We start from the raw sequence: 72,089 nt of genomic DNA on the forward strand, positions 1-72,089 counted from the left end.
TTGTAGCTTAGATTTTAATGTTTTTGTACTCGTATATGTGTAAGTTGCCTTTAAATAAATTTTTTTTTCCGTACTTACTTCAAATTTAATTGTATTTTCTAAAATACATTTTAAGCTATTTAAATAAGTTAATTTGTATCTACTTTACAGCCCGCATTAGAGCAGCATGGTGGATCAATCACCGCTCATTTTCCTCTACACAGAGCAAGAAGCCTATGGCCAGCAGTGGAATGCTACAAACTGAATCATGTCATGAATCATTAGACATTAAATAAAATTTATTTGTTTTTTCCTTAATATTTAGTGATTTACGTGAGCCACACGTATATTCAAATACATGCAGATTTAATAAATCAAATAAATATTGTTTATTTTCTTATTAACATTGTGTCAATAGCAATCCAGGGTAAAGAAAATGTTTTCTTATATGTGTTACGTGTAAGATTTGTAACTGGCAAAATAAAATAAAAACGTAAGACATTAAAAACAACTAAGAACTTTTTCTGCTATCGCTGTCATCACAGAATGACCATCAATTAAGTGCACGGGCGTCGCGCCACAAACTAGTTCTGTAAACTATCATCGATACACTTTTTACTATCGACTGTCGATACATTCGTTTTTTAAACGTAATTATAAACATTGGCGTGTTTTGTCTCACTGTCTAGCCGTTTTCCGTGAGAGCCGGCACTATTATCTTGTATCATTTGTATTTATATGATGTACATGTGTACCATACTTCAGATTGAGTTTTGATTTTTAAAGGCATATAACCCACTCGCCTGAACCAAGAATATGTATGGCTGTGTTCACATTTGTCTGATGTTGAGGCTGACGACCCTCTCACTGCTAACTCTAAATCTTGCATTTTTGGTAGCTTATGCCTACTGATATTCGAGTCAGTAGGTAGTTGAATGTCGCTATTGTTAAAATAATGAAAAACTTTTGTTACTTCTCAGTTCTTTTATTTAGTTCTAAAATATTCTACACTAAATCTTTCCTCCAAGATTGGGTACATTCAACAATTTCTTTCCTAAGTTATCTTTATTCGTTTTCTTCTAAATCATCACAACAACACCGTCAACGTCAATCGTATAGAGTCGCCTCTAGTAGAGTGTTAAAAGTTGGTGACCGTGGACATCAATTGATTATTAACCGAAAGTGTGAACCGATGTAGTGTACCGATACCCGATCAATGTCTTTGTGGAGTGTCATTGTTGATAGCTGATGGGTGGTTTATCTTGACATTGTAAACGAGACGGTGCCCGACAACCACGCTGGTAGCAAATCACTTACGCCTAGTTGAAGTACTCTATCTATCTTTGAATTTGCTTACTAGAGATAGAATTTTGAAGTAACCTGCTTACGAATTGTGTTAAAAACTATCGCTAGTAAGTAAAACCAGAAAGAAATAAACAATTGAAAACAGCCGTTTGTATTTTATTATATATAGAATTACAATTGAAAATAAACAATTGTAACTGAATGGTTAATAGTGATAACGACTAGCCTGTTCTAAAAAATATGAATGAATATCTTTAATAAACACACGCGATTGTGTTCCTAACTAATCCTAAGATAAACAGCTTAATGCTTGTGTAATATGTAACAGATGACTGGTATAGCAATTTTTTTTTCAAAAAATAAGTATACCTATATTTAGAAAATGCTAATATGAATTGATACATATACTTACTACATCCAGAATAAGAGTGGGAATCGAAGCCACGATCTCTTGACACTCATTACAAATTGGGCTATCGGGCTAATCAATACATATTTCTGCTTCCTTAAATAAAATGATTTTAGTATAAACGAACCTACGACACAAAACGGTGACAAGCCTAAAAGTAATTTAATTATAATATTTAACACATCACATATATAATGTTGTAATTTAAATGAATATAAGCTTCTTAAAATCTTGTTTTATTGACTCAAACCATAAACATACATTATGTCTTACAGTACACGTGTAAAATCAAAGGTTTTCTTAATGTTTTAAATGACATATTAAAATTTGTTATTGATATATATAACATAGTTTTGAAAAATAAATTTGAAATAATTAATACGGAATTTAAATATACATATTATTTAAGATTGAACCAAGATATCGCTTTATTTATTGATTGTGGAAATAAAATCGATAATTTCGCATAAATTTCAATAGCGTTTTAAGTTTTTAAAATGTATTATTTCTTACTAGGACTTCCGTATCATTATGTTAATTACATTTATTAGCTTCGATCTTTGATTTATATTTTGTGTACAGTATCCGGCCACAATAATTCGCATCGACCCAAGAGACAATCGAGTAATTTCGACTTCGTAGAGCGTTGTCACTGATACCTATCATTACCTATGTGACCTATCGGACTGTCAGTATTTCGTGTGACAGATCTAAATAGTGTAAGATCCCAGGCACTCCAGACCTTTCTTACTTTTTAAATAACAAAATAATTACAGTAAAGTAGTGTATGCAATAAATGAAATAAAATTATATTTACTGGGATATGTAGGTACATATGTACGTAAAAATGGCATTAACAGTAAAAACAATGAAATTCGTACTGCACAATATATTTAAGCAGATCTTTTTTGAATTTTTACGCGAATTTCACTCAATGAAAGAACCTTTTCGGATTTTATCGCGGTTTATTAAGAGTCCTTTCGTGACCATGTTTGCTGTAAAGTATACGAAATTTCGGGCATCTAAAAAACTTAATAAACCGCGAAAAAATCCAAACGAACTGATTGAGGTAGGGCACAGCAGGAATTTCCTGCTCAAAATATGGAGCAACCCGACTGGGGTAGTACCTCGACCTTACAGAATCACATCACAGCAAAATAATACTGTTTTCAAGCAGTATTGTGTTCCTGTTGGTGAGTAAGGTGACCAGAGCTCCTGGGGGGGATTGGGGATTGGGTCGGCAACGCGCTTGCGATGCTTCTGGTGTGGCAGGTGTCTATAAGCTACGGTAATCGCTTACCATCAGGTGAGCCGTACGCTTGTTTGCCGACCTAGTGACATAAAAAAAAAATATTTTGTCCATCAAAATATAAGTAAGATCAGCGATCTTGGACTATAACGCTCTACAAAGTTGAAATTAGCCGAATGTCTCTTTCCAAAGGTCAATGTGCATTATTTATCATTATAGGACGAGTATTGTATGTATGTCAATTAACTATCGCAAAATATTTCACATTAATTATAGCATACTTTGAAACAAGTTAAGCCTATGAATCAGGTTTCTAAAATAAACTTGTGAAAAACTTAGTTCCATAGATTTGGGTTTAAAGTTGTAAATGGTTTTACTGTGAGACATTTACAGTATTTCGTTGTTTTTTGTCTATTGTTTTTTTATCTATTGTTGTCAGTGAAAGCGTAAGCTTTTATTACTTTTTATAAAAATTATCCGAGCTACACGTAACAATGAATAAGTTTGAGCCTTTAAGGGAATTGTTACTAGAAGCCTTAAAAATTTTTTATCGGATCTTTGACATTTTGCTTTTATATTTCACTAGCTTTTGAACGGGACTTCGTCCACGTGGAATAGAATAATTCAGTCATACATGATTTTTGCGAAAAACACAGCGCACGCAGTGTAAGCTCTCAAAAGGAAAAAATTCCCGATTTTGAAACATTCTTCATTGGTGATCCGCTCCTATTGGTCTTAGCGTATGATATACAACCTATAGCCTGTCTCGATAAATAAGCTATCTAACTCTAAAAGAATTCTTCAAATCGTACTAGTAGTTTCTGAGATTAGCGCGTTCGAGCAAGCAATCAAAGAAAAAAAATCTTCAGCTTTATAATACAATATAGCTTTATAAAGCTTTATAATATTTATAATCTTTTATTTTTTAGATTTGTTATAAGTTTATGCGCAAAGAATCTACGGGTATTACAAATAGAATAACAATATATATATATATATATATATATATATAATATATATCCCTACTGATATTATAAATGTAAATGTAACTTTATTTGTTATGCTTTCACGCGAAAATTACTTATCCGATCATCGTGAAACTTTGTATACAAATTCTTGGGGGTATTAGAAGTAACATAGGATGCTCTTTACTAAATTTAAAAAAAAAAAACATGAAAGACAAAATCACTACTTATTTAATGGCTTCAGTGCGAATGAAGCCGCGAGTAAAAGCTAGTAATTTACAAAGAGGTACTCAAGTCTGTAGTGTAGAACTGTAAAAGCTTTATAACTTGTTTTGTGTAAAAAAATTTAATGTTTTAATGATGAGGATTATGTAAATAACAACAGCGACTTTTTTGGAATTCGTGTTCATTTTTAAGTCATAAACGCCTCATTTTAATTTAAAATAGGTTATTATTTTTCGCTAATCCAAATTTAATGTTCTCTAAAATATGAAGGTCGGTATTAATTCGCAGTTTTTTTTTAAATAATCTATCTATTTAATAAATTTATAAGTATATTATATTTTAATTTAAGCATACAAGACGTTATAATATAATATGTGTGTATAGATGTTAGTTTTTACTGTTTAATTTCGTGAAATTGTTAAGTAAGCGTGCATGAAACCGAGGGGCGGTGTTATACATATATCAATACTTGTCTGCTTGTTTGACGTTTATTATTATTGCTCCTCTTGTATAAGTTATAGTGTTAAGTTTTATAACCTATAACTTTCCTTTATAAGCAGGCTTTTTAAAAGCAAGGAAATGTTTTAATTTTTTTTTTTATTATATACTAGCTGTATCCCGCAGTTTCACCCTTAGTGTATTTGAAATGACTTAATTAAGGTTTTACTATAATTACTTTTTTACTGATGACATGGTCCTTATGGCTGAGACCTTGGAAGACCTGAGCATAATGCTCGAGCATCTCAACAGTGTTTCCCAAAGAGTGGGTCTTAGAACATGGACAAGACGAAAATTATGTCGAACGTCCATGTCGCACCCGCTCCAGTTCGCATTTGGGAACACTGTTCTCGGAGTTGTTGACCATTACATATACCTAGGACAGTCAGTACAGCTAGGTAAGTCCAACTTCGAGAACGAGATCTCTCGTCGAATCTAACTCCGAATTTCGATAGGACTTTTACTGGCAGATAGCTGATGTAATAAGGAGTAACTTAGGCTACTTTTATTTTAGAAATTTATTTATTTTATAACTGCGAACTGAACAATAATTTCTTTGTTTAAATTCCACGCGGACGAAGTCGCAGGCACAGATAGTATATTAATATACCGAGAGTTAGACCGAGTGCAGGTTGTAGCGATAAAGGTTGCGAGTTATTTTAAAATTAAGTTTTTATTTTTATTGTATTTATTTTATTTAATAATTTATGTATGCTAGGATAGCAAAAGGAAATAGCTCTTATAAACAATGCTGGTACAAAGGCACTACTTATCCCATGATGGAATCTCTTCCAGAAGTCCTGTCACAGGAAACTTATAAAACAGTCGCAAAATTAGCGTGTACAATCTAAACATATAGATAATAAAAATATAATATATAATAAATACATAAATCATACAATACATATAAATGCACACATACATAATAATGTATACACACGTAGATACAAATAATACGATACTTATACTTATATGTACACGCATACACATATACGATACATAATATAATACATACGATAATATATTCCAATACGCATAAGGACACTTAATTAAATTGATTTTAGACTAGAATTGATTAAGGTAGAATTTTCTCACTCTATAGTGTTTTGTAATCGCGAATTTCATATGGTAGGGAATTCCAAAGTCTAACGGAATGTACAGTAAAGGAGTAAGAGTAAAAATCGGTACCGTGGGTGGGCAGCTGAAGAAGAGAACGTTTGAAAGATCTGCACAGAGAATTATCATCGTGAGAGAAAGAAAAGCGGTCCCGTAGATACGAAGGAGTACGAGGAATAAAAAGAGTCTTAAAAAGGAAACAAAATATTCTAAAATTTCTGCGATGGCGGAAAGGTAACCATTGAAGCTGCTTACGAAAGTGACTTACCTGATCATTTTTCTTAAGACGAAAATGAAACGCAAGCATAAATTTTGTAGTCGCTCAAGCCTGTTAAGTAATTCTTCTTTTAATTAACATTATTAATAGTCGTATTTAAGGCTCAGAAGCGTCCACTATATGTACGACTGAATCAATATAACGACGAAAAATTTTATTTATAGCACTGTAAGGAGAAAAAAATACCAATGTACAAAAATAAAAAATATATTTTTTAAATATTTCAATATTTGTTCTGTATATAGTTTGCGAAGTCTATTTATTTTTGTATTGTACTTTCTTTAAGTATTCGAGGGCGTTTGAAAAGTTTTTAAAACAATAATTCAACATAAAATTTTTAAACCGGTTTTATTTACAAGAGACATTGTAAAAAGAACAGTACTATTAAATTTATAAGATGACCATCATCATTATCTATATCTTGTATTTTAGGATTATTTCGACATTAACTTAGAGCGAAAAATTTACAATCTTTAAAAAAGACGATTATTTTGTAAAGTTTCTCCGACTTCTATTGTAATATTTTGGTTTAAACAATACAGTATTATAGAATTTGAAGTGAGTCATTTAAAACAAAAAAGGACATTCACCTCCATAACAGTCCATAAAAGGTTTCTATCTGTAACTTTTACTTTTTTTTAGATTGAGGCTTTACAGTTAGGGCCGTTTCTCATGGTGAGGTAGGCCGCGTTGCGGCGCCTGAGCGGTAAACACTGCTGTGTCTTATGTAAATAGTGTATTGTATTCCACAACACGAAATTTGGTGTGTTCTGGCTCATTATGGCGTCGTACCATAGGAACGTTGGACTTAAGATGAGGCAGAGAGGGTTTTAAGCAGTGCAGCGCCAGCGTCATCGCTACTTGTGCTCGTACAGCGGCGTCGCGGTGCAATTGCGACAAAAGAAGTATTGTTCGTTCTAGTAAAAGCACATCAGATACTAGATAAATCGAGTCGTAGTCTTGAATAAATATTGAAAGGGACACATATTGAAAGGGACAATGCGAATTACCCGCAAAATCAAAACAACTTCGAATCAACACCATATATATTGTATAGCTGCATCGATGCACGTCCGTTCACACCTAACTTCAAGCTTTTATCAGTTCAAAAATAGCTGTGCTGAGCTTGCAATTGTTTTTGTACTTCAATGAAATTTTTTATAATATACTGTAAATTGTTTTTTTTTTCGATCGATGGCGGGATAACCATCTAACTGCTGGCTTTGAAATACACAGGCCGAAGACGGGCAGCGGCGTCTTTGATGCGACAAAGCCAGTACTGCGGTCACCAACCCGCCTGCCCAGCGTGGTGACTATGGGCAAAACACATGAGTTCACGTTATTTTTGGCGTCAACTTGTGGAGGCCTATGTCCAGCAGTGGACTGTATAGGCTGTAATGATGATGATGATGTTTTTTTTTTTAATTGTTGTAAGTTGCGTTTTTTTTTTATTAGCATATATTGTGATCGACATAATTTATATACATACTGGAACAAAAAAGCTTTTAGATTTTATAGACGAATTTTGAATTAAGGTACAATATTTATGAAAGAGACAATAGAAATGGTTATGGATGGGACATAATAAATAGCTGTCACTTTAAAAACTTATTTTAGAAACCGATTTTAACTTTTTATAATACACTTACGCTTAAAAAAATACTGTCGATAAATCATAAAAGTAAGAAGGCATAAAAATTAATATTTTTTTTGTATTTTAAAAACACACACTAACACACTAATTAATATGCACTACCACTACTACTACTATACCTATTTAGATGTTTTTTGTTCATAAAGTGTAATTTTGTATGAATATAAGATTTAAGAAAGGAATAAGTATTTATGAAAGCAATTAAAAAAGATAAATGACATTATTTTTTGTTAGCTTTATAACGAAGGTTTTATTACAAGAAAAGTGTTAATGTGTTCTACGTTCACCACATGAGTTTATATAAATTATGTTGCAGCATAATAAACTTGTACTTGTGGGTCTAAAGAGTACAGTACAGCTTTATTGTTGTAGTTTTTATCAAATCAAACCCTTTTTTGAGTTTACTGCCCGAGTAGCGATATAAGATGTACGTTAAAAATATGGGTATTAAAATCTTATGGAATTAGTTTGCCTAAGAAGTTTCACTTCTGACGTATGTACTTTGTTATTATAATTGGATTCATTCAATTGTAACCTGTTTTGTATTTTGATCGGTTGATGTTTGTAACTAATGAGCGGGTAATCGTCTTAAATTGCTGCTATCTGATGTTACTTTATTTATACCTTACATTTTTATGAATACTATGTTTCTATCATTTATTTAGTTTTGTAAACGACATTAAAATAACAAGAAATAATTTGTAGATGGGATTGAGTTGAATTGAATTTTTGTTAATTTGTAGTTCCATTTATTATTATGCATGCTGTATTCATCTTAAAAGGCAGCACATTGCTTTATATCGACGTAGTTGCCACAGGTGGATTAAATAAATTAATAATAATAATAATAATCGTTCTTATGGATGAAAGTAGCCGCGTGTCTCATACATTTTTATATTTTGTACAGTTGTGCAATAAAGTTAATAAAAAACATAGTCATTATTTCAATATAATCAAATCTACAGTCAACAGCCTTTTACGATTAACAAAGTAAATATGCTTAAAAAGTTCGGAGGTGTAAAACAATTTTAGAGAGAGGCACCAAAGCTTGTTTGCATAATTAAATAATAAGTTGTTAGTATATGACACTGTGGGAAGATGAGACGAAATGACGTCGAGAGGAACGTTTTGGATTTTTATTTTTTAAATATCTTTATTTCATTTTTTTATAAATTATTATGTATTTGATTTTCGAACGTCGTGTTGCTGTTACGCTCTTCTAAATATAATAAAATCATAAAACAAACATAGTACCTACAAGTTAGTTCTACGTAACTACAAAGTTATTTTGAGATTTTTGTAGTTAGTACATAAGCTAATGACAGATTTTTGTTAAGAACTAAAAGCTGCTAAAGAAGAGCTGTTAACCTTAATATGAGATGCGACCTTCACCATAATATGTGAAACAGTAAGAAACCAACCTATCCGACAATTTAATTTTTCTTTTTGTAGAATTACTCTGTAGTCTGTAACTCCTCAAACGTTTGAAGAGCTGATTAAATAATTAGCAAATTTTGACACGAAAAATAATAAAAAAAAAAGATTATGTAAAGCGAAATATTTAAGTATTAAGATTATGTTTAGTAAAATATCCTTCATGAAATAATATTTAGCTATTAAACAATAATTTACCGATGAATAAATAAATCTTTTGTGTCACAAAATTACGTTTATCCAGTATTGTCATAATTTTTGATTATGCGCTGTAGTTTTTATAGATCATTCCTACATAATGACAAAACAAATTTCAGTATAAAATCGCGAGAGAAAGTGCTAATATCAAACCCGCTGTATAACTACGGGAATCGTGCAGATATGCTTGTTTAATAAATGATGTTGATAAACACGGGCTGTTTTCCGCAACTCGACGTCTTAATGCGCCTATTTTGCGTGATTCTTGTTTAATAAATATATATATTGTAATATTTAATAATACATATAAATATAACATACATAAATAAATAATAAATACTAGATAGCGTACAAATGTAATTTTTAACGATGAAAATACAATAAAACTAACGCCTATTGAGAATGTAAATTAAAACTCAACCGCGATACAAACGTTTTCATAATTCCGCAACGTCGTAATGTACACGCGTAAGAACGTTAATCTATTAATCCATGCAGACATATTAGACACTTCTAAGAACAAATTCTTGTCCACTATCAATTCCCGCTCATATTAAGTATAGATTGTTTACACTCGGTATCGATGCGGTCGTGTAGATGTGAGAATTGTCAGCAGTTGGTTTCCCACGCGTGCCGACGAACACCCACACGAGTAGGCTAATTATATTGAAGCAATTATGCCCACGTGCAGAGCGATTCCTGTATTTCTTTAAACTTTGGACTTAATCAGTATTATTTTTCTTGGTTTTTTATATGTGAAGCGGGTTTTTTTAAACGTAGTTGTAAGATTAAGTAATGTCTTCTTTTTAATTGTACGACTGACATAAAATGATTTACTGAAATGTATGAACACTTATAACATCCCGATTTCTTAAATAAAATCTGTGAAATAAGATATTAACAGATACATCAAGAAGTAAGGTTCTGTAGGCCGTATTCTTTTTTAACCGAATTTAAGAGGAGAATATTTTCCAATCGAAATTATTTTTCTATGTATAATATACCTCAGAACTCTTGACTGGGTGGACCGATTTCTATGATTTTTTCTTTTTTTATTGAAAGCTGGTGCTTGTCGTGTAGTCCCATTTAAACTTGATCGAGATCTGTCTGGTAGTGCTTTTTGAATTATCTCTTTTATAGATTTATTCTTCAGAGGCAATAATGTGTACTTATTTGACTATTTTTTCGTCTAATTGCTCTGTATTACTGGTCCATGTACTTAATTGCAGTCGTTTTATTTTCGTTTGCAAGCAAACACATTTATTCGTGGTTGCAATTTTGCTCACGCGTTTAAAAGCAATTTTATTGTATGAAAATCGGGAGTTTTAGGTTTTTTTTATGTTACTAGGTCGGCAAACAAGCGTACGGCTCACCTGATGGTAAGCGATTACTGTAGCTTATAGACACCTGCAACACCAGAAGCATCGCAAGCGCGTTGCCGACCCAATCTCCAATCCCCCCAGGAGCTCTGGTCACCTTACTCACCAACAGGAACACAATACTGCTTGAAAACAGTATTATTTTGCTGTGATCTTCTGTAAGGTCGAGGTAGGTTTATTACTTTGCGATACTAATAACACATACAGTAAAATAGGTACTAACTTGAATATATAGTAATAAAAATTATTAGTTAATTTAACAAAAACTTTCTATTAATGAAAACAAAACTATTTTATTGTTACCACCTATCGCTTTAAAAAAAGGCTCGACATTTTGATTGTTTCTAGAATAGTTGAGAAACTCTATAAATAGTCTTTTAAAATACGGATTTAATTGTGTATACAGGACTTTTTTAATCAATCATGTCAAATTAAGGATAAAATTTTAACAAATAATTATGTCCATATTGGCTTATTTTATTACTAACTAGCGGACCCGGCCGACGTTGTCCTGCCCGGTAAACAGCTACCAAATTTGATAGCTTACATATCGATAACAGCGCCACCTACCGGGTCCGATTGAGATAAAAACTACTATATCTTCCAAGTCAGACAAAAATACAGATGCTTACAAAATTTGATAAAAATTGGTTCAGTAGTTTCGGATTTACATACTGATAGCAGCGCCACCTACCAGGTCCGATTGAGATAAAAACTACCCTATCTCCCAAGTTGGACCAAATTACAGATGCTTACAAAATTTGATAAAAATTGGTTCAGTAGTTTCGGAGTTAGGTACACACATTTAAAATTTTCATTGTTGTTTTGCATGGCATGGCATTGGCATGAGTTATCCTAAAATCCGCTAACCGATCATTTCTACATCACATATATAGGAGATTCGTACCAAATTTGGGGTCGATAGTTTAAAAACGGGAATTTTCCATTGTTAACGCCCCCGCAACAATATAATAAGTAATGTGAAATTGCTAGTTAAAACCATTTTTACTGTATGTAAATTAAAGTAAAATGCCGTCTACGAATAAGATCAATTTATTCATTAGAAACTTACGTAAAATGCGCCCTAATATTTTACTTAATGTGAACTTTATTGAATAGCAATAAAGTTCAAATAACTCTACATTTTAGTTAGAAAACGTTTGTATGGGAAAAACAAAAGCCCTTTTTTATGTTTTCACGGGAATTATTCGAATTTTCCTCGCCGTAAAAACCATCCTTGGACTTAAACGGACAATATTAAAAAAAAGAATTTGTAAAATTGGTCCAGGCGTTGTTGAGTTACACACGCTTACGAACACATTTTACGATTCATTTTTATATATAAGAAGAATATGTATAAATAGTGGTAAGATTCCTAGAGATCTTATCTATATGTATACGAAATGAACCTCACATAAAATTAATAGATAAAATCAATGGAATGATCCATAATCTATAGATATAATAAAATTGTGAAAAAAATCTGTCTATTAAAAATGTTTTTTTTTCAAAAAAAAAAAATATCTTAGGCTATATTGAAGCCGTAAAATATTTTTTGTGTTTTTTCTTTTCACTGTTAATCACTATATTGACGGGTCCTTTTTTTCATAGTTCGTCCGTCTATTTAATTGTTTTATGACTTCTATACCTGACAAGGTTGTCCATAAACATCATGAGATTAGTTCAAAATTACAACAAAAACAACAACAAGTATTTTTCATTTTCATACCAAGAATTTGAACTATACTTATCGTTATCGGTACGGATAACTTCAACTTTCAACTTTACTTCAACATTTTACGGATGTATCTAAATTTTTTCCGGTTTTGTGTATCTATCTCTTGTGGATCTCCTCACCGTGCCTGGAATATTTCCGCTGACCCACAGTGAAGCAGCGTGTTGTATTAAGCTTAGACCCTTCTTCTACACGGACAAAGAGACCTATGCCCAGCAGTGGTATGTAAATAAAGGTACACAGCTATAACCAAAAATGATATAAGTGAAAACACGCTGGGTGGACAGTTTTATTTTATATTAGCTGTGCCCGCGACTTCGTCCGAGTGGAATTGAAAAAATAGTTATTTTTCATTTTGCAGAGCTATAAAGTAAATAAATTTCTAAAAAAAAGTAGCCTTTACATCAACTATTTGCCAGTGAGAGTCCCGTTAAAATCGGTCCAGCCGTTTCAGAGATTAGCCGGAACAAACAGACAGACAGACAAAAATTGTAAAAAATGTTATTTTGGTACATGTACTGTGTTGTATACATCCATATGCATTTAGTAAAAAATGGTTATTTTAATATTACAAACAAACTCTCCAACTTTATTTACTTATATAGATTTATACTTATAATTTAACCTATGATGAGACGTTGTTGTCAAGTGAAAATAAAATTATATTCTTAAAAAAAAAATTAAAATTTTAATTTGCTGATAAAATCTGAAAAAGTATTAGATAACAGATTATATCTTAAGTGAGTATATTAACATATATATGTATATTGTTCTTTAAATAGATTTGAGATAAAATACTTGTTTACCTTATAATACATTTTCATTATATTATATATGTATATTAAATATTTGTTGCCTTGACTTTAGATACTAGTAAAGTATATTTGAGGTAGGGTATAGTGGAACATATTTTGGTTAAAATCTCGAGCAATCCGATTGAGGAAGAATCTACCTTGATATTAAAGAAGTCCACAACTAAATAGTGTGGTAAGTACACATATATTTATTACACTCGCACGCCTTCAAAAAGGCTGTGTTTTATTCTCACAAAATAATAAGTACGGGAAGCACTTACTTTTAAACCTCTATATTTTTTGTAACATAATTATTTGAAGTCTTTTTGTAATACTGTTAAATTAAATAAAAAACAATTACAGTAAAAAGGATGCAATAAATAAATATTATGTTGGACGTCAACTTTTTGGGTAAGGCTTACGAAATAAGCTGTTTTTTTATTGTGTCAGGAAACTATTAACTTAGAAGCCTATTGAATAGTTCTTAAATTTCTTACAATAATGTTTTTATTATATTTTAGTTAATAAGTCATTTTTCACTATCCGAAAACTAAGTTATAAATTGTATTTTTATGAGTGGTAAACTCAATCATTAATTATTTAATAAATACAACTTGGCGGCTTTCACTTTTTTATATTTTACATATAGTGTTTTTATAATAATTTGGGTGTGATGAAGATACTTCAAAACCAACGTTTTTTTAATCGATATATATCAGTTTATATGTGTGGTTATGGTAATAAAGAATATAACCACCCCCTTTTTTTCCGTGGGTGCCGTAAGAGGCGACTAAGTGATAATACAGTTCCACTACCAACCTGGAACTTAAAAAGCCGACCGACAGCGCGATAACCATCGAACTGCTGGCTTTGAAATACGCAGGCCGAAGATGGGCAGCAGCGTCTTCTGTGCGACAAAGCCAGCCCTGCGGTCACCAACCCGCCTGCCCAGCGTGGTGACTATGGGCAACGAACTCATGTGTGTGACGGCCTATGTCCAGCAGTGGACTGCGATAGGCTGATGATGATGATGTATCAGTTTTACAGTTGATTTCACCCATCACTAGATGGTGCTGAATTTAGATTTTTGAATATTCTTTTTTAATAGAAATTTATAAAATTACTAGCTGACCCCGCAAACGTTGTTTTGCCATGTATTTTATTAACCCCGTTAACCCCCCCCCCCCTCTATCCCCTCCATAACTTAGGGTCTGGAAAATATATGTTGGCCGATTCTCAGACCTACCGGATATGCTCACAATATTTCATAAAAATCGGTCCAGCCGTTTCGGAAAAGCATATTAACTAACATTGTGACACGAGAATTTTATATATAAGCTTTATATGTATCCTTTCATTTGTCTAAAACTGGTTTGTGAGTTATTGAAAAATTGCCTTAATTAATTTGGAAATAAAAGTGTAATCGTGTTTAGTGAAATATGTTACTACCCGCTATTATTGTCTTGTCAAGTATCATACTGTTTTGTTTTGTTGTTTGTTTGACGTCCTTTTTATCAAGGTGCTTAAAACAGACGAACGTATTTTCTACCTAATTATTATTTTGTATCATCGAATAGCTATGTAAGTACATACTTAAGTTTATTTTTAACAAATTAATTATGAAGAAGTAATTTCCAAAGTGCTATGTGTAAGTTCATTTGTTATTCTGTGATTTAGTGTTTATTATAAGGAGCGAAAAGTAATGTAAATAATGACTACAGCAAATCTGTCGTATCATCATTACAGCCTATACAGTCCACTGCTGGACATAGGCCTCCACAAGTTTACGCCAAAAATAACGTGAACTCATGTGTTTTGCCCGTATATCTTTATAAAAACTTGGTTGGGCCTATAACATTCTTTCGTCGATTTCGACCGCCTTCTATCTAATATTAGTGAATATGGAGCGAATATGAGTGTGTATGGAGCATACATATCTTACAATCATTATAGCAATTTGAATAAAAAATATAAAACAGAAATGTACATTATTATTGATTATTATACAAAACTATATGTATAGGATTGAGTAAAAATCTATTTTTAAAAATGAAATAATACTATGTTTGTTACGTTGGTATATATGCGCAGATAACATACCGTAAATACACGATTGGTATATAGGTACATAATCAATACATATAATAAAAATGTAAATGTAATATGTTTGTGCATGCTAATCTCAGAAACGTCTTATCCGATTTAGATGCGGTTTTATCTAATATATTTCGGTAAGCTTCACTTAACATTTAGTGTTTGATTCATAAATAAAAAGGTTTTGTTAATTTAAATATAATATATACCCAAACGACGGTGTTTATAATCCAAAATAAACCAAAAGATAAATCAAAAAAATGCTGTCCAAAATCATTATTCCACGCGGACGAAGTCGTGGGCACAGCTAGTATAAACATATAGTTGAATCTTGGAATTTTATTTTATCTTTGTTTAGTCTAACTCCGTTAGGACTTACGAATCTTAAAGTGAATAAACTTTATGGTAGACAAAATATTATTCATAACAGTCTATAATACATGTTTTTTGTGATTGTGTGGTTACCGGGTCTGTTTACAAATATTAACATGATAGTGTATTCTATATTTGTTCTTCTTTTATATTTTTTGTTGTAATTTTTATTAACTTTTTTCAATTATTTAAGGAGAAAGACTCGAGTTTAGTCCGTCACTCTTATCCATTGGATAGCGATTTTACAAAATATATTCACACAATGTATGTTAAAACTATGACCTAAATAGGAAGTTCTGATATATATATTAATTTTTGTTTTAAATTTTAAATCCTAGTAAACTAAATAAAAATGGATTAGCACATTAAGCTTTTATATTATCATACTAGTTTCTTTTTAAAATAACTAAAAAGACCTATCGATACATCTATATCTAAATAAATAAAATTGGATTGTCTGTTTGTAACATTAAAATAACCGTTTTTTACTAAACGCATTTGGATGTAAACACGGACACGGCTGTACGTATAACAAAATAGCATTTTTTACAATTTTATGGCTCTCTACCTGTCTGTCTGTCTGTCTATTTGTTCCGGCTAATTTTTGAAACGGCTGGACCGATTTTGACTTTTATTTTAGAAATTTATTTATTTTGAAACTCTGCCAACTAAAAAATAATTTTTTAAAATTTTATGCGGACGAAGTCGCGGGCACAGCTGGTCAATAATAAAAATGACTTTTAATTTTTTTGTTGTAACATCCGAGGGTATATTTTTACACCTTTTAAGCGGACATTCTATTATTTATTGCCCGTCGAAAATGTTTAAATGACAAAGATAAACTATAACGAAGTTTAGAAAAATGACTCGCGCCAATTTTTACCTGACTAGAAAAAGCCCCTGGGAGGCAATTCAACTTATGTCCCATTTTGGGACCGCTTCATTTGTTGCGTTATTTTTTGTATCTCGACCGACAAAGTAAGAATGCTGTGCTGGTCTGTACGGTTTCAATAAAATGGTTTTACTGCCCAATAATAAACAAAAGTCCTGTTACTTGTTTTGTCTTACGAGTATATTGTATTTTTGATTATCCACATTTCGGTTAGTTTAACAATCCCTAAACAAAAACGGTTGAATGCAAACTTTCGAAATGTAACTCTCTCTTTCTATCTTCACTAACTTATATCTCCCTCTCAACTTCCGTTCGCCTCGTCCGATCACAATTTTCGTAACGCTCTCGTCACGCATTCACCAGCTAACTCCCCAAGTCAAGCGCGCGTAAAGAAGTTTTACTTCAAAAACTGGTGCGTTAGTAAGTTTAATAGTTAAATAGAATAAATAAAGTTAAAAGTTCTTTAAATATAACAGTAAGTTCTTAGTACCACGCGGCACTGTATATTTAATTTCCTAAATAAATCGAATATAAAAATTATGTTAATATTTACAAATTTATACAAAAACGAACCTATATAGATATTATTTAGAAACAAGTTAAGACTTGCGCATTAGTCTAAAAATAACTTTATGACAAAAAAGATTCGAGTTGTCTTTGGGAAAGTATTTCACGCGTGATGGTAAGTTGATCCCTAGGCCACACGTGCTCTCACACGCTATGAATGGCAGGGAAGGGCCGGGAAGGGACGGGAGCGGGAGAGGGACGAGAAGGCTTTTTTCAGGCAGTACAATCCGACCCGCGGACGGAGTCGCACGTTCCGGGCTATAAGCTCTCTCAAACTCTGATTAAATACAAAAATCGGTGATCGTATTCTGAAGGTTAGCATAATTATAGTACCAAATATTTGAAGAAAATATGTTTATCTCTTAAATACGAGATACGTATTAATCTTAAATCTTGATTTTTGCATAATTATAAAAAATTTTGTTTTATTTTTTAAATTCAATAATATCATATTTAAATTTTAATAAGTGTTTTAGAATGTTTTTATGAATAAATATTAAAAGAACGGCTTTATTTAACAGTCTAAATGAAAATGGCATCCGATCCCGCGCCTCTGTCAAAGACTGCTAAATATAAGAAGATAACTAAGCCACTACTTGAAAGGAAACGTCGTGCTCGCATTAATCGATGTCTCGATGAGCTGAAGGATTTAATGGTCGGCGCCTTAGAGGTAAGTTTTTATACCGACATTTTTACCGCTTTGTGCGCTGCGTGACTTACAACTTCATCCCGTACTTAGTTGTACATTAAAAACTCAGCAATTAGCAACTCCGTGCGACAGTTCTCATGTCGCGTACATTTATTAATGTTATATTATAATTAGTGCTATTAACTGTATCGTAACACGATTCGTCTCCTTTTATTCACGCGTTATTTGTGTTTTTATCTTGCACCGGTTATTGTTTTTTTATTTGTTTATTATTCTACCACATATTGAGCGCGAGCTGAACCGTAGTAAAACAGGAATATAAAAATAAACGCCCTTTAATAAACAGAAGCTACTGACTAGTACAGTTATATTAATATGACGTTTAACTCCCGTAACGTGAGACTCGAAGCGCACCTGCCTTTTATATTAACTATTTTATTTTTGTTCCCAGATCGATGACGACAACTTAAGCAAGTTGGAAAAGGCAGATATCCTTGAGTTAACTGTTAATCATCTTACAAAGTTGCATAGACCTAAGGATCCCGTTTTGGAAGCAAAGAAGTTTCAAGCAGGCTTCGGGCAATGTGCCGCTGAGGCCTGTAGATTTATAATGTCCGCACCCGATATAGACTCCAGGGTTAGTCAAAATTTGGTAGGACACCTATCAAGGTTGATTACTGCTCAACCTTTATCTATTCAAGTACCAGAAAGATCAACATTCTCTCCACCGATATCGCCTGCCTCTGTCGCTTCGGACAGACATCACTATTACAGCGATCACGACAGATCTTCATCCGATGCAGAAGACTCGGTGTATTCAGCTGACAGTACATCTAAGCAATGGGCGCTTGGAAGGCCAAATAGAAAACAGAATGTTTCAATCACAGGCCTTTTAACAACGGTTGACAAGCTAGTCTCAAGAAACAACTCCGAACCGGGATCAGTGAATGGTTATCGAAACGGAACGTATTTTAACAAAGTTCCCGCCGAAGCCAAAGACGTCATATTACAAAAAATTAGACAACATATCATGGACAAACGAGGAAATGAAAACGCTGCCGCTGCCGAAGTCAGTTCGAATTCAGAACTGGTTATGGAACCGAGATTCGTGCAAGAAGAAACCTACAGAAACGAAACATTCGTACATTATCCTGCACCGAATTACCCAAGCAGCAATGACTCTTTGGATCTTCGAAAAGTTCGGTCACCAGTAAAACCATCTGTCACAACACATTCCCCTGTTGGAAAAGAATACAAAATTTTGAACCAAGAACAAGTTTCTGTAGAAAGAAAGCCAGATTTTAACCTCAATATTCCAGAACGTTGCGAATTGCCAATGGATTACAGCAATTTACCACCTAAAAAGAAAAGAAAATTAATCGAATATCAAGAATACAAAAAACAAGAGGAGGCAAGACGGCTCGATGCTATTTACGCCGAGAAAAAAGAGCGCCCAGAAGGACCACCGATGGACCATGAAATAGACGCAAACAAATGGCGTCCTTGGTAGGATTACTTATCAGCAAAGTAAAAAATCGCTATTAAACACTTTGAATATTTCAAACTGATCTATCGTATCTTTAAAATTCGGAATTAAGAGATACAAAACACTCGTCGGTTGCTGACAAAATTTCAAGCTAAAATTTCAAGCTAGTTATCTGGTGCTAAGTGGTATCCAATATACAAAAGTTCCTATTATATTTTTCCATATTCATCACTGTACTCCGCTGTACCTATTTATCAGATATTTCTATTATCTTTCATGTATCATTTCTATTATCTTTCATATCATTCTTCTTATATTGGTATCGAAACCTGTAACACCAAAAGTTGTAGATTATTATTTGAGGTGAAAGAGGTCCTAAGCATATTTCATCTTAAGAGGAAAAGGTACCTGAGAGACTTTTGAAAGATAGGTATTTGAATAAAATGTTCCTCTCTCGCTGTATGCCGCCGCCGCCGCGTCAAGAAAGGGACGATTGCAGCTCAGACCGTTTTAGGTAGATAATTATTGACCAAAACAGTATTTCATAGTCGACTATTTTGTCCCCAAAACATGCATTTTTTTATGTAACAAAAAAAACCTTCAGCTATGCTCCTATGTTCTTGTTTTTTTTTTTTTTGTAAATATTCGTATTTTTAATGAGTGTTTGAAAATGTATATAAAATTGACGATATTTCTAGTTTTTGAAGACTCCTACTCCCTATGATAATTAGAATATAAAAAACCAAGACATAGGGGCATAGTCATGACAGTTAAAGGTTTATGTTACAAAAATATTTGATCTAGTGTCATTATCCAGGGAGGAAACAGTCGACTATGTTTGTATGGAGAAAGAGCCGGTATCCTTTCCACTGACTGAATTTTTTTTCATATCCTATAAGTAAATCATGCAATATAGAAACTTGAGCGGCAACCGGTAAAAGTGGTCCCAAGTATAAAACGATTTGAATAACTTTTGACTTGTAAATAAAAATGTCACGTCATTGTTGTGATAATAATTCTTCCACTATAAAGCTTTAATTTGTTGTAACTCGTTATATTAGATTAAGTATTATGTATACAAAAGATGTGCCTTATTTAAGTGTTTAAGATGTTAGATGTAAGTTAAGATGTAAGTTTATGTTGAATGTATATGTGAATGTGCCATGTATTTGATCTCCATGTCTTCCTGATATTTGAAAACAATTGCTTCGTATCGTTCTGTTTTGTCTCATTGTTATTAAGTTTTGAATGTCTTATAAACATTTGTACAGAAATAATTGACTGTGTGATTTTAATTACCTTTATTTTGTAACTATGAAAGGTGAATACAAAAGTTATATATTAATAGTTATTTTTTATTTCGCTTTATTAACCTTGAATGCCAATAAATTTAAGCTGAACGTATTCCTCTTTGTATTTGTATTACTAGAATATGTACGTTTATGGAAACGAAGCGTAATTTTAATTTATTAAAAATCAAATCAAACAAGATCCATATAGCAAATTAGGAACCTGCTGGCCGTATTTTTGAAAAAAATAACCTAACCTGGTAATAACCTAACAACCAACATAATATAACATACCTACATATGTTGACGAGGATGAAAAATCTAAATAATTAATTTTATATTTTTATCTTAATTATGTTTTTGTTTTTTAATAACACATACCTTATACAATTTGTCAGCTTTCGATAGATTAAAACTTGAAAACTAATATCATTAAATTGAGCCTAATATCTGTATAGAATGTACACAAACATTAACCCAAAAGATTTATTTTTTTATGATTTTTTGTTATGTGTGTATTTGCGATTTATTATTTATTGCAATCTTTATGATGTATTTTAAAATATAATTTCACATCCCAAAATTAAGAAATTTTGCAGTTACTAATTTATTCGATTAAGATTAACCAAATTAACGATGTTCTATTATTCAAAAGCAGTCATCTTACTCTAATATGTATACATTCATTTTAAGTAAATATACACTTTTTTTACCAATAAATAAATACAAAAAGTAAATAATAAATAAATATTGACTTTATTTACATAAGTGGGTATCGGTATAATTTTTGTTTCATTGCTTTTATCAAAATAAACTTTGAATACGATGAAACGTGTAGAGCCATCTGTGATGCAATAACAAATAAAGGCTGTAATTGTGTTACGATGGTCCAGGTAAATCAAACTAGATGGCGGTAAATGCTATGTTATAAAGCGCCATCTATACCGTAAGATAAGAAAGTTTTTACTTTTAGCCATGGAGCATAGAGAAAATGCTCCATGCTTTTAGTTTATATCGCCATCTATGTATTGTTTGAGAAGACTAAAGCAGTTTTGATGTCAACAATTAGATATTATTTCATCACTAGATAGAGCCATTACTGAAAACGAAGCTAATTGTAAATTCTAAAAAGATTTTTAAGAAAATTGTGTTCATTAAAATACTGTTTTGTTTCAATTCAATTCTTTTTGTGTTTTGTACAAAAATTAAACATGTTACAAGTTTTTTTTTATAATTCTTAGCGTAGAACAAATTGTTGATTACATAAATAAAATAAAGTGTCGAACTTGCAAAAAAAAAATAGAAACTAATTAACAATAACACAAAAATTACCTAAAACTTATCCACCTAAGTACCAAAATAAATTATTTTTAGATTAATTTTAAATCTACTCAACACAAGATGTCACTGTTACCTTTTGTCATTAATCACATCATATCGTACGCTCGTACTACTGTGTACTAGAGTAGTGGGGCGTCACGACCTCACAACTTCATTCATTCAATGACATGTCTGCACGCTGGCTAGTCGGTGCCAAAACAAGCTCAAGCTATTGAACAGAATAAAAAAAAAATGCGTTGCGCGCGAATTTTAACGATATCGCTTGAAATTTAAAATCGAGTTGACAGTTTAATCGTCAAATATTTTCTTGTAACGAAACTAACGGTTGAGTGATGATTTGGTGATAAGTGGAGTGTTTATTATTGAAATGTTGTTGTGACGGGCGATGCTTGTGGGAGAGCAGACGCCGGCACCACGGGTGGTGGCCGGCTTGCGGAAACTTCGACCTGAATTGACGCCAGGACCTATAACAACGCCATCAGATCCTAATCTTAGGATATCAGGTTAGATTTTATTTTAGCAAAACTATAAAATGTTAACATTGAATTACATTTAATCGTAACGCCAGAACAAAGTTCATTGACCAATGTAATTAAAAAATTATATTATTATTACAATAAGACGAGAAGTGTCATCCATTCAATTTTAATTTTGACATTTTAAATTTATATTATAATTATGCTTTTGAGATTAAAAAGGAGGTAGATATATCTACACATTAAAATATTGCAATCAGTTATTAATTTGTAGAAAAATTTCATAATTAGATTGAAAATTGTACTTGAAGTACTTAAATCTATTTTGAAATAAACGGTCGGCCTTGTTTGTAATACATTTATTAAAGGAATGTTTATTAGCGACCCTGTTATACTTAAAAATTAATTACTATTTTTTTTTAATTTAAACGGAAATCATATTTTATAGTATGAGGTCGTTTTACTACTATTGCCAGATAGTACATAAATATTAAATACGCCCGTATTTAATATTTATGTAGGTATGTATATTTATAAAATTTTAATTGGTATAATTGATAAATTTACTTTGAAATTATTGAATTCTAGTATGAACATAATAGTTCGTATCCAATATGTTACTACGGTATCCTAAATAGTCAAAGGTTATTAAACATCACGATACAGTATAGCAAAGGAACCGAAGATACTAAAATCAGCCCATATTACAGAATGTTATAATAATTGTATAATGCTAATCTTGATTTATTCCCGGTTCGATCTCGGCCTTGTTTTTTTTTTTAAGGATGCTGTCGGTCTAAATTATTTTAACAGTTAGGACTTGACTGTAAGCGGTAGCGATCGTACAAATCGACACCAGCAATTTATACTAAGCTAACTCTTAAAAATGAACTTTACAATAGAGACTTATAAAAGGGAAAAACGTGATACCTTTTATATTAATTAAGAAACTTATTTGAAATTTGGTATCTTTAATAGTTAATTTATTCATTGCAATTTCACAATTTTTTTTTATTACATATAAAAACACATTTTATCAAGTTCGCATTAAAAAACAAACTTATCGAAAAATCGAATTGGCGTAGTATAAATTGTTGGTGTCGAAATATTCAAATCGTCTCTTAAAACCTAATTTTTTTTTATTCCAGAACCGATTTCGGCCTTATTTTTCGCATTAGAACTACAGTCAGTCTAAATTTCTTTTACTGCTCGGGACTCTTCAGGATTTAAAAGTGAAAAGTTATAACGATTATACTTTTTACTATAAATAGGTACTTAAATTGTTCCTTACTCCTTAGTTTCGTTTCCAGTTCGATCTCAGCCTTATTTTTACATTACTTTAGTTAATCTAAATTAATTTGATCAGGGCTAAATTTTAAAATTGAGAATATGTTAGGCGATTGGTGTCTCATTGTATCTTAACTGATAATATTTTTAGATGACGTAATTGAATTCATAATCGTAATAGTTGTTTATTTTTCTAGAGCTAATATGGCTACTAAGTTCTTAGCTATGAAATTTCGTGTGCACATCAGTCAGAGTAAGAGTCTAAAATAAACAGAATCAACAATCACAGTAGGTAGTGCAGAATAATATATTATTGTATCCTATATCGACTGTTGGACACAAGCGTTACACACTATTATTAACGCCCAGACTACGACAAGTAACTGTATGACCTATAGAAATTTCTGTCATGTGCGGGAATCAAACCCACGAACGCTAGTATATCAATCACTTTATTTGGCTACTGTAACAACACATACTCTGTTTTTTTTTAATCCGAAAAAGAGATAAATTAGATTTTCATATAAATATTACCCCGTAATTGTTATGTTCGCGAATAAAACCGCGGAGCTATTAAGTGATGGGGATACATGCAGTACATAAAGGGAACATCTGTCGCTAGTGGAGCGGAAAACCCTCGTATGACTTAACATCTGGTAGACACTACCAGCATTGTTTTATTTGACTGTTCTTGTCGCTTATAATGCATCTGAACACAGTCGTCTGTGTTGATTTTAATTTTTGTACTTTTAAACAAATACAAAGATAGGGAGCGAATTTTGAAAGTTTAAACGCATTGTGTGATATAAGTGAGTTTTATTATGTTAATACGTATGATTTACCTTCAGAGATATAAAACGTTTTTTTTTGTTGTTTTACATCCACATACGCTCGTCTGTTAACCGCCTGTATTATATACGGTAACAGTTATCAGTAATGACATATATCACATTTAGACACGGGGCGAGAATCCAACCTACAACCAAGAAGCAGTCACTGCAAACTACGCCAACGCCAAAAACGCCTAAACGTTAAGAGCCATTTCACAAAAATCGGTAACAATCCGCGAAATTGTAATATTTTGACGTCGTTAATCTCAGTGTTGGATGCAATAATGTAATTTATATTCTTGAAATATAATAAAGCAACCTTTGTTGTAGTCCATAGTCGGACCAGAATTTTGATTTATATTATGTGTATAAAATTATTAACCTTTTCATCAGCCTCCTCCCTGGGTAAACGGTCGCAATGTATACTTTGAAGTCCTACTTTTCAATAACCTCTACGTTGAAACCATTTTTAAAAAATATCATAATATGTAGAATATAATTTTGTTGCGCACTATCGCAGATTTTTATTCCATTTGTATCTCTATTAAACGATAAAAAAAAATTTAAAGTTACGAATATTTTCCAAATAAATACAATTTTAAAAGCGATATTTTTCTTAGAAAACTAAGAAATTTTAACGAACTATCTTCATCAAAGTAAACTTACATCATTAAGGAATACAAAAAATAATAATTAAAAGATGTAATCATTTTTAATACATTTTATATTAAATAATAAAAAGATAGTATATATTACCACGCATCAAGCCCAGTAAATCAGTCGAGCGCTAGCGCTCTTAGAGGTAAGGTCCACGCCAAATTCTGCGGAGCCGTCTCTTTCGCTCACACGCGGCAAGCGCCTGTTGTTATAGCGGATAAACCGCATTTGATACTTTTATAATAAAATATAAATAAAATAAACATATTACGAATATGACTGTAAAATAATATAATGATAATTTCTGTAAACAAATGTATAATTTAATTTTCTTTTCTCACATTATCAATACAAATGGGCATTTCAATCTGTTTGTCTTGTTATTTGTTAATTAATATGTTTGTCGGTGTCGATGTCATAAAATGCTATTTTATTCGTAAATATCATATCGTAAATATTAGATTCATTCGTAAACTGAAAAAACTAAATCAATTTAAAAAAATTTGTTTCATAAAATTGATTTTTTATTTTTATTTTAAATTTATTGACTGTTGTTATATAACATACTTGAAATTTTTAACAAATTAATTATGTAAAAAACATTTTATACCATAGTTATAATTTTTATTATACATCAGAAAATGATCAAGATGGTCTTTTGGTTGTCACACTATACTTACTAACACAAAGATCGCGGGGCTCGTACGACTCGCGCGATGCGACCAAATTTACCTAAACTTGCAGAGCGTAAAATTGTGAAATGGCTCTTAAACTACGCCTAACCTATAAAATTAGGTATAAACCAGTATGCTAGATGAGTTAGCATAAATAAATAAAATTTCCCTAAAACAAAAACAAAGATATTTCTTTCAATTACGTCATGTGTTACGAGTATTGTTATTGATTATAATATCTTATATTTGACATATCATTTGCCTATCTACAAGTATGTAGATAGTTGTATACGTTTTCTATGCAAAAAATCGACTTTTGTTCCTACTTGTTTTTATTTTCAATTCTCAACAAAAACAAGAATTATTTTCAATATATTACAATCACGATTTAGACTATAACATCCCACTGCTGGGATTAGGCCTCTTTCTCCATGTAGGAGAAGGATTGGAGCTTAATTTACCACGCTGCTCCACTGCGGGCTGGCGCATTATACAGTATCCATAATATTTGACAACACTATGTATTACATGACTATGTAATAATAAACACTTTGTTGAAAAAGTGGCAATACCAAACTGGAGTAGGTGCAGTATTTTAAACTGAAAAAGAAACAATGAAATAAATGTACGAAAATTCTGTTTTGACGATAATAGAATCAAAAATAATGTATCTACTTAACACAAAAAAAGAATTTTCAAAATCCACTCATTTCAACAAATACATCGCCGGACATACAAACAAATACACACAAAAACATTCATTAAACGCTTTAGATATGCACTCACACATAAACAAATTAAATGCATACATAATTACATGCCTAATTACATAATAAGAGCTACTTATACAGCAAACAATACTAGACACCCATTGAGTCACTGCAGCGGTTATCTCCATTTTATTTACAATGTTATCTATACCAGCTGTATTGTTAGACGCCCTTTAACGTTTCTCTGCTTAACTGATTATTACTTATTTCAACATTTTAACAATCTTGAAATTCTTGGTAAAGTACGGACATAAATCTATAGTGATCTTATAAAAAGGAAAGTTTTTTCTTGTAATGAAGATTTATGTTATGAAGTAGCTCAAAAAATATATGGCTGCTTATAAAAATTACTTCACTAACACACATATTAATATAAGCTATTTTTAAATTAATACAGCCCTACAGCCGTTGATTGAAAGGCATTTATTTATTTACTTTAAGTCAAGGTCTATTTTATTTACTACGCGTGTAGAAGTCCGTTGAGTCTAATTGATAACTAGGTAATACAAACCTGAGATTGCGTGCAGACTGCGCGGTAATGACAATTTACCGGATTGGCAACGAACAAATCCGCATAAGCCTAACGAACCATGTGCGGATTATATGCGGCCCTATCTTGTTGCATTAAATATTACAATTATTTGACGGAATTATATTATAACATAAAACACGGTCGTCAGTTCCCATGGTAAGCATCTTAATGCTTGTGTTATAGGTAACAGCCCACTGTTATAGCTCTTTTTGTTAAATATACATAGAAACAATACATGTATAAATATATACATACAAATAATACACCGAGCGCAACCCGCGGAGCAGAAAACAGAGCCACTACAAACTGCGCCAACGGGCTAGTCAAGTATTAAATAGATTTTTCTTTAATACTTAAACTTTTATTCTTTACAAATCATTCAATGTTTTGCAAATTAGTAAATTACACTATATCAATTTAGGGTATCTATACAAATAAATAGTATTGAAGTGTCTGTGAAGATTCCGCAATGCTTGAAGACAAAAGTCTTCGAGCAATGCGTCCTGCCTGTGTTAACATACGGAGCCGAGATGTGGACACTGACGAAGGGACTGGTCCACAAGTTTAAAGTCGCTCAGCGTGCAATGGAACGGGCTATGCTTGGGGTTACTCTCAAAGATAGGATTAGAAATGTGACTATCCGCGAGACAACGAAAGTAACCGACATAGCCACAGAGCAGACGGGTCCTGGAGTTGAAACCGGGTCTTGGAAAACGCAGTGTGGGACGTCCTCCGACCCGTTGGACCGACGATCTACGTAAGATTGCCGATATAGGCTGGATGAGGATTGCGGGAAACCGGGATGTCTGGCGCGAACTTGGGGAGGCCTATGTCCAGCAGTGGACTGCAATAGGCTGAGCTGATTATGATGATGATGATGATGATGATGGAGTGTCTGTTTGTAATATTAAAATAACCGCTTTTTACTAAATGCATATGGATGTATACACGGTAAATATACGAAAACAATATTTTTTTCAATTTTTGTCTGTCTGTCTGTCTGTCTGTTTGTTCCGGCTAATCTTCGAAACGGCTGGGCCGATTTCGACGAGACTTTTACTGGCTGATAGCTGATATAATAAGGAATAACTTAGGCTACCTTTTTTTTGTGTAACTGCGAACTGAACATTTTTATTTTTAATTTCATGAGGACGAAGTCGCGGGCACAATTAGTACATATATAAGTTATAACTTCACTGGTTTTACAACAAATTAGGGCGTATTGTCAAAAACAATACATGCATATAATATAAGTGTGTGTGATAATTAAAAAGTTAAGTTTTGATAGATTCGGTATAAATGCGATTGCGGTGTGGTTCGAGTGCCGTATTTATTTGCGTACTCAGATCCGGTCCGGTTCCTGTGAGGCTGAAACACGCCTTAATATATTTACACGTAGAACTAAAATGGTATATACAAACTCATAAGTTTTAAGTAGTCGTATTCAACAAATATTTTAAGCTATAACAGAACAAAAAATTGTTTATAGTTGAGGAATAAAATATTGTTTAACCTCAAATAGTTCTTTGTTTGTTTTATCTTATAACATTAAACATACATGTATTAGCAAATAGTGTATAATAAGTTTTAATTATTACTTGTTGTAAAGAAAAACACAGCAAATGGGTTTAAAGTAAACTAATATATAATTGTGTTTGCTCGCAAACGAAAAAAAAAACCGACTTCAATTACATCGACGAGTAATACAACGTAGATCGACGAAAAAATAGTCAAGTAACTACGCGTTATCAAAGATTACTCTGTCATCAGATCTCGATAAAATTTATATGTGACCACATCATAAACATCAGCTTTTGATTAAATTAAAAATTATCAAAATCGGTACACCCAGTAAAAAGTTATTGCGGATTGTCGAAAGTTTCCCTCGATTTCTCATGAATCTCATCATCAGATCCTCGTTTCCTTAACATGGTACTAAACGAGAGATATCCCCTTTCCAACGAAAAAAGAATTATCAAAATCGGTACATCCAGTAGAAAGTTATGCGGTATAATACAACGTAGATCGACGAAAAAAGCGTCAAGTAAAAACGCATTATTAGATATAACTCGAAAAGTTATAGTTAGATCTCAAATAAATTTAAATGGGACCAAATGACACACACCACCTTTCGATTAAAAGAAAGTTTGTCGAAATCGCTCCACCCAGTCAAAAGTTCTGAAGTAACATACATTAAAAAAAAAATACAGTCGAATTGAGAACCTCCTCCTTTTTTGGAAGTCGGTTAAAAGGGGTCTGATCCAGCGCTGGATGTCTAGATCAATTTAATTTTTTAATATGTTTTGTCTAAATTTAAAGATAAATTATTGTGTAGCTTATGATTTAGATACACCTATGTGTTGACTATTTAAATTTAGGTCTAATTCATATGTACTTTAGTGTGTATAACCGAAACGTTGTACTCGTATTTATGAATTAATTAATTAATTTATTTATTCTTTTAAGGGTACTTCAACGACTTATTCACTATTAACAATAGAGGGTTCAAATATTCGTAAAAATAAGTTTATGGTGAACTAGTCACTTACAGAAGTACATAACACTTACAAGAAAGAACTTTGTTCTATCGTTACATCAATAAAATATTAACAAACAAAATCCAACTCCAAAGAAACAGCAAAAGCACTTAATTAGAATAACTTAAGATTAAGAATGTAGTCAACGTTCGTAGTTCAACGAGTGCATTACAAAAGTTATGAATAAAAATAAAAATAAAATACAAAAGATAAAAAAATATTGAAATTAAAAACAATAAAATGAGATATACGTAGAATTAATAATTACAATTCCTCTCCAGAACCCGTCAACGACTTTTTGGCAAATTGTAGTAATGTGTCCGCAAAGATGTCAATGCCACAGCAACTGTCTAGTTTATTGTAGTTGGTAATTAATCGATTCAGGGGTGCATTTTGAATAAGTTTGATCTTAGATAAGCTTATTGTGAAGGTGTTTATTTTGATGAGTTTGTGAGATCAGATGAGTTTCTACGTTGTTCTAATGATGTCATGTTGAAAAAGTTTAATCTAACCGAATAATCAGCACCATAAAGACATCCAGGACACTTAAAACGAAGAAACCCCCATGTATATACACATATATTTAAGATGTCGGTACTAATTTTGGACATTCTTATTAACGTATGTATTAAAACATCACTCATTCACTTTAAAAAAATCTGCCTGATATAATAAAAGAACTGAATATTACTAAAAATATTGTCAAAAACATTGATTTGATTAACGTCAAGGAAATAAGTTGTAGCGAATATATAAAAAATGTTATATAAGTCGTTCATAGAAATTTTTATCACAAATTTAGGTAATAAGTCGTATTTTTTTTAACATTATCGTTAGTGTCAGACTCGTACGATATAAGTGACCTGTATGACCTTAAAATTACAAATATAGAGTAGGTCTTAGTGATTACATAGTATTTGTTAATGAAACTGCGTTGTTACCACACTTAAGATTCCTTTATTTGATGCGTAAATAAGTTAAAAATAAGCTCAGATTTGTTTTTGTTAAACTGTTAAGTTTTATGTTATCTTATTTCAATTTTAAATACAAAATGAGGCCCGTAAAATATTCAAAATGAAGTTTTAACAATTAACATAATTTTATATCAATGAGTAAGTGACAAAATATTTTATATAAAATTGTATGTTTTGTTTTACTTGGTGCCTTATTTGTATTGTTTAATTTACATATTTCTTTTTTATTATATTGCATTTTAAAAGGTTGTTTTTAAATTATGAAGTCTTTAATACAACGTAACATTACACATATACAATAATATTAGCAGTTTTATTATTGAATACGTTAAATATAATTAAAGAGTTAGCGGATATATACATTCCCTACTATGAGTAACGATCGCTATCAGGTATTTATTATAATAATCGGGACCGACAGCTTAACGTGCTCTCTGATGCATGGTGGGGAGATCCACGAGGACAGACATCCAAACCGAAAACGAAATTCGTACAAATATAAAAAAAAAATCGAACCCGCAAACTGTCTGTGTTTTAGACGCCTACTCGCACCACTACCCCACAGCGGTTATTGAGCTCTTTTAATAATTTTGTATGTTTAATGTATTTATTTAAAATTGTAAATTGCTTAAACAGGGAAATCCTGTGAATAACCTTTCAATGTCGCCAACTTTGCGGTATGTTGTAAGGTCTGTTGTTCTTAACTGGATATTTATAAGAAATTTTACAATTTCACTCATTTTATGAATAAATTATGTACGATTACTTACTGTATCTATTCGTTAACTATTTAAGACTATTGTTTTGTCATGATTTTATTATGTGTATGCAATAAATACATTATTTATTTTGTTAATATTAACTTACACGTAGGTACCTACATACAAACTTAATTTAAGGCTTAAAATTGCGTGGACGGAGGAGTTTGAAATTTCGCTCACTAATAGTTATATAGAGAAGGAGTGCAGGGTGCTAACATTTTGTTTTATTATGCATAAAATATATTAAATCAATATAAAAAAAAACATTACAAACTACTATGTATTTGACACATACGCATATTATACTCTTTCGTTGATTGTCATTCTGTAATCAAATTGATTTTTTTCATAATATATTCGCTTTCTTTAATTAAAAATTTTAATTATGTTCGAATTTCGACCTCTGGGCGACCACTAGTTATTAGGTAAAGTATCTTAAAAGTATTCTATCACGTAAACATATTAAAGGTTTCAATGTATTTATTAGTAACGGAGATATTAGTATCGCGTGATATTCAATTGTTTTATCGAGTAACATCCCAACGCGGTCATGTTCGATTGATGGCTTGAATAAAATCTATCGATACATTGCCTGATTTATTACTTCTAATTTCGATTAAATTCAACACTTAACTAGGTTAGTGATGTTCTTCTATAATCGTTTTGTGATCTGTAATTAAATTTATGTAAATTTATTTATATATACCTTATGAATATATATGTTCGTGTATATTACGTGTATATCTTATTTAGCAGCTTAAACGTCAGGTTGTTTGCTTAACTTATTTCGTTGCTTAGGCTCTAGATTGTTTATACGCGCGTATACTTTTAAGGATCTCTACAAAAACCTGCACAATGGTACTCTAAAATATTAAATCTATCAGATCTTTAAGAAACCCTTGGGGTACAGAACTCTAAAAAAATTTCATCGTCTGCGATATCTATTTTTATTTACTTAATTTTAGATTCATAAGTTCATACGTCACAACCAGCCAAATGACGCGTTAAATACGCTGTAACCAAGCAAAAACACGAATCGCTTTTGTAACATTGGTGTGAGAAAACAAATTGTAGTGATTATTAAAGAGGTACAATGATACTTTGACCTTTGTCTTGCCTGCTAATAATATTATTAATAAGAGAGTAGGTGTCCATAATTAAGTTACAAAAAACCTTTGTCTTTGCCTGCAGGTGTTCTCAGACAGTATTACAATGACGATGATGAGTCATGGGCGTGGGTGCGTGCGGCGGTGCGCGGAGGCTGCCTACTCGCTTGGCGGGATGGTACCCTCCCTAGGCGACCAGCAGCCAGGCTACCGCTCAGCCACTTGCACCTCCGTACATCGATGACCCTGCCAAATGCCTTTCAACTGTCACGATTGCGCGACGATGCCTCTGTTGCCACGTTCCAGGTAGATAAATTGCTTATACATATGTATTTAGATTATATCTAGATATAAGAAAATATCGAACTGTTATAATGTATAACATTAAAACCATATATGCCAACTAAATGGAATGACGCCTGCAATAGTTTAACAGTTTAAATATTTTTTTAAGTCTCTGTGGCAAAGTTTTTGAAAATGTCATAAACATCTGTTTAAAACGTCAATATCTTGTGTACTCGTTACTATAATTATTTTACCGTAGTATAGAATTATGAGTTGTATGGGATTTTAGAAAACATGCTAAGTGTAATATGAGTGACCTTATCAACACAGTTTCATCTGCCTGTGATAAACTATACCTAGTAATTATATCTTAAACAAGAATATCAGTATGGACTGTGTTGTTATATTAACATTTTGTATACATATCAGTAATTTTAAATAAATCTATAATTAGATCGCTGCTTTACTATCTCTACTCTTGTAAATATCAGTTTAAAATTATAATTAAGAAAATAAGGTGTTAATGTCAGGATTAGCACTAAAACTTACTAATCTCAGGATTACGATTAGTTCGATACGAAATGTTTTTCCTTTAGAGAGACTGTTTTACTCAGTAAGGAATAAAGAATATTCAATATCAAGCTGTGTCTCAAAATTGTTCGAAGCAGTAACTTAAAATATCTGATTCGTATCAAATCTCAACTCGATTAACCGCAATTTACATTATTATATATTACTACATAAATTTAAACTCTAATGGAACTACACAAATCGCAGAGCAAAATTCAATGAATCAATATGTTGATCGTAACTAAGCTCCAGAAACCAGGCAGGGCGCTACTAAGCTCTAACAGGCTGTACTTACGATTTATGTCATTCATGAATATGAAAATTACCTTTCGAAACCTGAATGAAACGTGCCTATCATCAATCGATAGCTATTGTCGATGGATAAATTCTGCCGATAGTCGACAAATCGTGAATCGATTCTAGACAATTGGTACGAATATATAATGAAAGTGCAAACTTAGTTGATCTTTGTATATTTTCATCGTATTGTTTTGTTATAAAACGTGTTTTTAAAAACAAATAAAGTAAAAATATCGATATGAAATAAGGTTTTACTTTTTGCTTGAATCAATGGTTTTGTTGAACTAATAGTAAATAAAGCATCATTTAACTTAGTTAATGAAAAAATGAAAATAATATACCTATAGGTAGCGAATAGCGTAGGAGTTGTGGGTAATTTTGAAAAAAAAAAAACGAGCAAAATAGTAAGACTACTAATAGGTATGTCCAATTGTAATGACTATACTCCAAGATTAGTAAAATTTATTATTTTTTATTGAAAATGAAAGGTTAACTAATTCCTTTAATATACATATAAGACCGTAAAGAAACAAGTAGCACAACTCATAGTACAATATAATAAATTGATGTGTACTAATTTTTGTTAAGTTGTCTCATTTACTTTTTGATGCTACATTATTTACATTTGTTTACATTCTCGTTATATAAATACGTTAACGTGTGCATGTCAAGCATCACGTTTAATGTATAACATCAAGTGATTACGTAATAAAAATGTATGATTGCAACGTGATTAATTGAATCATTTACCTGATTTACTTCCCTCAATATAAAACCGCATGTTTGCGTGATTTAAATTCATTGATTAAATTACTGACAGTTGAGTTTAGTTTTGACTTACTTACCTGAACTTACAACTTTAACTTATCGTCAGTTTAACTTAGTTTTACAAGCACCTACTAGCAAGTTGTGTGTGGCTACGGCACCAAAGAATATAGCCACCCCCTCTCTTATCGTGGGTGTCGTAAGAGGCGACTAAGGGATAACAAGCTTCCACTACCACCTTGGAACTTAAGAAGCCGACCGATGGCGGGATAGCCATCTAACCGCTGGCTTTGAAACACACAGGCCGAAGACGGGCAGCAGCGTCTTAGACGCGACAAAGCCAGCCCTGCGGTCACTAACCCGCCTGCCCAGCGTGGTGACTATGGACAACACACATGAGTTCACGCATTTTTGCCGCAAACTTGTGGAGGCCTATGTCCAGCAGTGGACTGCAATAGGCTGGAATGATGATGATGATGACTAGCAAGTTAACAGTCTAAAAACTTAAAAATAAATACACTTTGTAGGTTTATTATTATTATTACAGAAAATTCAAATCATTGTTGTAACTGCAATTTATTTATGTTCGGTATGTAATTACTCAAAGAATAAGCATGAATGTTTAATTTATCAAATATGTGTTACTTTTTAACAAAAAAATTCAATTGTGTTATTTAAATAACACTTATTTTGTAGTTACGGAACAAACGTTTAAACTAAACGGGTTTCTAAGTATTGTAAAGGTCAAATTTATTTTGTAACACTTCTAAGTACTAGGGCTCATATCACGCGCTTTTTTTAAGAGTGCGATATTATTTCTTAATAATAATTATCTCTTCAAAATGAACTTCGATTACTTTGAATTCACGATCTTCACTTTGTAGCATTAATTAAGCAACGAAACCAACTTGGCCCTGTTGAAATTAATAAACAAATACATTGCTTACAACTACGTATAATGTTTATAAAGTATTGTCAGCAAATAATTAAAACAGCTGAAGAACATAACAATTGAAATCTGCTATTATTGCAAAAACACCATCAAGAATAATTGGACAACCTTTTAGCTGGTTTTTTTTTATCTGTCTTAGTTTATAGACATTCCTGACAGTCTTAAAGGGGCAAAAAGGGCTCGGTTATAGTAATTAATTAATCTATATAAGAAATTGAAACATATACATACCGTCGACTAAAATATGTATTTTCGAAATAACAATTAGTTCCTGCCAACAGTCTCCAACCCACCTGCCCAGCGTGGTGACTATGGGCAACACACATGAGTTCACGCCATTGTTGGCGCGAACTTGTGGAGGCCTATGTCGAGCAGTGGACTGCGATAGGCTGAAGTGATGATGATGATGACGAATTAGTTCCTGAAAAATTACCTAACTCTTAAAACTAAAATTATTACATTTTATTTATTTATTTGACTAGGGGAATGTAGGGTTTGTTACAATTAAAAAGGTAAAGGTTAGGGGATACATAGGCTTAGTGCGGCTAACGAGTAAAGCAAATAATTTATAAATATACTGTTAATAATGTTGTAATCAATTAATTACCCATGAAAATAAAATTATTACTTAGACTATATTCAATATATTCCATGACTTAAGTCCTTGGAGACACGATTTATTATATACACATTGTAATTATTCGATAGGTATCATAAATACCGTACACGTGTTCTACACTCATCGTAAGTTTATTTTACAATTAACCATAATTGTTTATGCTTTAAGCTGTATATATTACAAGCAAAGTTGTATATAATCCGGCATTCTATAGAGTAAGAATGTCTTATCTTACGATATTAAAAATGTTCAGGTAATATATGACTCTATTATTTATAATATTATATTATAGACATTGTCTAGGTATTGTATATATGCCTAGGTATTAAGTAATTTTAAATAGTTTACCTTAACATTTGTAATTGAAGTGTAACAGTTATAATTTTGAAGGTAGTTTAAAAATTTAATGTTTACGTTAGTGAAGTATAAAGCATAAACAATGGCATTTATTGTACTCAGCGCAATATGCACAGCATGTTTACTGATATAATCAGATTTAGGAATCATTGCCTTGTGAATACTAATACGATTTTTTTCAAACAAAAATTAAATGACAAGGTCAAAACATTTTAAATTGGAACGCACTAAACATACACAAACAAATACATTGCGCGTTAACTTGAAACGATGCTGGACATCGTATATAAAGTGTGATGAATACATGTTTTACATGTTATTGAAAAAGTCACGTTGCACCTCATCTATAACATCTTCCGAATAATTTATGAAAGTATTGTTATTTAATAATGAAAGATGTATGTGACTGAAGCATATATTGTCGGGAGTGGATTCGTTATGCACGCGAGGAATTGAATAATTGCATTTGATTAACAAACACCGGTAGCCGGTTAGTAGATAATCGACTCGGCTTCATCTAATGTAATTGCCGATGTATTGAGTCCGGTTTCAAATTTATTTTATTTCCAGACAGTTTCAATACTGTTTTTGCTGCCTTTACGAAAAGATATAATTGATCTTTTCATTTCGAAATTTTTTTTGTGTTTTGTAGGAGTCGAAAATAGGTTGGGTATATGTTTAATAGGCGGAAAAGAAGTTTTTATGGTAGCGCGATATTTATATATTCTTTATTATGAAACTGTGAACGTAGGTACGTCAGTTTACACAATAGAAGAGGAACGTCTTGCAAGACGTTCGGAGCCCCTTCGAAACTCACCTTTCTCACGGCTCGCTCGATTTAATAGACCTCAATAAAGCGCAACACCCGTAAATCACTGTGCCTTTGTATTTCGCGATCTTTTGATGGTACTATTTAACATAAGAAGGGCTAGAAAGCGAAGGTGTTGACACGTAAAGAAACACGTTATGACGAGAGGAAACCCTTGTTTATCTACAATGGATAAAATAGTCTCGACTAGTTCCGTTCTTACAGTTCGTTTGAAATGGTTACCATTTACATTGCTGAACTATGAAACTTGTACTATTATTCAAATTGCAATTTTTGTACTATTCACTCGGTCTAAATATTCAGTCGTAAATCTGATGGCTTTTTCGTAGTTGATTATAATATTACTTTCCTTTGTTGCAGGCTTGTAATGCGACGGAATACGCCCGTTGGGTGCGAGCGCTATGTGTTGAGATACTTGGACAAACACCTCTGCCACAAGTTCGATTTTTGGACGTATTACCAGCTGCCGACACGTGTAGCAAGGGATCAAAGCAAATACAGGAAACACCTGGATGTCCTCCCAGACCGCCTCCTAGAGCGCGACGAAGGCTGCTGACTGCCCCTGAAACCCAGCTTCTTCGGAGAGACCACTCGCCTGCCGCAACGGACGAGGGCATCGTCGTAGAAGACGACGACTATGATTCATCGTCCGATCGCAGCCTCGACCTATCTCTATCCCTCGACGCTTTGAAGACCATCGACGTGGTCGACGCACCAGTACGAAAAGCTGAGGTCATCAAATGCGACAATTGTAGTAAATTGACCGCGAGTCCGCTACAACACCACACATTACCGCGTGCTAAGACTACCGAGACAGAGCTAGGTCGACATAGGTATCTAAAGCGCTGGGAGGGCACTACAGGTGGAGCTGAAAGAGGCAGATATGCAATGGAAGCAGCGCGCAGAAAAACTGCTTCGCTTGAGAATCGAGCGAGATCGTGCTCTCCGAATTCTCACGAAGCAGTGACACAATATGTTCCTGTGCGGGAGAGGCGTGCTCTATTTGAATCACTCTCACAGAGCGGCGGAAGCTTAGCACGAAGTAGTGAACAATTAGCACGACCTCTTCCAGTGACGGAGACGACACCGAGGCGCGCAGCGTCGCTACATGACCTTCAAGCGCCTCCGACGAGATCAGTGAGTGATTTACGGCAATTCTTCGAGGCTGTGGCGAGAGGTGCAGGACAGTGCTCTGGTCTCCAGAGGTATAGCGCCCCAACGAATCCAATTGGTGCCTTCACATCGCTCACGTGTGCCTGACCAATATTTGTAAATATTGTAAATAGAAAAGACTCACAGCGTAGACCGCTGTCTGTCACTAAGTCGTTCGCTTTAAGACTGTTAAAAGTATTGTTATAAAGTACCTTAATATAAATGAAATGTATTAACTATTACGATGTGTTTCTGTTCAACTCCTTGTACTAACTACTTGATTTGTTATTGCTGCTATAACGAGCAATGACCGAATACAGTAGGTAATTTTAATAGAAACTAATCATTTTTATTGCGTACTGCAGCCGTCACGCATTGTTTGCAACAAAAATAGCTGATGTTCTTAATAGGGTTTTGACAATAACAGTCGCTCGAAATGTCACTCAGTACACTCCAAAGGTCGAGTCATGGGCTCGAGTCCTTCACACGATCTGACTTTGTGTTGTAAATGTTCTATTGCAAAACCTTCGCCGTGGCTTCGACTAAAGCATGATTCGTATCTATTATGATATATTTAGGATAAAAATGGAAAAGGTTATTCAAAGAATAATAATTTATTCATTTGTATAACATACACACTAAATTCGCCCACTTAAAATTTCATAAGGAGAGATATCTGTTAGGATAGCGTCATTCAGTACTGATATCGCAATCTCTTTAAATCCCAAGAGAAAGGCTCATTTATTCATCCGTATTTATAAAATGAACAGACAGTACGTGTTTTGTTTGAATATGTCTCAATATTACAATAGTTTTTAGAAGAAAAAAAATCCATACCCATAAAAACTTTTGTCAACTCATGGTGTTGAAAAAATTTATTAAACTCGACAATCTATTTTTAAATCGTTGTCATTGTTATTTTAACGAATGATTCAAAGGCAAATTCAGAATCTCTAATTCTAGTGAAAAAATTACGAATACGGTTGGAATTGTAAAAATCCCAGAGATAATGTGATAAGGATTATCTTACATGTCCCGATAACTAATGGTAGTAATTATGACTAATTAGATAATTTTACTCGAAATATGCGCACATGCACTTGACCATTATCTTGCTTGAGAATGGACAAAAATTTAGCTTAGTTCTGAGAGCACTTATCTAGGAAATACCTAATTTACTCTTGGAGGTACCCAAGGGAAACGCAGATATTAGAGAATATTCCAAACTTAAACCGTATGTGCTAAAAACACGAATTAGAAATATTTTCGTACAGTTGAGTTTAATATAAACAGTATAAAGCCTATAAAATAAATAAAATAAATTAAAAAAAGGCCTAGTGCTGTACAATTTCTACCTGTAACTATTGATTATTGGATCTATCATTTATCGTATTATTAGACATTCTTCGTGATTTCAACAGCGATTTTCCGTAACTCATCGGATTGGTAGACGTTTACGATTCGTGTTCCAGTTCTATGAAACATTGTCGAGATTTAATAGCCTTCTTCAGTATTCAGGCTAGCAAATAAACTACAGAAATAACGAGGCATTACTGTGTGGTTATAAAATTATAGATAGTTACTAAGAAGCTAAGTAAAGTATATATATTATACAAATAACTGTGTTGATTCAATATTAAAATTAACATTATGTTAAAATAACTTCTGCTCTAAATTTGTCATCTCATCATGTGATCATTTTTTGAAATGAAAAATTTGGCCCCCACGTTGGGCACTTTTTGGTAGGGGAAAATCTTATTGGTTCGTGTCTCCGACACGCTCATGAGTCACGCGCAGCGGCCATGTCCTGTACGCGTTAGACGATTTTTGGATGGGTGAAATCTCGTGCGTTCGTGTCAGGGACATGATTTTGTTGATAATTTTAGTTAAAACATTATAAAATTTCAAATTTTAATAATAAAAGTCCTAAGTTTTCACTTCTGTCGACAGTCTCGATAACTGCAATTTTTTTTTATATGTTGGTTACAAGTATTTAATAACCCATTTGTAGAAAGTATATTTTGAACATGGTATTTGGTATTAAATTTTTTAATTATGATAATTTAATTAGAAATTTACAAAAGCATGAAATGCATTGAAATAGTTTCGTAATAGTTTTACAAACCCTATGCGGGTGCACTGATTATTTATGTATACATAATTAACGACAACATTTTAGTTACACAACTAATTACCATTTAAATAAAGTTGTTTGTTTCTAAGCGTAATAGTTCAAAAGTTAAACTGTACTAATTACTTGTTTAATTGATACAAAGTACTGCTACTAACCTACAAGACTATTACGCAAACCATTATTACATACTTGCATTCAGCCTGTAATATCCCACTGCTGGGCCTCTTTTCCCATGCAGGAGAAGAGTTGGAACTTAATACACGATGCTACTTCACTGCGGATTGGCGGATATGTTCCCTACTATGAGTAACCATCGCTATCAGGTGTTTATGATAACAAACAGGACAAACTGCTTAACGTGCTCCATGAGGCACGGTGGAGAGATCCACAAGGACAGACATTCAAACCGGAAAGAAATATTTGTAAAATCAAATATATATAATCCCGAGCGGGTATCGAACCCGCAAACCGTCGGTGTTTTGGGCGACTACTAGCACCACTAAATAGAGAATAGAGCGGTTGTTATTACATAGTTCAAAGTTAATAAAATGTGTAGATTATAAGTACATTATTAATCCATCTTCTAATTGGTACTTAGGTACTTGAATGTTACTAGATCAATCAGCCTCATCATCAGTCTCAGTTTGATCAGCCTCAGTTTGATTTTGCGTAAAATAAAACATTATAAATAAATCGAACATATCAAATTGTAATAATAATTTTTTTTTTATTTACACAACTAGAATACTGATGTTTTATATTATACTTGTATAGCACTTGTAAGATTCACTAAAAAAATTCAAAATTGAGTTAGCTAGTTCACGCTATTAAATTAAACTACTGGAAATATGCCTCTCCAAGTTCGCACGAGGTATCCCGGTTTTCCGAAATCCTCATCCTACATCGGCAATGTCACGTAGATCGTCAGTCCAGCGGGTCGGAGGTCGTCCCACACTGCGTTTGCCAAGACACGGTTTCTACTACAGGACACGTCTGCTCCATCGGCCGTCGGTCCTGCGACACAGGTGACCAGCCCACTACCACTTCAACTTACTAATTCAGTGGGCTATGTCGATTACTTTCGTTCTCTTGCGGATAGTCTCATTTCTAATATTATCTTTTAGAGAAACCCGAAGGATAGTCCGTTTCATTGCACGTTGATCAATTTTAAGCTTTTAGACCAGTCCCTTCGTCAGTGTCCACGTCTCGGCTCCATATCTTAACACAGGCAGGACGCAGAGCTCGAAAACTTTTGTCTTCAAGTATTGCGGAATCTTCGAAGTGAAGACTCGACAAAGCCTGCCAAACGTCGAATATAAAAGTGAAAATTCAAATTGCAGTATATATTTGACACCTATATATTTACAGACATATCATATCACAACACACTCATGATTTCTTACCAGAGTATTAATGTTTTAACATTAAAGTTTTAATATGTACGATTTTATTTTTGTTTTACCCACACATTAGGAATTCTAAACATTTTGAATATCATATCAAAAACTGACCGTTCCAGCGGGGATCGTTTAAACCGAAAATAAAAATCATGATATTAAAGTTTTATTCATAAATAAATTTTAACGTTTTTATGAACCTAATTGTTAAAAATTTTCTAAACAATATAATAAAGGATAATTCTAAATAGTATGGATATTTATAGTATAAACCCTTAAACGGAACACCCTCAAGACAACTAAGAATACATTCCAATAGGTCATTTCACTCATTAAAGACGAATAACAACAAGATATAAAAATATCCTTTAATAAATAATGCGTAAAATGAACTAGTTTCAATCACAGATATCGGAGCGTGTATAATGAAAGATTCTTTTCATTAATATCTACACCTATTAAGAAAGGCGACAAAAAATAAAATGATTAAATATGAATCCCACTTAACGTTCGGGTTCCGTCCTACAAACAACTACTTAGTAGTTCTGCGTAGCGTACATATGTATTTTCAAGACAGAGATAAAAAATAACCAACAAAAGAAAATAATTTTATTTTTTTAACTAAATTAACGAAAATTTCTGACAACAATTCATGTTTTTAAAATACTGCATGGCATGACATCCCCGTAAAAGGCCAAGGTATGTACGCACTAGGGAACCATCAAAAATTTGACCCCATGTAATATAGACTCTGTCCCTTTCTAACGTTACCAGGATATCTTAATGCTACCAAATTAGCACATGGAGTGCGAGTGTGTCGAATGATGGTTGCAACCACACAATCTTTAATTCAATCCACAAAAAAGTTCTCGGACAAAGGATAGAAAAACTCACAAAGGGTGCCGGGAGATGACACAGGTAGCTTATAAAATAAATTTCAACGATGAAAAGGTTTATCCTATCTACGGATTCTTGATTTATTCTCTCACAATCTTTTTTTTCTAAAATAAAATAACGAAACAGATAACGCATTAAAAAGTAATAAATGAAACGAAAACCTATATATTATTATTAGTATTGTTTTTTAATTATTAATTTTAAATAACATTTCAGAAGTATTTTGATTTTAAACATAAATAAAAATTTTAGCTAAATTTGTTCATACAAATTAATACTTGATAAAAATAAAGTTTAATCTTATTGTTACTGAGCAGTCAAAAAGACACTTAAATTAAAAAATAGTCCAATCCATTTAAATAAACAAACGTTTATTTTGTCTCCTAGATATAATGCACTTGTTTGAGTGATTCATGTTTCAAGTGACTGGCGATAGTTTTTTTTTCGGCCTGGTCTAGGCAAGGCCGACACGCTGTAAATAATAAGGTTAGTTGTGTTTAATAGTAATGAACGTGCAACAAATATTCAATTTAAAAATGGAATGTAACGTTCTTGAACCGCATATTTAATAAGGACCATTAATATATTTTTTTTTTGAGTTGCATTTAATTAATTAGATCAAATAAGGTGTTTTTTAATGAATCGCCTTTCATTTTTTGTTAACTTAAAAATACTATTATGAACAAAATACACGATTTTTAATATCCTTAGCAACGTAATTCTATTGAATATATATAATATATATATGTATATAAGCAAGGATCCAAGAATCGAAAAATTTATAGAGCAATTATTTAAACATTTTTTATTATGTGCAATAAAGACGGAGGTCGGGATTTTTTTTTTGTTAATTAACAATATTTGTTGAGAAATGGAATTAAAAACTTTTTTCTAATGGGAATTATTCATTTAAGTGTTAAGAATAATTTTATAAATTTTTCCAACAATATTTGACACTCAAAAAAAAAAAAAAATATTTTATGGGACGTACTCGCTTTGGTAGCGGAGCGCGGACCGCTCTAGCGACCAAGGAGACCTATTATTAAAATTATTAATAATAGAGATAGAGCTCCTGAAGTCGGATCTTTCTGTATTAAAAATTTCCCCTTATTGCAGCTTTTTTAATATTCGTTTATTAGTTTTGGTGTTATTAACAAAAACGAATTCCTTTTTTTGCAACTTAATTTGTTAATACATTTTGCAATTTTGCGTACCAGAAAATATTTTTGAACTTTTTGATTACACTTTTAAATAAAGCTAAACAAACATCATTATTAATGTGATTAACATAAAAAATATTTTGACCGTTCTTTCTTTTATATTTTCGTTATTCATATATAAAGGAGAATGGGACTTTTGGGCCAAAATGTAATGAGTAGAGATATTGTTTAAAAAATTGGTCATATTTTTTTATTTTAAAATATAAAATATCAGCTCAATTCTGAATCTAGAAGCGGAGAAAATTGAGAAAGATAGTTTTCATCAAATTATTTGGGTATCGATTCAACTATAATCGATTACAGAATTAAAAAAAAAAAGGTTTGCACTAGTTAATTAATTCAAGATATTTAGATGCACAATTAAAGCTGTAAACAATAAAGTGCATTTAAATAAAGTTACATTAATATGGACAATATCAATTAATATCTGATAACCCAAAATGATTATCGATTTCATATCGATTTAAAATAAATCATATTTTTAATGACAGCTTTGAAAGCTGACTAACCAAGTGACTAACAATAATACTGTGTCCGTCACTCGTTTCGTGTTTACTGTTTTCCGATGCATTCTGAGTCCATTCCTGATATTTATTTATGGTTTCAAGTGTATATCAATATTCGTAGTGAGTTTTCAAACAGTCTTCACTAAATATAACAAATATTAATCCCGACTACAAAAAAGGTCAGGCTCAACCAGATCATGTATCTGGACCGGATCAGGATAGAATGAGGCATGCCAGATCCGGCAAGCTCTATCAGGACCAGGTCTGGTCCAGACAAGGATAGCCTGATTTAAAATATAATCAAGAATGTTAAGGCATACTGGATCAGGACCCGGTCCGGTCCAGATCAGGATAGCCTGATGTAAAATATAATCAAGTATGGTAAGGCATACTGGATCAGGACCCGGTCCGGTCCAGATCAGGATAGCCTGATGTAAAATATAATCAAGTATGGTAAGGCATACTGGGTCAGGACCCGGTCCGGTCCAGATCAGGATAGCCTGAAAGAAATTACGCGAACTGAGCCTGAATCGCGCTATTAAAGTTTTTAAGCGCACTTAGTATATTATACAGTTATCAGAACAGTTTAGCAGGGAATCCATTTCTACACAGTGGAACACTCGTAAGTAATAGGAAATAATTAATAGTTAATAATTAGAAGTTAATAAATAAAATTTAACTAATAATAATAATTAATTAATAACATAAAAATAAATAAAAGTAATTAATATTTAAAGTAAAAACATAAATGATACATTGGAAAAAATAAACGGGAATAATATCATAATAATTATGTTAAATAACATATTTATAATATCAATTCGCTTTATTTTTTTTTTTTGTTAAACAGTTTTTTAAGAATATACATTCGTGTTTTTTAATAGGACCGAGCCGAAGCGGCTGATCAGGATGAGATGAGATTTCCTGATCTGGACGCGATCAGGAAATCTCATCTCATCCTGATCAGCCGATTCGCATAAAGTAAGGTAAGCCTAAATGCATTAATTGATACCATTTTCATTTCATTACATTTTGGCCCAAGAATGTATGGAATCGTATCATTCTCCTTTGTCTCCTTCATCATCATCATCATCATTACAGCCTATACAGTCCACTGCTGGACATAGGCCTCCACAAGTTTACGCCAAAAATAACGTGAACTCATGTGTTTTGCCCATAGTCACCACGCTGGGCAGGCGGGTTGGTGACCGCAGTACTGGCTTTGTCGCACCGAAGATGCTGCTGCCCGTCTTCGGCCTGTTTATTTCAAAGCCAGCAGTTGGATGGTTATCCCGCCATCGGTCGGCTTCTTAAGTTCCAAGATGGTTGTGGAACCTTGTTATCCCTTAGTCGCCTCTTACGACATCCACGGGAAGAGAGGGGGTGGCTAAATTCTTGAGTGCCGTAGCCACACAGCACTTTTTGTCTCCTTAATATATTTTAATTACTTTTCAAATACGGCACAAGATAACCGCAAAGGCGAGCATAAAATTGAAAGGGTGCTTTACCTATAATTACAACCAGCTGTTTCCTGACGGTCACATGATAACTGGGAACTGGGAGACCCGTATTGAACCCGCATAATCGTATAACGGTTATCATTTTAATAGATCATCACATCAAACCGGAATCTTGTATGAGTCATTAACTTGATGAGTTTTATAATAATTTAATTTTTTTTTTATTTAATGAAAACTATTGTGAACAGTATTGATATTTAATTTATCAGTAAATTAATCTTTATTTGTTTAATTATATTAAAAGCCGTAGAGTTGTTTTATCTCTCCTCAATGAATAGACCTTAGAAAGTAAAAAGTGATATTTCTAACAGATTTATAGATTATAGATAGACTAAAAGGCCTTATTTTTTTAAGTTAGTAGTATTTAATTTTTTTTTAAAATACACAAAAAATGTGTTTAGCAGTATTCGCGTGTAATGTAAAGGATTCAAACTTATTAATCTTATTACATTTTCTTACGAATAAGTGAAAGAATTTGTTATAGTTGAAGAAGTTAAAGGGGCGATGAGAGTAAAAATTATTTTTATTAAAATAAATTTTTACTGAAAACTAATTCAAAATATTTTATGCTATATACTTTTTCGAACGTCTTATGTACATCGTAGTCGGTAAAAAATAGAAGGAAGAGCACGTTAATAATAGCAGTACTGTATTACTGAAACTATAAAATCATTCAACACGAAACGGATTAGCTACGTGTCCGTAATTAGTGACGCAGTAATTTCTCCTTAGTACCGCGCCGAGAGAAAACAAATTATTACGGTCTTAGGAAATCGAACTCGACATTCTCGTTAGTGTCCGTATCAGAGTTAAGCGATTTATACTAAACTTGCATTAAACCTGTTATTTAATCATTCGAATTCGTCCTTCGCGAACCGGTAAAATAGAGAAAAGGCAGCTGGCTCAGACGTGCTATAAACCTCAAAACATAATTTCTATCCAGCCAAAATAGGCCGTATTTTAGTGAAATTGAAGCTATAATAGCGTCACACATTTTAAGGGTATTTGCACCCTATTGTGGTGTGAATTTAACTATGAGAAAGAATCTAGTTGCAAGGATTAACTCGGCGGGTTATCAAAGAGAGGGCAATGGAAATGTTTGTTATAATAGAATTAATCTTGTCAAGTTTTATGGAATCCTGTTGTAGTTCAAATGTCAAACTAAGGGTGTATGTGGGAATAGATAACATTTAATTATATTCACATACAATGAGGCGTTATTCAAAGCAACTGGACTTTCTGAGATTTTTCAAAGTATAATCGAGATGAAAGCGATATACGAATTTCTATGTTATGCTTTAGAACAACGTATAATATATAATAACTTGTTTCGATACTTTTTGTACTTACTAGTAAATACTTTAAACATTTTTGAATATCATATCAAAAATTGACCGCTCCAGCGGGATTCGAACCCGCGTCTCCGACTGACCGTGTCGGTCATATCAAAAATTTCGCTCTAGCGGGTACATCGTTCCATAGCTTAATTGGCTAGAGCCCCGACACGGTCAGTCGGAGACGCGGGTTCGAATCCCGCTGGAGCGGTCAATTTTTGATATGATATTCAAAAATGTTTAGAATTCCTAATGTGAGGGTAACACAAAAATAAAATCGTACATATTAAATACTTTAAATTTAATTTATTTTAATAATTTATTAGTATATAACTTAAATTTAAAATTTTAGGTCTTTATATGTCATTTGAATGTTACTTTTTTAACAATAAAAAAACGAGTGTGCTATAGACCATACGACTGAAGTAAAACGTACGAAACGTATCTCTCTCTCTTTCTATCTTTACTAACTCTCAACTTACGTTCGTCTCGCCCGATCACACTTCGTATCGCTCTCATCACACATTCACCAGCTAACTCCCTAAGTCAAGCGTGCGTAAAAAGGTTTTACTTCAAAAACCGAGATGATCCAGTGGTTAAAATTTGCGGACCTACAAAAGGTCAAGAAGAAAGATAAATGTTTAAAATGACAATACGTAATGTTAGGCATGAGGTATATATATTCAGTGTCTGGTAGTGATGCTTGACTGAATTGAAACGTAGATTATTCAAGCTCTTTTTTTAATAGTATGAAATGCATTTTTCCGCAGCGAGTTAATCCAGAATACACGGGTCACGAACTACAACAATCACCGTTAAAATCTGAAAACTCAATTACTTTTCAAATACAACGTACCCTTTAATTCATTCGAAGTAAAAATGATCGCTTAAAACTTAATAAGAACTCAAAGCTTCAATACGAACAACGTTCAAGTGAATATGAATAATCGTTTTTAACGGATCGCTTTAACTCTTTTCATGTCGAATGTGGGTGAGGCCGTTATATGGACAAAAAGCTCGTAAGAACATTTTTAATCGATATTTTGACAAGCTTACGGTATTCCAATGCTGGCATATTTTAAAATATGTACCTATGACATTTGACGATACATTAAAAAATATTTATATATATATATATATATATATATATATATATATACATATATATATATATATATATACACATATATATATATATATATATATATATATATATATATATATATATATATATATATATTTGTTTTCTAATACTCACTTCTAACGAAAATATTAGGAACTTATTGTTTAATTAATAATGCGATTTGGTAAATGTATATAAATAATCTAATTTTTTATTATAATTGCAAACTTATTTAAACTTTATTTAAACCTTTTATTAAGTTACTTACTCTATTTTGTTTTTGAGTAACTTTTATTTCAAATTGTTACTAATACACTCTACTGAGTAGTTTATTTATATCAATGTATCATTATTTTAAATCATCAGATTATTTAATACTTGTAAGGAAACAGATATCTATGAAGATCAAGTGTGACAATTTTGCTTATTTTACACATAAGATTACACAAAGAAACAGGCGTAATATAAAATATATAATTAAAAATAAGAAGAAAAAAAAAATAGTAAATGGTAAAAGCAAAAAATAAAATAAAAATGTATCTATCTATATCAACGTTTTTAACTTAAAATTTATTAACACTTTTTTTGCCTTTTGAACAAAATAATCAGGAGCCGATTCCTATTGGAGCATAAAAAATATTACCTGCTGTAATGTAGACGTTTAGACTAAAAAACAAAGATCTGGTATTACGATGTCGAGGATAGACTATGTCGTAGATTAGCACATATGACAAAAAACGCAAGAAAAGTGTATTTCTTTAGGCATTTACTAATTACGCTGCTTAACTAACTGCGTTGTATGAGATCGTGACGACATCGCATAGTTCTTGAAAACTTGTTATTGGCAATAGTTAGGAATCCGTTCCAACTATTATTCTGAGGTGAGGTACGATTTCGCAAAGAGAAACCCATAACACACATTTCAGCCCATCGCAGTTCTCTGCTTAATATAGACCTTCTCAATTCTGAGCTCTAACAAAAGATCAAAATTTTCACGGCTATATTTGGTATGTTTAGCATGTACCTAACACGGATCCGTACCAGTGATGTTGTAAGGGTTGCTAGAGCTATCAGTTTTACACATTTTGGAAAACAAAAATAGGTACGAATAGAAAAACTGTTAGTGATATCTGACCTTACAAACGCTGAGATAAATTTCAAGATATTAAAATTATTAACACAATCATTAGAGTGATGCTAAACATATTTGTAGTAGGAATAATGCGACGTAGTAGTCCCATGGAGGAGAAGTCTGGCCTTTTCGCCGAGGCCGAGATCCGGGACCGTGGAATTAAAGCGGCTGAAGGCTCCCCGCAGGGGTTTGGTCGGTATTGCACCCCCAAGTGTTGAGGCCGACTACGGTCTAGGATTGCTTACTCGGGAGTCCTGGATATCACTCATAAATGGGTACCCTGCGATACAAAATAAAGGAGTAACGCTAATGATAATAATCCAAATAAGAATGACCGAAAGTCGGTTAACGACAAATTATTTATCAACCACTGTTCTGTAAAAACTACGCTATACTCGTATGTGAGAATATCCTAGCAGTACGTATGCCTAATTAAGTACAATAATGAACGAAATAGAAAAAAAGGACAAATTCTTATAAAGCTGTAGTCAAGGCAGTTTTTGAATATACACACAAAAAACAAAGAGGCAAAATAAAGCTTCAGGAAATATAAAATCAATCCTCTTGTTTTTTAAGAGTTGGTAGTTCTCAATCATATTAATGTTTCATACGATACGGATGTTAGTATACAACAGTTAAAAGTAGGAAGCCGTAACACTATTTAATGCGATTCTTTCAGCGATCTATCGACTCGAATGAGTATTAACATATTCAAACAAAATGAAAATATTTAATGTCTGTGGACGGATGTTTGTATTTTCTAATATTGTTAGTTTATGGCGATAACGATTTGAGTGATGTTACTTTAACGATAATTTTTTAAATAGACGAGTAGTAACGTGTTTCGAAATATTTTCATTGATCGTTTTAATCGTTTCATCGTAAAACTTTTATGGTGGTTACTTTTTATTATTAATTTTTATTTTTAATTCGGAGATCCTTATTCTTTTAGCCTTGAATAAAGGTTTATTATCTAAGATCTAAATTATACAATCTTTATATAATAAAAAAGACACATATACACACAGCTATGCAAGCTAATAGAGGTCTAGGACCACGCACACAGGCCTGTAAGCACACACTCTCACACACATAAAAAAATCAATGTTTTATCTTTGTTACCATAATATGTGTAAAAATATATATTTTGTATACAAACTACTCTACACGGTTATACGATGTCGATGAATCTTCGATAACTCAACAAGCAAATAATTAGTAGGTGGTGATAAATAGACAGACACATCTAGTCATTGACATTGCAAGAAGTACAAATCATAATTACTAAGGCTTGTACTCATTAGTTCTGCTATGCTTGAACACTAAGGCTTTGTCGTGTTGCTTATACATTACTGTAAGACATAATTAATCCGCTTGTAAGAACAAACACCTAATTCCTCAAAAAAAAAAAAACATTAAAAAGAATAACACACAATCAGTAATTTAGACTTAGGGTGCTAGTAATGTTTTGGACGAGTGTATTATGGCTAATGTCAAAGGTAGTATAAGTATGCTATTCATGCTATTCCATATATAAAATCCTAAGTTTCATCGCACCTATTGACTAGAAATATCTGATGGATAAAGTGGTGCTTGACGGAAATTTTAACTGTTAGGTACCGCTTTACTTCAGCTAAGTTTATCCCTGACCGGTGGAACAGAAATCTTTTTTACGTACTACTAAGTAAGAACATCGCATACTCTAAACAAAAATCCAATCGAATTATTACGTTTTTTTTGTATTTTTTTTTTGTTGCAACTATTAAAACGTAAAAAAGGCATATGTATATAAGTTATTACATGTAACAGTACAACTTATAATTTATGTAAGTAAATACTATTATAGCTGTGATAGCGATTACTTGTGGAATTTCACGCTACCATTTTTATTTTACAATTAAATATTTAAATATACATATTTTATCGATATATTTGTGAATAAATGAATAGTTAATAAATACGTTTGACGTTATCTTGGCCAACGTTATTTACGCTATCATTAATTTGGTATTTTATCAAATAACTTCTGGGTTTTTATTTACTCGACATCTATTTGAAACTATTTATTTTCTAGAACTTCAAGTATTATGAGGTAATATTACAAATATTATACAAAGGTATACCTCATCTAATAAGTAGTTATACACATAGTACAATTTAAATAATAGAGTAAATAGTTTTTAGTAGTTGCTTAGTTTTAATATTTTTATAACAAATCTATAACAGAATATCTAAAGTAGATAGTGTAGATATTCAATAAATATTAAATTATCCTTTATACTGTATATTATATTTAAAATTTATTACATATAATATTAATAATCTTCTTTTTTGTAATAAATACAAAAAAAAAAAATATATTAATAAATTAAAATGTCACCAAGTGAGTAGGAGTGATGATTCATTATTCTACTTAATTAATTAATTAAATTAATGCCGGGTCATTACACCAAATTGATATGCAATATTTGTCATTTTAAAAGCAACTGTATTTTCATTACGAAACTAAACTAAAAGAGAAACATGACAAGAGAATCCTGTTAAGTTAAAAGTCGTCTTTACTCAAAAAGGATGTATCAGTGTTTATGTTGCATCTGATTCATTTACCAAATTAAATAACTATCTCACATTATCGATGTAAAAATCTGATGCATGTGTAGGTGTGACTGAGTCAAATGTCGATGCGGTTGAGTCAGACAATACCCAGTTCGAGTTAACTAATAAAGAATTAAGTTAATGAGTAACGTATACTGAATATACTCGTAGTGCGGTGCTGTAAAGGCATCTACAAATATTGTTGTACATCTTACGAGAGATTGTTGAGTCCAGAGACGAAATAGTTGGGCGTTGTTGTTGTATTCAATACAACACGTAAATAAATATATGAGTTTCATATTGCTACAGATTTTTCAAGTTCTAATTAGTCTCCGGTAATAAAATGTAAAACTTCACGAAGTAGCCTGCATATTTTGGAAATATCTATTATTACTTTGAAATGCACCAAACCAAAGCTTACCCGAGCATGAGAAATGCAATGTGGTTCATACGTAAATCCCTATAATGTAGAAATATGATTTATAATGTAGCGAAAACCATAAACATGCTTTAATGTATTATTCTGGTATCCATCCATGGCGGTTAACAACAACGTAGAAAACAGATCACCAAACATGAAAGTCTTTGAGTGGATATTCAAATGTGGTACAGCGTGGCGCGAATTCCGGCATTTTCAGTTCTGTGCCGTACCATGTGACACGGAATCTTATTCAATGTGAAGAATTCTTAACTTGTGAGTCAAGGGGTGGAACACAAATTAATCTCAAGCGACAGACGATAGATGGGTCATGACGGGCGTCCGTTGATTACTCATTACAGTTCTTTACTTCAAGTCTATACGTGTTTGTGACGAAAATGTTATTTAGAAAAAAAAATGTTTTTCAATTTGATTTAAAAAAGTATTTTGTAAATTCATATAATATTAATATTTATAAAATTGATATTAAATATATTTGTTATGAATTCATAAGTGTCTTTTTTATCTTGAAAAAAAAAAAACAATCTCATATGAGGTTATCCGATTTTTTTGAAAGATATACAATAGGAAATTCTAAGATACAAACGAAAAAACAACCGTTCTGGTGTAGTGGTGCGTATAGTCGCCTAAAGCACCGACGGTTTGCGGGTTCGATTTCCGCTCAGGATGGATCGTGAAGTCTAAAGTGTGTATAAGCCGAGACACAACTTCAGCTTAAATTCTTATTTTTTTTTGTCTTGCAAACTAATGAACTTTAAATTATCTGTATGTTTAATTTCATATGCAAAATTAAAAAAAAAAAAAAAACAATTTAAAGCCGAAACGATATTGACTATTTTAATTTATGTATTTAAATAAATATAAAAGTTATCAAAAAAATAATGTCATCGAACTTGACGTAACAATATCACGTCATTACAATGTAGATTATATCAACCAGACAGGCGAATGATTCGATAAATAATCAACCAATTAATTCGATGATATTTGAGTGACAAAAATATCACAAGCACGCTTTATGTCGGCTGCGACACCAATTCATCAATCTTACTTAGCGCAAATATCATTGAAGCTTTAAGGCCGGCGCCCATTGCCGGCACGGCACGGTGCGTCATAGCAAAGGATTTTAACACTAATTAAGTTATTTTGAACCTTATTTCAATGAGTTTAGAATTTATGTTACTTTATTTTGGTACCACGATGCCGCAACGTGCCGCAGGATGCTGCGGCATGACACGACACGCCACAGAATGCGGCGGCATGACGTGTCTTGCTTTTTCATTCCACGGGATGACGCGGCGCGCCATTGCATCCCGCGAGACGTGTGGGTCACTTTGGGGTCGAGGAATTATGATTGCTAGATAGTTGAAATAAGGTTGAAACTTGTGCAGCATTTCGGTGGGGCGCAGTCCGGTCTGTGCGCGGGGGCAAGGGAGGGAGAAAACACACTGGCGCGCGCCATTTTATGTCTGTCTCTCACAACACTGACTGCGCATGAAAAGTAATTAGCACGTGCGTACGCGATATAATAATATTACTTTCACGTAAAATACGGAAAAATGGATGAAGAAAAGCTTATTAATCTGGTTCGTTCGCATGAGTGTATCTACAATGTGTCCTCCCGTTTCTACATGGATCAACATATGAAAAGGAACGCATGGCTGAAAATTGCAGAAGAAATGAATAAAACCCGTAAGTTATTTTTTACTTATTTATTGTCAAAAATAGAAGCTAACATCTATTAACAATTTTATTTTGCCAGTACACGTTACCAACATTAGAAAAATATTCCGTGAAACAATCTCTTACAACCATCCCTTCGAGATTGTTGAACACTGTATCATTGGTTCTATCGATTGCATTATTAGTATTAGAGCTAAGCGCCTCCATAGAATGACCATCAATGATAAAGTTATGCAAACACGTGCTTGCTAGTATGATGTTGTTAATGTACTTTGGTTGAACTTTTATACCTTTTTGAAATAATTCAAATCTTTCTTGTAACATCCCAAAAGCATTTTCTACAATACGCCGTGCTCTACTTAAGCGATAATTGAATATCCTTTTTTTTTCATCATTTAAAAGATGTGAGGGGTATGGTCTCATAATATTTTCTGTTAGTGGAAAGGCTTCATCGGCGACAAATACGTGGGGTAATTTTTGAGTTGAATGTGGTAAAGCCTTTTCCGGTGGTATGCATAAAAACCCATTACGTAGTTTCGAACCAAATTTAGAGCTTTGGAGTATACCGCCATCGCTATTTCGACCATATGCTCCGACATCTACAATCACAAATTTGTATTTTGCATCCACGACAGCTAATAAAACGATGCTAAAAAACTTCTTGTAGTTGATATACATACTTCCACTGTTATTAGGAGCTCTAATCTTGAAATGCTTACCATCTATTGCCCCAATGCAGTTAGGAAAATTCCAAAATTTATCAAAGTCGGTTGCAATTGACTGCCATTGTTGGCTCGTGGGTTTCGGCAATGCAGTCGACCTTAATACAGTAAATATTGCTTTACAGGTTTCGTGGACTATATTACGCACGGTAGTGAATCCCATACGATAGCTAAAAGCTAAAGACTTAAAAGAAGCTCCTGTAATTAAATACCTGTAACAAAACAAAAAAAAATCATTAAGCCGGGTCTAGACATGTATTATTTGCACGATCCGATCACCGTATCCGCGTATCATGATCGCATATGTGGACGGGTAAACGCGTCATTACCCGTCCACATATGCGATCATGATCATGATCATTACATACATACATATGCGATCATGATACGCATCGAGGATACGAATACGGTGATCGGATCGTGCAAATGATACATGTCTGGACCCGGCTTTAGTAAACGACTTAAAAGCGTGTGTTATTTGAAATACTTCATTCTTGTTACAGATGAAGAATGCCAGAAGGCGTGGAGCTGCCTTCGTAACAATTATAGAAAAGCCTTAAAAAACAGGGTGTACAAAAGCGGTGACGCTGCCAAAAAGAGACGACCAATTAAATTTGAAAAGGAACTTGAATTTCTGCAAAAGTTTTTTCAAGATAGACCTCAGCTCTCAAATTTAGACTCTTCTTCCGAAGATACACAGCTTTCCGAAGATACGCAGCATATTGAAAATACACAACCTCCCGAAACAGCATCAACTGTTCCTTTTCCTGGAGCACAATCACCTATATCTCCAATGTCGTTTTTATCACAGGCATCAGATTCTAGACCAGTTAGACATGATCGTCAGCGATCATACATGTCATCGGAAGCACAGCATACGGAAACAACAGCAGAAATATTAAAAAAATACATTGAAAACCAAAAAAAGGAACAACATCCTATGGAGATATTTTTTCAGGCAATGGCGGCAACAGCGAAGACTTTGTCACCAAAATTACAAGCTGAAATAAAACGCGATGTTTTACATATTGTTACTGATGCAGAAATAAAGCATTTGGAAAATGTGGAGTTAACTTCAGTTGTGCAGCCAAGTCGTCCTTCAACATCAAGTTCAGGATTCGATATTTCAAATGAATTACATTCATCTCAGCAATACGTACCAACTTCTGTTGCCAGAACCCATAATACAATAATCGAAAGATCAAATCCTTTACACAATTTTTGTTCATTTAGTAAGGCCGAACAACAATATAACACCGAACCAAACTATGGTGCTACACATATAGAATACATACCTACTGCTATATCCAGACGTCATAATAATAATGATATACATGACAATAACTCCAATAGTGAATTGGCGGACTATGAAAATTCATAAAATTTTATAATACTTTCATTTTTGTCATAATGTACTGTAGGTACACAACTGGATTGATGGTCAAGTGCCACCATGTAGCAGTTGTGGTAGATAGCTGATTATAAAAATAAATAATTACTAAATATATCAAGACTTTTAATTTAATATTAGTAAATGCTCCGTGGTGTCACCTGCCGCTCATGAGCGCATGTCTTGCTTCCATGAGCGCGAACACAGAATACCCTTATACAATTACCTTAATGACAAACAGCTATCCACATACCATAACTTAGATTGTAATATATAATAGCTAGAACAAGTTAGCTGGGAAGCTGTATGTATTACGCGTTGGTATATGAATCATTGTAATGTAATATATACTTACCTTAAACATACAGACAATCTCTCGGTAACAGGTATAGGCGATCGAAAATTAGTTTTGTTTTTCTTTATATGCGATTTTAGCAAATGACTTAACTTTTCAAATTTTTCATAGTCCATTCTGTAATAATCATAGAATTTTCGCATGTCGTATCTCAAATCATTAAACAAGTTGCTGAATTCACCATTTGTAGATCTTGTTCTCCATAAATTATGCACCCAGAATTGTCTTTTCGTCAAATTAGCACTTCTTATTTGTCTCTCTTCATCTTCAGCTAGAAGTGCTATTAAAACTAAATCCCAGTCAACCATAACGACACAACCAAAATCGAACACGCGCGGAGCAAAACTGATGGATGCCAGAGTGACTGGGCTTTCAGAAGGATGCCACGGCATGCCACGGAACGCCACGGGATGCCGCAGCACGCCGCGGGATGTTACAGCACGCCGCGGGTTGCCTCTGCACAACCTGCCGTGCCATGCCGTGCCACGCCGTCAGTGGGCGCCGGCCTTTAATCGCAATACTAGAAGCTCAACTGTCATTAATTAAACTTTCATCAATACGTCCGCTTTTTAGGACAATTGCCACTTGCAGCTTAATCGAATGATTTATATTTGTCGAAAAAGTGCTTGTGACGATTAATCAATTTAAAAAGTATTAAAATTTAATAACTTTAAAAGTACAATATTAAAGTTTAATATTAAAAAAAAGTTTTTTCAAATTTTTGCTTAAAGTGTTAATCCATTTTTAACAAGCAAAGCATGTTAGCGATGAAGCTTGATATTGATATTATGTCAGCGGGTTAAGCACTCCTGGGTGATCTTTAAGTCGCGTTGACACAATTAGTCGACTCAGATGAAGTGGTGACTAAGATTTTTAAGACCAGACTTAACCCCTATTATAAACAATACTTTTATACAACTTAAAAAAGAAAAGATCTTTTTATTTTAGAATAGCGTACTCATTCGAAAACAATTAAATTTTCTGCATTATTATGTAAGTTACAATAACTCATTCGAGATTTTGGACAGATTCGAGATATTTTGTATTAAAGTGTAATTTTAATTGCTTTTCATTCCAGATCATACTAAACTGTTTCAATAATTTTACCGTTTCAATCAAAATTTAAATTGACGGATTTGCTAACGTACAGTTTGACCGCAATTGATTTTTTCTCGTTAAACTCTTTCGTAAATCTACCGAATGACACGTTCGTGTTAAAATTGTGTAATACTGTTACATACTTTATTGAAACTTATTTAAATGCTAGTTTGTCTTAATGTTTTGTAATTAATTATTTGTTCATGATTTTTAAGAGTTCTTTTATAGTTTCTTTCGAATGCTATTTACAATATAATTTTATTTATAAACAATAAATAATATAAGTACTGTAATGTTAAGTTATTGCTTCTGTATACGTGATACAATTTCAATCATTTTTCTAGTAGTTTCAAGCAGGTAATTATAGTAACATTTTTATTAAATATTTTTGTAAAAATTTTAAAATCATCAAATGTAGAGCTAACAAACGAGTACCAGATAAACTAGGCTAAAGGATGAATAGATGCGGAGGGGAACTTTGGGTTGGCTTCCTGCTCTGTTATTCAGTGTGCGAACTTTAACTAGATATAACTACTTCATATCCACTCGCCGGCCATAAGGTTATGGTGCTTCTTCAATCAGGCTGCTCCAAATTCTGTCCAAGATATTTCTTGCTGTGACCTACGTCAATTATCACACATAATAACAATCTACACTCACTTGCATACTCATGCACAATAATATATATTTTTTTAATCTAGTTTACGTGTACATATAATCCATTTTAAATAAAATTACACACACTACCATATATTCGACTCACACGCGTCAATCATATTGGGAATAGTATAAAGAATGTCAAACATAATCTATACAAATAAATAAAATTGGTGTGTCTGTTTCTAATATTAAAAAGCTGCTATTTACTAAATGCATATGGATGTACGAGTATACACGGAACATATACTGAAATATTTTTTTACAACTTTTGTCTGTCTCTCTGTCTGTCTGTTTATTCCGTCTAATCTCTGAAACGGTTGGATCAATTTTGATTGGACTTTCACTGGCAGATAGCTGATATGATAATGAGTAACTTGGCTACTTTTATTTTGGAAATGTATTTATTTTGTAACTTTGCGAACTTAATAAATTGTTTTTAATTCCACGCAGTTGCGGCACAGCTACTAACTAATACTACTAACTAAATTTTCAAACTTATAATTTAAATTAATTATGGTCAAATTTCGATCACTGGGCGATCACTAACTAGTATCCTTATCTAGGCTATGCTATAAATACAGTAGAATACATCTACAAGAATACAAACGCAATTTAGAGATTGTAGAGCCAGGTCGATTCATAAAAATAAAAAAAACTTACATTAAGCTACTGATAGGTACTGAGACTGTGCCTTTTTTAAAGGTCTTTACATTATAACACTTGTATACATAATGTATACTTGCTCAAGTGACTCATTTCCTTCCGACCAGTTTTAAATTACAGCAATTGTGATTTTTTCATATCAAAAACATAAACAAGTTATTAATTGTTTTACCTAATATTTGAACCTTTGTTACTTTTTAGGATTAAAATTATTAAGCGCTGGATTAATCGCATTAATTGTCATTAACATGTTATGTGTAACCGAATCTAATTATTTTATACTCAGACTGATAATTATTAAATATGTATAGAAATTAAAATTAGCTTAAGCGTTTGCAGTAAAAACAAATACATTCGATTTTAGAAAGGACTCGATCATACGATCCGACAAAATTTGTATAAACACTAGATTCGTACTAAAGCTTATAGTATCTAGGTGATATCACGATTGTTCGGTTATAACAGAAGCTTGTGTTGGAAAGTTATGTAATAATGATTTATTATGAGCTTAGACAAAAAAAAAATTATCTAGATGATGATTACAATTGCGAATTGTGTAAAAACTAATAGTGAGAACAATACCAAAGACGGTTATAATTAGCTATATACTCGTGAAAGTGTTATGAATACACGACGAACAAAGACGGATAGGTTTTTCGATGGATCGTCTGCTTATGGTGTATAGAGTTAACAATTTCGTAGAATTATTTATTCTTTACTTACTAACTAGCTCAGCCAACTTGGTACTGCCATATTTATTTTTCCTGATTATATTGATATTTTTATACAAATTTTCTTTCGCACGAACTTTGTTCTAACAATAACGAATACAAAAGCAATAGCATTATTAAATTTATAGGATGAGTGCAGTCGTTCGTGAGCTAAGGCCGCTTATAACTTTCGGCGATTCCTTTTTATTCACACAATCAATCATACTATTATCATAATTTAATATCGGTCACCAACCCGCCTGCCTAGCGTGGTGACTATGATCAACACACATGAGTTCACGCCATTTTTGGCGCGAACTTGTTGAGGCCTATGTCCAGCAGTGAACTGCAATAGGCTGAAATGATGATGACGATGATGAATAGTGCTAAGCGTTCTAATATCGTATTGCAAAAGTTCTATTAACACAGATGCTTGCGGTCACGATTCCAGCTCAGTATTTATATTTCATTCAGTCATTTGTATTTCTGCAAATATGTATTTCTTGTTGCTCCCAGACTGATTAATCTCCTTCTCCGCTTTACAAGAAATTGGCGGAGTCAACTGCGCCCCATAGTTACAGCTGAAAGCCGTTAAATTGATCAGTCAATCAATCAATTATATTTCAACTTTTTCAGTCTAATTTTTTAAATCTTCACACAGTGCCTTTGTTGTCACGTAAAGTTCCCATTCCATGGAACAACATTTGGGATTGGGCATCAACTCTTTTTCTGTATTGGAGAACGCCTACGCCCAAAAGTTATTTTATTACGAGCCAAACAACCAATAACAATGGTTTACAATTTTTTTGTTTCGTTCCGTTAAATATTCTATACATTAAATGTAATCGATCTAACATCTTATTTAACTTTAAATGTTAATTAAAATTAAATATATAAAATGATAAAAAAAAAACTAAAATAATTAACTATTGTACAATCATAAAAAAATAAAACACGCATGTTGGAATCATACAAGTTTCTTTACTTTAATATGTTTTTATTTTATTTTGTTTTCTATTTTGATTTAGGAACTTTTTACAGCAACGCTAAAAATGTCTGTCCCATTATACCCTAATTGCAATCGATAATTCATTTTTTTTAATGATTCAAATCTAACCTTTCCTAAATCTTTAAGCTTAGAAAGTGATAGTAATGGAAGCGCGTGCATCGCTCTGTGCATCGTGAATGACGTTCATAATTAACGAACGGTAAACAGTCCCGGGTCACTTGCGAGCAGACTCTTACTTTCGTTACTTTGAAGCGAACATGTTATATGTAAAGACGTAAGATGCTATCTCTTGTATTATGAAGTGTTTATTGAATGCGAGACGAAATCTAGCGTTAGTTACACAATGTCTTGCACATGAAAGCAGTTAAATGTACATTTGATATGTATGTAAAATTAATAGTTAATATTCATTTTACATGCTAATAGTTTTCAGGAAGTGAAAACAACTTATTTATAACACAGATCAATTTTAATACAACATTGTAACATTTAGCTTATTTCGTAGACTTTATTTTGAATCGAAAATTCAGAACACATGTCTCGTAGCGCTATGAAACGACTATAAATATTAAAAACAAAAAGCTACTTAATATTCTATGAGTCAACTATTAATACCCATAAAATAATATTAATATATCCTTAACGATACCAAAATCATTTATTTTTTCAAATGTAACTCATTGGACGCAATTATTACCAGACCCATTAAATAATACGTTATTACCATTTGAAATATAAAAAATTAATATCGACTTGTTTTGAAGATTATAAAATGCCCATTAAGCTTAAAAAACGACGTGGTAGGTCTAAGGATTTCACGGTGATCAGTTCGATTTGACTGCCGAGTCTATAGTAAGGCTGGGCCACCACTTAAGGTGCATTCACAGTCCTGATTTTTGTCAAGCTACATTTTCAAGTGTTATAAGTAATATTGGATAATTATAATTATCTATTGTAGTTAAATTTTATGAATTTTATAACTTTTATTTTAGTTAATTTTTTTATTTTAGTTAATTTTTTTATGTAGCTAATTTTTTTATGTGAAGTAGCATGATTCCCTTTATGTAATTTAGTGTAAATGTTGAATCATCTTTAAGTATTTGTTAAAAAATGTTAACGCGACATATAACCAATAGCAACGAATTGTTGTAGTTGTTGTAGAACATCACTCAACAATATTGGTAATGTGGTTGCGCGATGGTTAGAATACGATCGCCGCTGTATTTTGATCAATTTAAGCAAAATTGAATTTATTTCAGTCGCAGCCAAAAAAGAAACGCACATACTTCTTCGATAACTTTATTAAGTCTAGTCCATAGAGTAAAGACATTTTGACTCTGGCACTTTCCTGTAGTTGCCATAAAATAAAAATAAAAAAGTAATACAATTTATTGTCTATTCAATCACATCCTCCACAGCCAAAAAAAAGGATGATTATCTAACAACTTTAATCACATCTTGACATGTAAATAACATCAAATAAAACAAAGAATCATGAAACAAATTAAAATACAATTTGCGAAGTATTGTAACTTAGAAAAAAACAAACAAATTACTCGTGTTACTTGCACTTGAAACATACTCAAACATTAAACAGATATCAAGTGCAAGATGCATAAAAAAATTAATCTAAAAATATTCAAGAAATAACTGTAATAAGTTGTTACATCACAATCTATAATTTTTAAGATTGTATTAAACTAAATAGGTAAATTTAAACATCAATTAGTTTTACATTTTGAATTTTAGTTACATTCACATTTACCTACATCAGCAATTAAATTCTATAAGCATTAACACTAAATCTTTACATCTTTAAATTAGAGTTTCTGAATACAACCAATATAAATTCAATAATATGGGCAGACAAATTCTAAAATGTATCCTGTCTAGAACAGTATACAAAGTTAATTATCACTAGAGATTAATCATTAGCACAATAATGAATAATCACATTAGGTACTCTATTGATAACAGTTTGAAAATTAACAATAAAATTTATCTCTAATTTTTATATCTATATCAACAACGATCTTTTATTTACTAATAATACCATTAAAAGTGGATAACATGTAACACTTTACTTATTGTATAACATATCATAATATATTAAGATAATTTAGTTAACACTGTGTACATAGGTAGGTATTGGATTAACAGACAAAGATTGCAGTAGAAAAAAAAAATAGTTATGTTTATCAAGAAAAAATATCCTGAAATAGAAGTAATTTAAAACTGATATTTAATGTAAATAATATATTATTACTTTTTGTAAATATTATATTTACTTGGCATTTTAATAATTCTACCTGAACGTGAAATCTTGTCTGTCGTTTCTTTCTTACATGCAGGTTGCTGAACTTCTGCTCCGGACATAGTACTTGATGTACTGCTAGGATTAATAACTATGCGATATCTCTTACCGATTTTGTTCTCATAGTTGTTTTCGTCACCCTCCACCTCTGAAGAGGAAATCTCCAATCTATACAAACGTTGGAATGGGCGGGTTTTTAAACCAGCTGATGTTCTTACCTTGGCAGTTCTATTAACACCATCGTTACCTGTAATAATTTCTACAACAAGTCCTAATGGCCATTTTATTCTCTTATCTTCTGTCTCTATTAGGACTATATCACCAACCTTTAGAGTACTATTTTTATCTTTACCTCTTTGTACCAGTGTTGTTAAATACTCATTCTTGAATCGTTGACGAAAGTCTGATCTCAGCTTCTGCAAATATCTTAATCTTTTGTTAAGATTCTTACTATCTATCTGGTCCAGATCAGTCACATCTGTTTGAGGTAGTGTTTGTAGAAAACAAGAGGGCCTCAGGGGCTCTAAAGCATTTGCCTTGTCGTCTTCTACATATGTGAGCGGCCGGTCATTGATGACGGCTTCGCAGTCACATAACAGAGTCTGCATTTCATCATATGAGACTGATGACGTGCCTAGCACTCTTCGTAATAAATCTTTCATTACCTTAATTAGGCGTTCGAAGAAACCGCCCCACCATGCAGCTGTGGGAACGTTTAACTTCCATTTGATGCGTTGAATTGTCGATTGGCGTTGTACCTCGTCCCAATCGATGTCACGTAAAAGATTCCTAGTGCCTGTGAAATTAGTACCATTATCTGATATCATTATGCTCGAACGTCCGCGGCGTGCGATAAATCGGCGAAACGTCCGTAGAAAGGCCTCTGTGGATAAAGATTTTGTTAGTTCAAGGTGAACTGCGCGATATACTGCGCATGTATACAGCACGATCCAGCATTTCTCACCATCCTGTAAGTAGAGAGGTCCCGCTAAATCAACACCTGTCACCTGGAAAGGAGCAGTAAGTTGAACTCGATCGAGTGGTAGCGGAGCTGCTGGTGCTGGTGTCGGCTGTGATCTGTGTCTTCTGCACACAATACATTTATCTATTACCGATTTCACTAATAATCTGATACCAAGAATCCAGAATCGTTTCCGTAGATCAGTTATCATCGTGTTGGCCCCAGTATGCAATAGTTGCAGATGACGCTGTTCAACCATTCTGCGGATAATAACATTCTTTGCAGGAACAATCATCGGTGACTTCGTGCATTCTGGGAAATCGGTGAGTAAAAGCTTTGTTTTAACTCTCATTATCATATCTGTATCAGAATATATCTGCCTTGATTTTCCAGATTGTTTCTCAATCTGTTTTTTATTTTCTTGTTGAATAATTCTTATTAATTTCTTTTCAGCTTCATCACATTCTTCAAAGGTAAGTTCTCCCTTTCTTTTATTCTTATGACGTGTATTGTGAGAAAATCTGAAAATCCATGCTGTCATTCGTACAATTTTTGTGTATTTTGAAAAATAATTAGACAGCTGGTCTATTATACTAACATCAGAGCAAACATTAACCTGGCACACAGACTTTTTCAGCTCTTTGTTGACGGTTTTTTCATCAACTACCAGTGCAGATCGTGGCCACATGTCGGGTTGCTGAAGCAGCCAGCTCGGACCTTCCCACCAACGGACTTCAAGCAGGTGGCGTGCGTTACAGCCTCTGGACGCCAAATCTGCCCAGTTCTCAGTTCCTGGAATGTGGTGCCAATTGTTTGCATTAGAATTTTGTCTTATTTCTTTCACACGGTTCCCTACGAAAGTATTCCATGGTAATTCTCTCTTGATCCAACACAGTGCTACTCCTGAGTCACTCCAACAGAATTCATCACAATTTAAATTCAAATTTTCTCTGGCCTCTTTCAATAGTCTTGAACCAATCAAGGCTGATAGCAGTTCCAGTCGGGGAATTGTTATCTTTTCTGGAGGGCATATCCTTGATCTGGCAGATATTAAACGAACGGACACATTACCTTCTTTTTCAGTTCTTAAGAAGACGCATGCTGCATAGCCATCCTTACTCGCATCGCAAAACATGTGTAGACTCGCACTGCACTCAGGAAGCAAATCAATAGACAGTCTTCGAGGTAATCTGCAATTATTAAGATAAGTCACATTATCATACCAGTCTTTAAATTGTGATAGTATATCTTCAGGTAGCTGTTCATCCCAGGTCATTTTCATGTTCCAGGTCTTTTGAAGGATTAGTCTAGGAACCAGTGTCACTGGGCATGTGAATCCGATTGGATCAAATATCTTCTGTGTTAAGGATAATAAGTTTCTTTTTGTTACTTTGCTTATATCGAGAAACGGTGGTAAATTACTTATGTTACAATAGAGCTCATCTGTATCAGTGTCCCATTGAAGACCTAATATCGAGATCACTGTGTTTTGAGTCTCATTTATTTCTAAAGGTGATGTGACCCACTGTCTTAGATCGAATTTACCTTCATTCATGACCCTCTTAGCATCTTGAATAAATTTCTGTGTTTGTTCAATTGAATCTAAGCTAGTTACTAAATTGTCTACATAAAATGATCTAGCTAAGATATCTGCGGTGTCTTTTTGTTCTGTGACTTGATTAAGGTGATGTGATATGGTTGCTGACAGTAAAAATGGACTAGCTGTCAACCCGAAAACTACTCTGCAGTGTCTATACACCTTAATCTCCTCACATGTATTATCTTTCCACCAAACAAACCTCAGGTAATCGCGATCTTGTGGTGTCACTGATATCTGCAGAAATGCCTTGGCAATGTCAGCAGTGATACCAATGTAACCCTTACGAAATCCAGTTAATAGATTGGGAATCTTATCTAGGAAATTTACTCCTTTATCTAGACATGAATTCAATGACATACCATTCGAATCTTTTGCAGATGCGTCATATACAGGTCTCAGCTTCGTGGTGAGACTCGACTCCTTCATCACAGCTCTATGAGGTAGGTAGTGAACCCCTTCTTTATTCTTTTCTTCAACAGGTACTTCCTCGATGATACCCGAACGCTCCCATTCACCTAAGACATTATTATAATCATCAAACTTACCAGATGCTGTTAGTTTCTTTGTGATAGATTCTAGGCGGCGAATGGCGAGTTGCTCGTTGCTCTGGATATCCTCATGGCCTGTCTTCCATGGCAGATGGACTTCATATCGTCCTTCGGTGTTCACTTGTATGTTTTCTTCGAAACTTGTCATCACCTCCTCTTCTTTCTGCTGTTTAGACTGCACCTGTGTAGGGTCATTAATGCCTAATACCTCTAGATCCCAAAAATCTTTAATATTTTGTAAACAAAATAGAGACATTACAATGTTACTACCTACTAAGCATGTTTTCCCTTGTAACGTCCAGCCTAATTTTGTTTTTATTGCTGTTAGCCCATTTTCGAGCTGAACAAATGATTCAGTTATTAACAGCCCCGAGAAATCAGCTCCAATTAAGAGCTCTATATCTTTGCTAATACAATCTCTGTCTGTTAAATGTATCCCATGTTTATCTAATAATTTTTTAACAAAGTCATGGGACTCATTGACTTTAGGTACATTTTTACAAATTACAGACTGCTCTAATGCAGACATGTTTAATTTTACCTCAGAGTCTAAGCTCTCTATTTTAAAATCATAAACATTATATTTTTTAAAAGATACGGATAAACCTCCAAATAGTGAGTGGCTAATTTCTGCAGTTCTTACCGCAGTTAATCCCAATTGTTCAGCGACTTCACTCTTGATGTATGACCGCTGTGATCCGCTGTCAAAGAGGGCCCTCACTATGGTGCTCCGGTTCCCGTTGTAGATCTTCACTGCGACAGTTTGTAATAAGGTCTGCTGAACAGTCTTCATATCTTGTGACAGGTTCTGAAGTGTAGTTTCTTTTACAGATTTAGGTTCCGCTGCAGCTGTGCACAATACTGGTGAATGCTTTTGTCCACATACATAACACTTAATATAAAATCGGCATACTTTTGCATGATGGCCAGGTTTTAAGCATAATACACAAGCTTTCTTCTTCTTTAAAATTTCCCTTCTATCTGTAATTGTAATACTTGACAACTTGAAACACTCCAAGCTTGTATGATTTTTTCCACACCATATGCAGCTACGTATCTTTTCTTTTTGTTTTTGTTTTTCATTAATCATAAGGCAGGTTGCAGTAGGTCCAGCTGTTTTAATAGCTTCGTGTTGATTATTAAATGTCTTTTTAGCCATTGATATTCTTTGTTCACTTTCAATTTCTCTTTTTAAGAAGAGTAGCAATGAGTTCAACGGATCTTCCGAAGCGTTTTCAGTTCTTGTTCTTTCCCATATAATTAATGTGTCACTTGGAAGTGCCGACTCCACCATTGGTAATAGAAATGCTGCATATTTATCTTTAGTTACTCCTAGGACTTCAAGTGCTCTCAACTGACCATTCAATTGATCAACTAAATCCGACAATTGGTTAAATTCTTTTTTGTTTAAAATGAGTGACAAAAGCTCTCTTACATATACTTGTATAAGTAAATCCTCTTTAGCATACCTCGATTTGAGGTCTGTAATGCATAAATCATAACTTGAAGAAGTCAACGGGAAACTATTAACAAAGGATTTTACATCACTTCCCGCTTGCATTGCTTGAGTTAAATATTGTAACTTATCGACATTATCGATATCTACGTTTTCATGTATTTTCTTAAATGAACCCCAAAAAGCTAGCCAATGTTTTATATTGCCGTCAAATTTTGTTAACTCCAACGTTGGGAGTTTGTGGCTTTTCTTATTTTCAACTACCTCACTGCCATGGTTTTTTATAATGTTTTCGAAAATCGTTTGGCATAAGGCCCACTTCGCCTCATATTTTCCGGCCTCCTCATACTCTCTGTCAATTAAATTTTGGCTATCTTCCCTTTCGGGTTCTTGAAATAAAAATGTTCTAACCTCTTTGTCAAGTACTTTTAACATTTCATAATATGACTTTAGTAGCTTAAAAGATGCTATAATATCGTTCTTATTTATATTTTTGTTTGTTGTGAGACTTTCGAAATTGTTGGCCGTGCGCGTGAATTGTCGCCTCATGGCCGTGCGCTCTTTCGATTTTGTATCCATAATTAATAACTCCAATCGCTCACCTTTTTCTTTTGTCACGGTCGCCAAATGTGGTTGCGCGATGGTTAGAATACGATCGCCGCTGTATTTTGATCAATTTAAGCAAAATTGAATTTATTTCAGTCGCAGCCAAAAAAGAAACGCACATACTTCTTCGATAACTTTATTAAGTCTAGTCCATAGAGTAAAGACATTTTGACTCTGGCACTTTCCTGTAGTTGCCATAAAATAAAAATAAAAAAGTAATACAATTTATTGTCTATTCAATCACAGGTAACATTCCACGCGGTTATGATTTATAGTTATACCAGTGTTTGATAATTAATTTTTAAAAATAGCATTATAAATATGTATAATATTTTAAAATTTTGTCAAAAATACTTGTAAAAGTGTTTATTTACGGTTGCCTGGAAAAGACCGCCTTTTTAGCGATAAGGCTGTCTTTTGCACATGACTATTGTAAGATTTTATTTCATCTTTGTAATGTGATGTATTAAATAATTGTGTGTACAAAAAGGAGTAAAAATATTAAAAAAAAAAAAGTTTTAACAATGTGGTACAGTACTGTCCACAAAATGCAACTGCATTGTGGATGCACCATAAGATATATCAATGTTTTGTATTGTAGATACGGCATGACGTTTCTTCAGCTTTATGTCTATGACTAGAAATGTTATAGAACTTATTATAGGGTACATACTCTATTCGACCTAATTTTAAAAATTATAGCAAGTGCTTTTAGTATTGTGATGTTGACACCTACTCTTAGATGTTTTGATTGTACATGCTGTTTGCAAAATATAAATACAGTGACCTTGCTTTCTACTCCCGGAAATGTATGGGTCGAGTCTGGTTATAATATGTGTATGTATTATTTTTATGTATATTTATCAAAAACTTAGCTACTTACGAACAGGCGACTGTGTGTGTATGTTACGAAAAAGAAACATTTAAATAAATAAAATACAAATCAGCTTTTGGATAAAAAAAATTAAATAAGTCCATAAAATTTTTTTTTTTTTTTTATGGACGGTTAATATGTGTTGACATAAGTAGTAGAATAATTTATTCCTTTTTTTTATTTTTTTTTTCGTCTCAAGTATACGGATTCGGAGGGATTAAAATTAAGGAGGATGAGTAGGGAACTACATTTTGAACTATTATACGAATGCCCCATTATCCTCTAATGCGGGTCGGGTTACGTCGGGTTATACTGCATAATGGGTCGTCTTTAAGATGAATTGGTTAGGATTAGGAATGCAGGCTTGATTAAACGATGAAGCTAATGTAGATCACTTGTTATATGACAGAAAGGATATTCGTGTGACATCCATGTAGGTAATGTAACTGTTACTTTTGAAGTTCTTTTACTTTTTTGAGGTTTTCAGTTATTGCTGTAGATGTTTTTTACACCTATTAAATACCAACTAAATAAGATAATTTATTTTTCTATTTTGTTCGTTATTGCCAGGACGCTTGTATAATGGGATTAAAAAAAAAAAAAAACAATATGTTCACGAATGTTGTTTAAATATGATAAATATATTGTTACACGGCGTTTACTTTAAATACTTTCGTAGTATCGTTTATGAAGTTTGTTGAAACAAGTTCCGACTTAAACTTGTCTCGTATCAAGATTTGCTAATTAGATGTTACGTTATTTTTAAATTTTGATCAACTTTATAATTAGAATAAAGATAAATGACTAAATTAGAAAGTATTAATTTAAGAAATATAGATTTTATTTTTATTTATTTATTTTATACTTTATTGTACACCACAAATATATTACAAACAAAGCATAAAGATACTTACAGACAGTTAAGTATAGTGGACGGACTTATGGCTAATTAGCCATTTCTTCCAGACAACCCATACACTTTTGGTTACAAAAAAAAAATGACAATGTACAAAACATTTAGATTGTATTATTATTAATATATGAAAATAGCCGTTTTTACGAAATATAATCTTTCTAGTTTGACAGTAAAAAAGCCAAAGGGAACAAGTTTAAACATTTAAAATAATCTTAGAAAAATAAAAAAAATATGTAAAGCCAATTATCTCCTATACTCTAAAGATCTAACAATAAAGAATTAAACGGCAGAAGCAATGTGATCAATTATAGAAAAACCATTATTCATTCCTTGTCCAAAGACATCACCCCTGATAACTTAACAATGACAACAGATAAAAGTACAAAATAAACAAGAAATGCAAAGGCATCATTAAACCGAGACATTGTGGATAAAAAAGCGAATCTATGAAGGGACTATTTCAACAAAGACACTCTTATTCTTACGTGGGAACTTTATCGTGACCAAACGCTACTGAATTTGCATTTAGTATGTATGAATTAAAATATAATTATTGGGTATATGTTTTTAAGTGAAAGTTTAGATATGTATAAGTTATCAATGAATTTTGGACAATTTTCGTTGAATGTGTGATTACAGGGTAAAACGTAAGTTAAATAAAAATAAATACTTTCTAACCCGACTTCAAAACGGGAGAGGGTGCTCATTCGGGTACATATTTTTTGAAAGTTTTGTCGATATTTTCGTAAATTGTGTGTCACGAACATACTCCACAGTTTACCTTACCACAGTTTATTTTACTTAATCAAAAACCTTAAAAAATTACCTATTTAGTGTGTTTTCCTAAACTCAAAGCTAGATTTGACTTTAAGATAATACTGAGTCAGAGCATTTACGAATGCACTAGAATAACATTTTGTACTTTGACGTAAATTTCTGCCTTATTTTATTGACAGAAAGCATAAAATTATACAGTGTTTTAAAATTAGTTTCTTCAAAGAGATAATCTAAATAGATTAGCTAACAACTAAGAATATAATCTAGTATAGTATTCTATGTCCACTTTATGTAAAACTTGAATTTCACTATCGCATCGCTTGTGTATTCTAAGCACTTCATTATAATAAAGCATAAATAAAAGACGGTTGAGGTAATGAGTCGGAAATATGTTGTCCCTTATGTTTGAGTACATAATAGTTCAAGTTTAACTAGTTTAAATTTATTCTTTTATCTGCATGTAATAAACGAGTCATATGTTTGGACTATAATTATTATCTGTTATACTGAGAATGAAAGGGATAGGCTCGTTGAAGACATTACGCGGGTACACGTGATAGTGTACCAGCGCACGTAATAAATTTTATAGTCTATTCGCGTTAAGGAGGAAGTGAATCATCTCGTTTGATTCTACGGGACTTAATGTGATTGTTATTTTGAAATTCTCAATATATCGGAGACGTTGGCCATGCTCGCGGGTGACAAAAGACAAACAAAAATTTTAAATAACAATATAACAAATAGTAAGTCCCATAGATCAAAAGTGTTCATAGTGACCGTAAAAGTTAAAAAACTTATGATGAGTCATCGCTGTCACTTAGCCATGGCCTTGAACAATTAAATCTTAGGAAATTAGAAGACAGTGTTTAAATTAATCAGTTGAAGTAAACTATTCAGACACTCGTTCTAATTGATTACTATTGAATTGGTCTAGGATCGTGGCTAAATTGCAGTGATGAGTCACTATTTTCTTAACGTGAATAGATTATAGTTGATAACGAAAAAAAAATTACGATATATTTCAACATTGACATTGGAAATATAATGTAATGATAAAATCAAACAAATATTCCTTTCTGTTTTCTAATAATGTTTTTAAACATATGCGAG

At 32.6% G+C, this 72,089-nt stretch overlaps 4 protein-coding genes across 4 annotated transcripts; 2 read left to right on the forward strand and 2 right to left on the reverse strand.

Annotated features, from left to right (window-relative positions):
- The first annotated feature begins 17,674 nt into the window (after positions 1 to 17,674).
- LOC123660164 (protein hairy-like) lies at positions 17,675 to 19,359 on the forward strand. Its single transcript, XM_045595266.1, has 2 exons — positions 17,675 to 17,812; positions 18,243 to 19,359. The coding sequence occupies exons 1-2, from the start codon at positions 17,675 to 17,677 to the stop codon at positions 19,299 to 19,301; spliced, it is 1,197 nt and encodes a 398-aa protein (XP_045451222.1). The 3' UTR covers positions 19,302 to 19,359.
- A 2,886-nt stretch (positions 19,360 to 22,245) lies between these two features.
- On the forward strand, positions 22,246 to 38,582 carry LOC123660288. The gene is made up of 3 exons (XM_045595383.1): positions 22,246 to 22,410; positions 32,597 to 32,817; positions 37,549 to 38,582. The coding sequence occupies exons 1-3, from the start codon at positions 22,293 to 22,295 to the stop codon at positions 38,446 to 38,448; spliced, it is 1,239 nt and encodes a 412-aa protein (XP_045451339.1). The 5' UTR covers positions 22,246 to 22,292; the 3' UTR covers positions 38,449 to 38,582.
- Positions 38,583 to 54,334: 15,752 nt separating this feature from the next.
- LOC123660272 lies at positions 54,335 to 55,339 on the reverse strand. The gene is made up of 2 exons (XM_045595367.1): positions 55,040 to 55,339; positions 54,335 to 54,919 (listed from the first exon to the last, which is right to left on the reverse strand). Exons 1-2 carry the CDS (start codon positions 55,203 to 55,205, stop codon positions 54,369 to 54,371), a joined length of 717 nt encoding a protein of 238 aa, XP_045451323.1. The 5' UTR covers positions 55,206 to 55,339; the 3' UTR covers positions 54,335 to 54,368.
- Positions 55,340 to 60,555: 5,216 nt separating this feature from the next.
- Positions 60,556 to 68,385, reverse strand: LOC123660165. The gene is made up of 4 exons (XM_045595267.1): positions 64,819 to 68,385; positions 63,216 to 64,608; positions 62,214 to 62,275; positions 60,556 to 60,663 (listed from the first exon to the last, which is right to left on the reverse strand). The coding sequence occupies exons 1-4, from the start codon at positions 68,383 to 68,385 to the stop codon at positions 60,556 to 60,558; spliced, it is 5,130 nt and encodes a 1,709-aa protein (XP_045451223.1).
- Positions 68,386 to 72,089: the final 3,704 nt, after the last annotated feature.

Source organism: Melitaea cinxia, chromosome 15, assembly GCF_905220565.1.
Source record: "Melitaea cinxia chromosome 15, ilMelCinx1.1, whole genome shotgun sequence".
Taxonomy (NCBI): domain Eukaryota; kingdom Metazoa; phylum Arthropoda; class Insecta; order Lepidoptera; family Nymphalidae; genus Melitaea; species Melitaea cinxia.

Excerpts from the sequence above, each read along its gene's own strand:
- LOC123660272 (XM_045595367.1), bottom strand. The coding sequence starts at position 55,205 with ATGGGATTCACTACCGTGCGTAATATAGTCCACGAAACCTGTAAAGCA. Across the intron at positions 54,920-55,039 it reads CTGCATTGGGGCAATAGATG|ATGTCGGAGCATATGGTCGA; the intron begins GTAAGCATTTCA and ends TTGTGATTGTAG.
- LOC123660165 (XM_045595267.1), bottom strand. The coding sequence starts at position 68,385 with ATGGATACAAAATCGAAAGAGCGCACGGCCATGAGGCGACAATTCACG. Across the intron at positions 62,276-63,215 it reads TAGAATTATTAAAATGCCAA|GAAAGTGCCAGAGTCAAAAT; the intron begins GTAAATATAATA and ends TGGCAACTACAG. Across the intron at positions 60,664-62,213 it reads TTAATAAAGTTATCGAAGAA|GCGTTCTCCAATACAGAAAA; the intron begins GTATGTGCGTTT and ends TTTTGGGCGTAG.
- LOC123660288 (XM_045595383.1), top strand. The coding sequence starts at position 22,293 with ATGCTTGTGGGAGAGCAGACGCCGGCACCACGGGTGGTGGCCGGCTTG. Across the intron at positions 22,411-32,596 it reads TCCTAATCTTAGGATATCAG|GTGTTCTCAGACAGTATTAC; the intron begins GTTAGATTTTAT and ends CTTTGCCTGCAG. Across the intron at positions 32,818-37,548 it reads CCTCTGTTGCCACGTTCCAG|GCTTGTAATGCGACGGAATA; the intron begins GTAGATAAATTG and ends CCTTTGTTGCAG.
- LOC123660164 (XM_045595266.1), top strand. The coding sequence starts at position 17,675 with ATGGCATCCGATCCCGCGCCTCTGTCAAAGACTGCTAAATATAAGAAG. Across the intron at positions 17,813-18,242 it reads TAATGGTCGGCGCCTTAGAG|ATCGATGACGACAACTTAAG; the intron begins GTAAGTTTTTAT and ends TTTTGTTCCCAG.